Source organism: Elgaria multicarinata, chromosome 1 (genome assembly GCF_023053635.1).
Source record: "Elgaria multicarinata webbii isolate HBS135686 ecotype San Diego chromosome 1, rElgMul1.1.pri, whole genome shotgun sequence".
Classification (NCBI taxonomy): domain Eukaryota; kingdom Metazoa; phylum Chordata; class Lepidosauria; order Squamata; family Anguidae; genus Elgaria; species Elgaria multicarinata.
This window is the reverse complement of record NC_086171.1, coordinates 48,790,809-48,862,897: the sequence shown is the minus strand read 5'-3', so window position 1 is coordinate 48,862,897 and position 72,089 is coordinate 48,790,809. Positions and strand designations below refer to the sequence as shown.

Genomic DNA, 72,089 nt, shown 5'->3' with positions numbered 1-72,089 from the left:
GAGAAAGCAAGACTTTACTAGAAACACTGGTTAGTTTCACTCCACTCAGCAATTTAATCACTGTGCTGCAGAACAGTATCCTGAACTCAGTAGTTATGTAAAGAGCCGACGCAAGACCTTTTACACTGTAATAAAATGGAATTCTCCTTTGTAGATCTGCACACTTCCATTGGTTTTACTGGTAGATTAATCAAGTAATGTTGGTTGACTGATGAGTTAAGGGCATATTGTGATGTTTTGCTGTTTCATGCCCATTCTGTAATGTAAGTAGTTAGAATGACTTGAGAATGTTTACTGTTTTAAATAATGTATATGGTTTAAAAAATATACTTACTGGGTTTTTGCTGCAGGAACCAGAAGGGTAGGAGGTTAGTCCCAGAGGGAGGGGGAGGGAGTGACCAGGATGTGAGAGTGTGTGCTGATTGGCTGGCGGTTGGAATGGCTGGTTTTGTAGATAGCAGGGAATGGGAGGAATTAGCTGAGTGTGTGGGGATACTGAAGTGCAGTGAGAGAGAGAGAGAGAAAAAATTGGGTTTAAGTCTGTCAGGATTAGATTTGAGAGTAGGAACTACGTGTTTTATTATTTTGGAGGAGTAGCTTGAGGGAGGAGTGATAGAGAAGCCTAGAGGGTAGGGTAGGCAGAGTTGATTTTGAAATTGAAGTTGAATCTGAAGCAATATTTGAAACGTTTTAAAACATTGAACTGAAACCATTACACATCGTGCCTATTGTAACCATCATGCATTTACCTGAGGAAACCAATACACTCTACAACTGCAACGTACTTGTTAATAAACCCCACCACACTGGTGTGGTTTATGACGTACCGTGGTGGGGTACAGGTTCAATTGGTGGCAGTGAAAGTGGAGGTGGAAGTTTAGGGTTGCTGTGAGGCCTGAAGGGAGTGGCACGTCACAGAGACAGTGAGCAGCACCCCACATGCCCGTTCCAGAGCTGGGTCCTTTGATTCTAGTGCAAGAATAAAGGAACAGGAAAGGGTGGGCATCACACATAATGTCTTTATCTTTAGGTACCATATTGGTTCTGGTGTATGGCTGTAATAGGAAATTGGGAAAATATATGAACAATCAACCATTCATGAACAATGAATATTTTTGCTTTTAAATTATAACATCTGTTAACTTAAAAAAAAAACTTGAAAGGAAACCTATACTGAAGTGTCATTAATACGCAAATGTATTTAAATAGAATCAATGGTGGCCCTCTTATTTAGTAGTTTACTTAGTTATTCAGGTACCCCTATGGAAGCAAATAGTGTCTAAAGATTATTTTTGGTTAGAAAATGGAACAGAGAGGGAAGTGTTAACCGCCGCCACCACCCATCTGCACACGCCATGGTATCAGCTGAGGCAGGAGCCCCTGTGGCTGCTTCTTATGAAAGAAAATGGTCAGTTGTAAGCATGCACTTTAAAGCACATGTTCAACTTAACGTGTGTAGTTGGCCCTTAATCAATTTGGAAGAGGATAAAAGGGAAGGAAACAAGATTTTTGGCGTTGAGTAATGATGTCCTAAATGGTGGTGCTGGAGAAGCAAACATATTAGCATAATAAAAGCAGTATAATAAAAGCACTATGTTGGGGCGTTCACACAGATTGGTTGTCATCCATAGTTTACTTGCCCACGAACAGGACAGTTGATTTTAATGGAAGCATTCCAGAATGTTGCCCTTACTGTGTCAACAGTTCAATTGTATTTGTAGAGCTAAGGAGATGTGGAAGGGGAGTGAGAGGTGCTCATATTTTTCTCTTGTATAGTTAGTGAAAAACACCCCCGTGCAAGCTACGACTGAAGAATTTCAGCCTGCCCATGCAGGATTCAAGCTGTTTACAATGCAATTTTTCAAAGGCAGATATTTTTTTTAAAAAAAAAATACAGCTGAGGAGATGTGATGAGAACGACATCCTAGGCCTTTGCCACTTTTTAAGCAAACGCCAAATGGCTCGACAGCTATAGTTAGCTCAGAGGAGTTCAACTTTGTTATAAAGTACCTTGGTGGGCAATGTAATCTGAACCCTTGATTTGATTCGGCAAACAACATGCACAATATCATTTTATGACCTACAAAAAGCTGCCTTCCCAGTGAATCTGCCTTTTAAAAAACTGTGAGGTAATTGGAAGTGGGGACAGTTTGTTTTTATTACAGGTCACCAAGGCCTCCTGAGTACTGTTTAGCAGCCTAATTCACAAAATCGCTTTTTCTCTCCAGGAGTTTTTGGCCTAAGTCACTAGAAACCGTCCAGCTTATATGTTTATCCTCCACATTCCTCACGATTTCACAACTTTTCCAAAATCTACTCTGTACTGTGTTAAATCTATTCTCACGCACACATTGTTAACTTTGAAAATAGGTTTACCAAGAAATAAGTCACTGCATGTACAGGGGCGGGGGGAGTAAAGACAGGTTGCTTACCTGTAACTGTAGTTCTTCGAGTGGTCATCTGTGCAGTCACACATATGGGCTCTGCACCTACGCAGGGCCAGCTCCGGAAACTTCACTAGCTGAAAACATTTTTAGGCGGGAACCCCTCCCCATGCTCAGGGGTTCCTGCCCTATCTCCTCAGTTCCTGAAACTGCCTAAACCAGCGGTTCTCAACCTGTGGGTCGGGACCCCTTTGGGGGTTGAACGACCCTTTCACAGGGGTCGCCTAAGACCATTAGAAAACACATATTTCCGATGGTCTTAGGAAACTGTATTGACTGAACTATGTCATGTATTATCTTTTGTATTATTAAAGCTATTGTTATGTATTATTTTCATTAGCAAACCATCCCATGACAATGGATTGTGTAGAGAAGAACGAAAATAATTTTATGGTTGGGGGTCACCACAACATGAGGAACTGTATTAAAGGGTTGCAGCATTAGGAAGGTTGAGAACCACTGGCCTAAACAGTCTCACTGAGGTGAACCACCAGGTAATCAATAATGACACCATAGTGGGGACGGTGGGAGGGTTGTGTGACTGCACAGATGACCACTCGAAGAACTACAGTTACAGGTAAGCAACCTGTCTTTCTTCTTCGTGGTCTCTGTGCATCACACATATGGGCGAATAACAAGCTGACTTACCGGAGGTGGGTGGTGTCAGGTGGTAAAAGTAACTCAAAGTATTGCCGATAAGATGGCACGCCCAAAAGCACAGTCCCTACGTGCTCTGATGTCCAGGCGATAGTGACTGGCGAAAGTCAGAGGTGTTGACCAGGTAGCCGCTTTACAGAGGTCTGATAAAGCAATTCCTCTTTCAAATGCCGTAGAGGTGGCAACTCCTCTCGTGGAGTGAGAACGCACTCTACCCTCCAACGGGAGGCCAGCAAGCTCATAGGCTAATTTAATGGTCTGTACGACCCAAGCAGATATTCTCTTCGAAGATATTTGAAGTCCTTTCTGTTTGCCCCCATAACAAACGAAAAGTCTTTGAGATGTCCGGAAAATAGCAGTTCTGGACTGATAGAAAGCAAGGGCTCTTCTAACGTCCAATGTGTGAAGGGTTGACTCAAGTGGCAACGTTAGCGCAGGAAAAAAACTTGGCAGAATGATATCCTGACCAACATGAAACGATGACACAACCTTTGGGAGGAAGGCTGGGTCAGGTCTAAGGACCACCTTGTCAGCGTGGAAAACTGTATAAGGTGGGTCTATGCGGAGTGCTGCTAGCTCTGATGAACATCTAGCAGACGTAATGGCAACTAGAAAAACAACCTTGAAAGTTAGTAAACGAAGGTCCGTAGTTGCCAAAGGTTCAAAAGGCTTGCCAGACAATGCCTTGAGCACTATGGAAAGGCTCTATTGCGGAACAAAGGGGTGGAACTGTATCTTTCATCCCTTTCATAAAGCGCTTAACCAGTGGATGAGTGAAGACCGAACAGCCCTGAATCCATAAATGTGAGGCAGAAATCGCTGCCAGATAAAGTGAGGAAAACTTAAGGCCTCTTTTAAATAAGGAAAAAAGGAAAGTGAGGATGGTGGAAATAGGCACTGAAAGGAGGTTCTCATTCCTGCTTAGTGCAAAGGAGGAGAAAGCTTCCCATTTGGTAGCATATGACTTTCTAGTCGCTGGTTTCCTAGCTGCTAGGATTATGTCCCATATATCAGGGGGTAAGGATTGATGGTCTAACATTGTGGTTTCTACTATGAGGTCCAGAAAGCTCAATAAATTGAGGATTAGTCCCACTGCCTTCGATAGCATCCTCTTCTAAGATGCTACTAGAAGCCAGTTGTCTAAATATAGGTAAATATAGGCAGGCAAATGAACTGCCATATATTTTGCAAACATTTGGTGGGCTGTGCTTAGGTCCAATGGAAGCACCCAAACTGGAACATATCGGTACCTATGATAAACCCAGGGTACCTCTGTGAGTGTTCTGAATGGCTATATGGAAGTATGCATACTTTTAAGTGTGGGGGGGCAAAACATACTCCCTTCTGAGGAGCAGCATTAAGGACAGTGTGTCATCTGTAATTTGCTGGTTCTGATGCAGGAAATAAGATGAGCGATGGGATTGAACAACCCTTCACCATCGAATGGCAGGTCCTCAATCTAGCTAGTATGCATGAGAAACACCAGAGCACGCACCACTGCTCTCAACTCACAGTTGGTGAGGCAACAGGTCATGTTAAATTGCTGACGAGAGGAAAAGTTGTTATCTGGACATCATAACTAGATAGTGTATAACTCTGGGGCCGAAAGCAGATGAATATGTTCTGTGGCCTGGTAGGTCCAACCTATATGTTCTGAAAACTCCCCTTGGGAATAACTGAACTAATATAGAATTGGAATATGGGTGCGTAAAGAAAAAACCCCAGTGTCCATTACTGGACCTTATGTAAAGATTCTGCCCTTTCCAATGTCAGAGCCATCAAAGAAGGGGCCTTCCAGGAATTTTTAACTGTCAGAAGCGGTGTTGGAAGGAAAAATAACGACATTGGAGTTGGCCTCTCAGTACATACAGTGTGAGATTTATTTACAGAGTTATGTGTCTCAATTCTGAGTCATCCTCAATGATCGGGAAGTGGTATAAGTCCTCCGAAGGAGGTTCTGCCCTGTATAGGCACTACATCATGAAGTGATGCAGACAAGAGCAATGTTGAGACCGACTGATAGTCCTCAAAGGATTGAGGGGGATCAGGTCTATTCTTATGCTCCAACTCATCTTCCCCAAGTTGATCTCCTGATGCCCCACAGAATGGGGGTAGAATGGGGAAGAGCTAAGTAATTGTACTGACACATTGTGGCTGTAACAGCTGAGCCCTGTGTATACCAGTCACAATGTCAGTGATCTCGGTTGTACGTGTCCCCATCATGGTACTGATGCCAGTATCCATGCTTGTATGGTATTCTCAGGAGACGTGGCCCATTTGACATTGTGTCCCCTCCTCTCCCAAGGGAGGGGGGGCAAAAATGATGACATCAGACATCATGGTAATAAAACACTCTCCATTGAAAGCAAAGCATTCAGAGCGTAGAGACTCTGGAGGGAGACCTTGAAATTGGTGGTTAGCCTGCAAGGGATACACTGCCTGATGTGGTGGACAGATGTCCATTGGCTTTGGAGGGGAGAGAGATCACATCTCACCCTCTGACATTGAAGCTGCATGCGAGATGCCACTCTTGGTATCAAGAGTCTCAGCGTTTGTACCAAAGAAGCTATTAATGTTATTGCCAATCTCAGTATCAAGGGTTCCAGCCTTGGTACCGAAGAAACCAGTTATGTTATTGTCAGTCTCTGTACCAAAAATTCCAGTCTTGGTACCGAAGAAGCCAGTTATGTTGTTGTCAGTCTCAGTACCAAAAGTTCCAACCTTGGTACCAAAAAAGCCAGTTATGTTATTGCCAGTCTCAGCATTGAGAATTCCAGCGTCTGTACTGAAGATGCTAGTTATGTTATTGCCACTCTTGGTATCGAGGGTTCCAGTCTGTACCGAAGAAGCTAGTTATATTGTTGCCAGTCTCAGCATTGAGAGCAGTCCTGGTACCGAGAGGTTTCAGGCTCGGTACTAAAGAAGCTAGTTATATTGTTGCCAGTCTCGGTATTGAGAGCAGTCTCGGTACCGAGAGGTTTCAGGCTTGGTACTGAAGAAGCTAATGTTGTTGCCAGTCTCGGTATCGAGAGTTTCAGTGTACTGAAGAAACTAGTTATATTATTGCTACCGAGGAGGCCACCCATGGGGACTCTAACAGTAGTGGTTAGATCTGGCTTCCAAACTGCCTTGGAATGAGGCTTTTGTTGTTGTTGTTGTTGTATGTCCCAAAGGCTTAAGTGACCTGGCCTTCCTAGATATCTCTTTTGCTGCAGAAGCACCTAGAGCGCATCCAGATTTCTGGAAGATCGGAACGACATACGGATAGAGTCGGGGTCCAAGGACGCTGAGGGGACCTAAGGGGCCTCTGCCACAATTGGCTGCATAAAGCACTTTGGAGAATCCATGGCTTCTAGAGCTTTTCTCTGCAGAAAACGCCCCGAGCAATCAGTCCCAGAAGGCTTAAGTGATCCGGCCTTCGAGATATCTCATTTGCTGCAGATACAGCTAGAGAGCGTCCAGTATTTGAAGATCAGAATGACCCATGGTTAGAGTCAGGGTCCGAGGACGCTGAGGGGACATAGGCTGAGGATCCTCCGCCATGAGCGGTTGCATTGATTGCTTGAAGAATGCGTGGCTTCCAGAGCATTTCTCCTCAGAATCTCCCCAAGCAATCAGTCCCAGAAGGCTTAAGTGATCCGGCCTTCTTAGATATCGCTTTTGCTGCAGATACAGCTAGAGAGTGTCCAGTATTTGAAGATCGGAATGACCCATGGTTAGAGTCAAGGTCCGAGGACGCTGAGGGGACATAGGTTGAGGAGTCTCCGCAATGAGTGGCTGCATTGATTGCTTTGGAGAATCCGTGGCTTCTAGAGCATTTCCCCTCAGAATCGCCATCACGTGTTTAGCCCTCAGAAGGCTTAAGCAACAGGTCTCGATGATGCGAGCCTCTCCCAAACAAATCGAGAGAATATCTGTCTGTTGGGGAAGCTTGCTGACACATCTTCAGCAAAAAAGGCCTTAACAGCCATGCGAGCCCTCCCTGATGCGATCCCAGATCGCTGGAGGGTGAAATAGCAATAATAAATTAAGACTTTGGTGAGCGATACCGGGTATGTCGGTATGGAGACATCGATCGGTACCGATGTCTGTCGGTATCGACTGGCGGAGGCGGCTCCTCTCGGTATCGAGGGGAAGCAGGGCCCCGGTTCGCCATTGCATAGTCCAAAGAGGAGTCTCTTATTTCACCCTCTGAAACAGATGCCATTAAGGCGGGGTCCTCCACCGGTACTGTAACTATTTGGAAGGGTGACGGTACCAGGGAGTCCAGAGCTTCCTCAGCTTGCGGTGTTGGCAAGGTCAATACCGGCGGTGACAACGGTGTTGCCCGTCTCAGTAGCGAATAGGACTTCGGTAGCGAAAGCCTCAGTATCGGGCTCTTCGGTATCGGAGGGGACCTTTGTAGTGATGATCTCGGTATCGGGCTCCTCAGTACTGTAGTAGACTTCGGTAGCGAAGTTCTCGGTACCGGACTCTTCGGTATCGACGAAGCTGGATTGGCTAATTTTGTCTTTGCATATTTAGCCTTCAGCTTGCTCTTTTTCTTTTGGGGTTCTTCTGCCCCATTGTGCTCTCTCGCTCTCTTAGAGATTTTCTTCGCTCCTTTTTTAGAAGTGGAATGAGAGGAGGTAGGGGGAACCCATAGGGCTTCACTCCGAGTAGGAGGAGGTTGGGGTATTGACTCCATTTTGTTAGAAGTAGAAACCCGAGCCAGTCTCGGTTTATCTACTGCCACCAAGGCCCTTACCCAGAGAATCGCCCAAAGGCGGTCTGAGCGGTTTTTTCTCGCTTGCCTCGAGAATTTTAAGCAAAACACGCAGGATTCAATTACGTGTGCTTCCCCCAAGCACAATAAACAGAACGAATGTCCATCCGTCTGGGAAATCTTTTGTCCACAGGATGAACACTTTTTGAAGAGTCCTGTTTGTGCCATAGGCACCTAACTACTAATAAGAAAAATAAGGGATTTTTTTTAAAATTTTATTTTATTTTATATATAGAAAAGTTAGAAAAACTAGAGAAGAAGAAAAAGGAAGAAAAAATGACAGTTTTCAGCAAAAAGGTAAAAACTTTAACCTAGAAGTCTCCAAGAAAGCTGTTGACCCACAGGCGGTTGAAGAGAACTGAGGAGATAGGGCGGGAACCCCTGAGCATGCTCAGTGGACGGTGGGGGAGGGGTTCCCGCCTAAAAATGTTTTCAGCTAGTGAAGTTTCCGGAGCTGGCCCTGCACAGGTGCAGAGCCCATATGTGTGACTGCACAGAGACCACAAAGAAGAACAAAATTTGCCTCCACCATGGGAGAGCATTACACACAGGGGAATGGAATGTGCGTACCTAAGTCTTAAAAAACAAATGCTATCAGCCAACTTCTGCTTCATTGCATTTTTATTTATTTATTTATTTATTTATTACATTTATATCCCACCTTTTTTCCTCCAAGGAACCCAAGGCGGCGTACATAATCCTCCTCCTCTCCATTTTATCCTCACAACAACAACCCTGTGAGGTAGGTTGGGCTGAGAGTCTGTGACTGGCCCAAAGTCACCCAGTGGGTTTCCATGTCCGAGTGGGGACTAGAACCCAGATCTCCCGACTCCCGGTCCAACAGTCTAGCCACTACACCACACTGGCTTGTATCTCACACCAGGGCAGGTGGCAAGGGTAGGCATGATGAAGTCCCACACCCACTAACAAACTGCCTGGATTGCTCCTCTTCACCATTGCAACCTGCTTGTTTGCCTGCCGCTCACCCTGGCACCGACAACGGTGGTAGTAAGGAGGAGGTGCCCCTATCTACTTGCTCATTGGCTCTCCACCTGTCAAGCAAGCAAGCGGTAGCAAAGAGGGAAAAGATAGCTGGTGACAATGGTGGTGAGACAGTAGACTCACTGAGGGAGGAAGCCCATTGGGGGTGCCTTGCCCAAGGGCTGTCAAAGACCTGGTGCCGGCACTGCCCCACACAGCTATATTGTGTGGGTAGTCAACTAGGCAGACAACCTGGTTAGAATTAGTGTAGCAAGATGACTGGAATCCTAGAAAGGCCCTTCTGGTAATCTGTCAGTATCATGTGGCAAGCAAAGCTATATCACGGAAGAAAAAATGACTGAGGGAAAGGACCAAATACTGAGGAAAGTTGGGACGGAGAGGCTGAGATGCACAGACATTGAGCACAATAATTTGGGAAAAGTCTTCAGGAGCCTTCTTGCACACAATCAGCTGGTGCTCTTGTGGCAGGTTTTTGAAACGCATTGAGTTCAATAAACTTAATTCTGAACTTAAATGTCCTCCCTAAAGAGACCAGAGCCAGGCTCATCATTAGGCAGAGTGAGGCAGCCAGCTCTGGCAGCAGATGCTAAGAGATAGGGAACAGACAGAGTACCCTTAACTAATCTGCTGTTCTCAGGTGTGAAGAAGGATGCCATCCCATCATTAGTATTGAAATAGGATTCAACTACCAGACCAGTTGCCCTCCTGCCCTTTGCCTCAGGCAACAAAACTTCTTGGGCCACTTAGAAGGGACTCTTAGTCATTTTTTCAACCACGCTGGTGGTCTTAATTCCAATTATTGTGGCCTGATGTGGACAAGATACTTGCAACAATGTAACCAACGACTTGCCCTCTCAATCTGTCCCTCCTGATTTATAAAAGTGAGACGAGCGGGTGTAACTGAGTGGGTCCAGGGGGTGATAAATGCTTCCCTTCAGGACCTCAGCTATATGACAGTGGGATAGCTCCTCAGTAAATAAAAATCCATTTTTTCATTGATTCGAATGTAGGTAAAGAACGTCACACTGCAGCAGCAACAGCGATTTATTTCCTGATTTTTTTTATAGTGAGTTATTAATGCACATATGTGCATTATCGCATTATCCCATATATGATGATAAAGAGTAGAAGCCAATGAAGCTATACTGTAAATCTTATCTGCTGAGCTCCACAGACTAATATAACACACAAACCGAGCGGGAGCAGGGGGTGGGAACAAGGCTACAGAGGGAAAGTAAGGAGGCTGGCTGCCTGTTTCCCGCTTTGTTCCCATTGCTCCTCATAAGGAAATTCAAAGAAACAGCCTCCATGAACCAGGAGTGGTGGTGGGGGAACGAGGCTACAGAAGGAAAGGAAGGAGGCAGCAGAACACGTCTCCTTGTCTGGCTGCCCGTTTCCCTCTTTTATTTTGTGAACCACCCAGGGAGCTTCGCATATTGGGCAGTACAGAAATGATATAGAAGCTTTCTCTGCGGAGCTCCGCAGAGAGACTTCAAACTAAAATTGGCGTGAATGAAGGATGCAGCGGATTGGTGCAAAATCAGGAAATGGGCCAATCACGTTATCCTACCCTCAAAGCTTCACCCACATGTCAAAATCTGACATAACTCCCCCAAAGACACACAGCCATAACGCGGTGCAAACTTGGACCCGATCTAAAAGTCGTGGTAAACCGCGAATGCAAATTCTGTGGGATTACCATTCTTGCCTCCAAAGGAGACTTCTATACCACAGTAAACAAATGTTCACACCTTCTTCTCCTGTGTGCTTGTGGGACCACTCATATTCAATATTTCTAGCAGCACAACCATGATGGAATACAGTGGCACGTGGGTATTTCCTGTCACAGATGTCTGTCAGAATATGCTCTGCTCAATCCAGCTTTTCACCGTCCAACCAAATGCCCCAACAAGCAGGCCACAAAGCAAGAGCCTGCTCCAACTGATTGCTGTGTTTCTTGGGGACAGCTTGAGGTGCGAACTGTACTCTTTATCCTAGGCTTAGCCAATTTCAGGCATGTGGGATTCACTGTACTTATTTTAAGGAACCCTGCAGTCTACCATTGGAATTACATGCCCAATGGTAACTTGGGATGGTGGTGGAGCCAGATGGAATATGTTGTCTTAAGTGCAGGGATGGGGAAACTCTTTTAAGCTAGGGGCTGAATTCATTTTTTGAAAAGTTCTTGGGGGCCACATTCCAGTGGCAGGCAGGACTGAAGGACCAAATTCCAAAGCGATGGGGCCCAAAATACAAAATATACCAGCATATGTTAGCTTAAAGCTCTTCCTGCCAGTAACTGTGCCTTAAAAGAGACATTTCAACATTTGAGTATTGGGGGAAAACTGCACAAAAGCCAGCACACCAAATGATTGGTGGTTGGGAGGAAGGGATGGGCCAGGGTAAGGAGGTGGAGCCATCTTGGGAGATCCAGAGTACCAGATCAGATCCCCAGGAGGGCCAGATTTGGCCCCCAGGCTTGAGGTTCCCCACCCCTGGTTTAGTAGGCGGGACCAATCCCCTACTCCACCCCAGGAGCCAAACACTGAGATGGACCTGCACATAGAGGTACAAATCTACATCTGAGTTAGCACAGACCAGGGATTCTAACAACCTGATTTGAAAGGAGAAAAAAGCTACTTTATTGTTGCCAAGAAATCCTTGCTGAGGTACTGCAAATATTCAAGAGATCTACAGTAGATCCCGATCTACCTCCCCCCGCCCCTGCTTTAGCCAATATTGCAATGTCTCCCTTAACAGAGAAAACATACAGGCCATTCTTGGAGAGCTGCAAGGCACTAAGGCAGCGTGCAGACTAGCTGCCAAAGGCCCCAACAATGCCAGTTTTGGCTACAAGACAATGGACCATAGTCAACATTTTATGCATCTATTTGTTTGCTTGTTTGCATACTATGTAGTTAAATAAATTATCCCACACTTTCAGCATAAATTTATGTTCCTAAGCCTACTAACAATGTAGTATGAAACCATAAAAGTACAATTAAAATATATAAACTAAAGCATGCATACTAACACGAAAAACGTAAACATCTACAGTCTGTTCAAATAGTAAATTTGGAAGTGCTCTGTTAAAAAGGCTAACATTAGCTGTTCTTAAAAGCTGAGAAAACAGGAATGGTTTTGCTTGGTGCCTAAATGGTAGTAACAACAGTGCCAGGTGGATCTCCCTGGGGAAGGCAATCAAAGGCAAGGAGCTAACACTGAAAACTCTCCCCCTCTCTGGTCACCACCTACCACACTTCAGATGGCAGCAACACCCAGAGAAAGGCCTCAAATGACAATCTCAATGAATATGCATATTTATGCATTAGAAGATGGCCTAACCGGTATGTAGATCTTAAGTAGGGCTTTAAACTGACCCTATGTGTTCATTAACTGGTCCAGTGTTGGCCCAGTTTTGCCTTGTAAACGGTGCAACACAAATGAAAACAAACACACACACACACACACTCCGTTCTTCATTGTTGAAACTTCAAGAAGCATTGGACATTTTAAATATTTTGGATATAGCTCATGGGTCATCACACTACCACACACCATTTTATTTATTTATTTATTGCATTTATATCCCACCTTTTTTCCTCCAAGGAACCCAAGGCGACGTACACAATCCTCCTCCCCTCCATTTTATCCTCACAACAACAACCCTGTGAGGTAGGTTGGGCTGAGAGTCTGTGACTGGGCCAAAGTCACTCAGTGAGTTTCCATGGCCAAGTGGGGACTAGAACCCAGATCTCCTGACTCTCAGGCCAACATTCTAGCTGCTACACCACAATGGCTAATCCAAATACCCCTGTGTTGACGATGCTAGCAAGGGCACTTAGGTGAATAGGAACAGGATCTGGAGAGTGATGCATGACCATTCTGAGCTGCAGCAAATCCCTGGTATGTCATTCTTTGGCCCTTTGTACTGACCAAACTGGCTAAAGTCTAGGAAGTGTGGCAAATATGTCAAATCCAAACATGGCTGAGTAAGGCTAATACAAGGACACCCTTCACCAGCCAGCACAGAGAATCAGACTCATCCTCTTCTCCCAAAGATGTTTCCTGCTCCTTATGCACATCCTTTAATTTGATCTTTTGTTAAACATACACAAATACTACACTATGGTAATAGTCTAATTGGTATTCACACTAACCCAAATTATAGGGCTGACTGCAGCATGTGGCTTCTTTTTGCCAACACTGATATTATTTATGTATTGTCTAAAAGAAAAATAAGGATCTATTAATTTTTATACAATAGGGTGAACACTGGCAATGTCACTTGGATTCATGCTGGATTGTCTTGCTTTTTATATAAATTTGAACATGCTTTCAAAATGTGCAAGCCAACTAAAAACTGTACAGCTGCCACAAACAACTGACCCAATTAAAAATCTTTTTTTTAAAAAAAAAAAAATCCTCAGTAACTAAAAGCATTACTTTTTATATTGATAAAGGAATAACTGGGTGGAATTATTTTGCACAGTTCTAAAATAATCTAGTTCCTTGATGAGAATTTTAAGTTACTTGTGATCTAAATTCCTATCAGATATAATTTGTCCATGCTGTAATTAATTGATATCCTGAAATCAAACTGAACTTACTTGGAAACAGAAGTTCACTCATACCAACATTTCTTTGCTTGGTGGATACATGGAAAGGTGCACCCATCTGGACTCCCAGCTACCTCACCCTGTTGAAGACGGTACACTCATAGCAACACACAAGAGCTGGCTTTCATGTATCACAACTGCACATTTGCAGTGGCATGCAAAACGCCAAATTTGCATGTGGCAGCAAATGCAAGGAACCAATAAATGACTGTCAAACACAGACAAAGCTTTCTCCACCTCCATCTCGTATCTTGATAGTTGCATGAAAAGGCACGTAATGACATCCTATTGGTTTAATAACTGATGGGCTGTCATGCATGAGTGGGAGACAACAGGAGCACTGTCTGCCGTGTGCCTGCCTCTTCCGCTTTTACTCAGCAGCTCACAATCAGCTCCTTCAAATGTTGCTGAACATGACGTCTGAACCTGGACCGCTGGGTCATTTAGGGGCTAAGGATCCTGGCAGTTAACCCAACAACAAACCACTGAGTACTAGATAATTTATATGGAACTTTCTTCCAAGAAATAGTTCGAGAGGGCTAGTCTTTTGCAGCAAAAGCAAAAGTGTCCTGTAGCAGCTGATACCTTTATTATAGCATCAGCTTTTATGGACTAGAGTCCACTTTATCAGATATATGAAGGGTTATCTTCATTTGGCAGAGGAAAAGAAAAAAAATGTTGTAAGTGAGGTCTAATGTCAAAGGAATGCAAAAAGTACAGGCTGAGACTATATAACTGAAGCATGCAAAATAAATACCGTTTACATTGGTGAAATGCAGCCTAAATGTGCTTACGTCTCCATACTAACAACCATCCTACAGTGATTTAGAGGTGCAATGATGCTTTCCTTGGCCTTCATCAATTTAGCTATAGCAACATCTCCTGATTGGCAGATGAGATCTCTCCCCTTCTTTTGATGTCTGTTAGTTGCAAACTCATTATATACAGTTGGTTACTTCCATATGCTAGGCATGTGGGATTATGCTGATATAGGTGATCTGTGGTAATTTGCATGCATTTTGAATGTGTCAGGTAGTTTGCAATCCCACATCTCTTTGCCACTGAGTTCAGTATAAGAACTATTCCCGTTTGCGGTTATGAATCCTTTACTATTGGTGCTGCTCGTCTTTGTTTTATAATTGCTGTTTTTAAAGTTGTATTGTTTTTAAATGAAGTTGTTAGCCACATTGTAGAGTGGAAAGGCAGAACGGAAATACATGTACGGCCTCCAACTTTGATGTTTTTTCTTATTATTACCTACCACTTTCCCCCCAAAAGGTACCATATTTGTGCGATGGCTTACATTGATAGAATTCCTATAAATGAAAGACATCTGGCTGCATAATACCTTGTGTGTTACACACACACACACTGTGTGTGTGTGCATGTGTCCTTCATACATATACTTCTTTTCAAATATTGTTGAAAAGTAGTTTATAAAAAGTTCTAGATACAAAGCACATAAATGACACATCTTAATAAAATCTCACCGCAGCCTCACAGTGCTCTTTAGCGGTCACTGAAATTATTTCAGAGACATAGCTTTTTTTGGACTCTTGTAGGTAGGAAGGGCCCAGCCAAGACACACAACAGCTTATATTGTTTTTGGCCTGGGTCACTTCTTTGGCTCTTTCAATAGGAAGGCCAGCCTGATTCAGGCTCAAGAGGTGCGAGCACCCTGAGCTAGGTGAAGCACAGGGTTGCTGATGAGTGGTACTCGGTTGCTCAGCTTCTTTGAAGTGACTTGTCCAGAAACCCAAAGAACAAGATGAATTTGGAGCAGGGAGACCAAAGAAGCAACATATAGAAGGTTGGTAGGGGGAAATAGAACCCTAAATTGTTTCTGCAGTGAATGAGAGTTCCATCCTCCACCAGCCTTCCCAGATTTAATATGGGTTTAGTAGTGTTAGTACAGCAGCCTAAGCACATTTAGGGTGCATTCCACTTTAGCAAAGTTTTATAGGATGGAGTATCATTTTATAAAATGGGGTATAATTACTATAAGCCAACAGGATTGTGGAGAGGGAGCCAATTGATATCCCACTTCCTCCTGTCATAGGATATTTATAGGGTGAGGTCAGTGGCAAATACTATACAAAAGGCATTCTCAGTGGGCAGACCCACTTCTAGATGATTCCCTACCACTGGACATTCATTGAAACCATAGCATCTTTCAGAAGTAATACAAGAACTTGCTATATGAAAAGTATTTCATTGCTTAGGGATAAGTATGAGTTGACCCAGCTGGAGTAACCTACACTAGGCCTAGAAGACAGATGAGAATCCAAAGGTGTTTGGGATGTTAGTTCTGTCAAGTGATTTTTATGCTGTGCCTGACGGGGGTAACATTCTCCCTTCTAAATACCCTTTTAATATTTGTCTGTTATGGATGCTTAAAAGCAGATGTTGAGGCAGACACAAAAGAAAAACAATGCAAAACTTAATTAAAAAAGTCATAGATTATTTCTGTTCAACAATGGATGCAGACTTTTATTTTGTAGTACCCAGTGCTATCATGTTGGGTAATTAGGAGGCCGGCAGAGTGTGATTTTCCATTTTTAGTGCTCTCTCTCAATCAGGAGTTGTGGTAAACAGAGGTGTTGTCAAATTTTCAAGCAAGGTTCAATGTAGTCCGTATGTCCAGTTTTCCTTTAACTACTTACCAATCTTGGCAAATAGTTTGTTGCCCAAATAACACTTCTCCTGAAATCCAGTCCTAAAAGTTTCAGAAGCATGAAACTGTACCATCAAAAGCCTAGATGTTAAAAAGGTCAAACATCCATCAGTTTACCGGTCACATGTTCATTCTTCAAGATGCCAAGCAAAGAGTGTTGGGAGTGGAGGCGGTAACAGGGGGTCAATCAAGAAGTGGGGATGCAAAGGGAGTAGTTGTTTGCTCATCTGGAGGCAGTTCCTACTTGGACCGGGCAAGCTACAAATGACATCTCTCTGCAAGCCCTGGTGAAATGAATGGAGGTTGTAGAGCTCCAGAGCTTAGCGGATGGTGCTGCAAGCCTCTCACATAGTAATATTCTTATCTGCTGGAACAGCTCCTTTATTCTAAGCACCTGATTGGACAAAATGCTCCAAAGACCACAGGCTGATCCAGAATAAGTGCTGACTCCTCTGTTCTCAGGGTTTTGAGAATGTCTGAGAAATGCAGACCTCTTAACATAGGTGCATGACAGTCCTTGGTCTTAGCATGAGCTTCCAGAAAACCAACTGTGGATCAAAGGTGGTAAGAGTATGTCTTTCTGTTGTCATAACTGATTGGTAACAGAACAGAAGGTTAAATATATCCCAGACTAGAATTTCTCAAACTATATTTGCTCGCCACACAAAAACACAGATAGGAAAAAGATTTTTTTTTTCTATCCCAAAAGCTGAAAAGTTTATAGAACAGGCTGATAATTTTCTACCCTTTCCAGAAGGGCTTCAGAATATCCAGGAGAATAATATCTGGGGGGGAAACAGAAGTGCTTTGATTAAAAAACTCATCGTGCTAAAGACCAAAGCCACAATTTCGCAAGGAATTAGGCACACTTAAACCTGTTGAAAGAAATCAGTGTGATTAAATGCACTTCACTCTGTGCTGAACTATGCCCAAAAGCTATGTGCAATACATAACAGCCTATTTATGAAGAAATCAAAGAGCTGAATTCTATTTTTTCCTAAGGTAATTATGGTAATTTTTACCATATTATGAGAGAGATACTCTTCTGTGTGGGACAGAAGGGACAAGATGCCTGTTCCTCCTAAACTTCTTGGAGGAATGGTGGGATAATAACGTAATAAGTAAATTAAAGTAGTCTTTGTTCCTTTAGAATGATTGATTTTCTTATAAGTAAACTAAGGGAGCAATCCTATGGTCCCTGATAGCATCTGGAGGCCACAGGATTTTTCAGATCCCAGGATCAGAGGTCGGAGACAGTGCTCTGACCTCAGAGCCAGGAATCTGCTCTCCTAGCCCCCTCCCCCTTGTAGCTGGCATGGAGAGAACTACGTTGGCTGCCTATCCGAGATCACAAAGGCAACATCAGAGAGGAGGTAGAAAGGCCGTGCTGGTGGGTGGGGAGAGGAGGGGACTGGGGAAGCCAGGATATAACATATCCCAAGGCTTTTCCAGTCTCCTTCTCTCCTGCTTCTATGCACCCCAGCTAGACGGAAGAAAAAACTTATCAGTCTTTTTTTCTAAACTAAACCCACTCCCCAATTGTTGCAACTTTTCCTCAAATGGTTGTTGTTCTGGCCCTCCTGATCACTTTGGTTCTAGTAATTACTCACCTACTTTGGCTTTCCAGCTGCCTCATGCCTTTATTATTTGCAACCTTACACCAGAACAAAATAGAGATTTAGGACCAGGGTTCTCAAAGATGGAGGTGGGCCAATGAAAGGACTTTCTGGGCCCAAGTTTTATGTATATCTTAATTAATCCCCATCTCTGATCGGTGCCTTTCAGTTTGAAGTGACTGAGAATGTTGAAGCTAATGGAGCACCACCTTCATATTTTTTAATGATTCACTGGAATTGCTTTCTCAGTCAACTGAAACATACCACAGGTATATATATATAGGCCAACTCCTTCATTTACCTTAGGGTGCAAAAGTAATTTAGTGCCAAGCTTATTCCTGGTGCATTTTGAACATACAAGTTCTTCCTTAGGAGAAATTTACAAAATGAAACCTAGCATGAGTTATTTTCTTCTAGGTTACTCGAGATGAAAATTGCATCCTGCTCAGTTTCGCTATTCAGAGAGCACCTGCTACCTCTAAGCTGGACTTGGAGAACAATGATTAGACTAAAACATTGGTTTCATAGTGCTGATTTTCCCTGACGAAAAGACTTGCATGTTCAAGATGTATCACGAACTGGACTGAATTAGATGTAAATCGGATTTTATTATTATTTTCATTGTCTACATCTGGTGCGCGGTGTGACCCTAGGCATTCCAATTTGATGTTAGTGTCTAGAAAAATGGAACCATTTGTTTGGGTCTATACAAGGCTGATATTTTAAGCTGGCTTCTCTGTATCTGAATTCCTTCCACCCCAACTCTGCTTGTTTCAATTACAATTTGTCAGAAGAAGAAGGAGGAGGAGGAGGAGGAGGAGGAGGAGGAGGAGGAGTTGCATGTTCTCCTTTATAGGTTACCACTGAGGGGGGCAGATATGATTACTCCTCAGGAGGGCCTGTATTCCAGATTATTATGAGGTATACATAACAATTACAACAAATGCCTTTTTTTAATGTGAACTGCTTTGTTTGTCATTTAATCTTGAATATATGTCTAAGAAAGGCCTTTGCCCCTTTGCTGTGAATCGTGCTCTCCTCTGTTCTCGCTGAAACCTGAAATTGCACCTCTACTTCCTTACTGCTTTGCTCAGAAATGACAAAGAAAAACACAAGTGTTCAAAGACTTCTCCCTAGAGAATGTTGCTTAATGTTGCTCGGATCCCTTAACGATTTTACTTGGAGGAATTTACTGCTGTCTAACTATTCCCTCTTGGGCAGGCAATCAAAGTATAAAAATGTGTCCTAACTTCCTTCAGTTCCAAGTACAAAGGTCAGATTTAAAAGCAGCGTGTGGCATTTAAAACAAAACAAACAAAAAAATTCAACAGACAGTGAATAACTGTACATGAAGAACTGAGGGAACAACTGTTTTCTTAATGTTTTACACCACACTACTGTTGTCTTTTCTAGATAAACAAGGATGCATTTGTGAATGCAAAGATGAATAATAGGTTTAAGTTCTAGGTAAAACTGCAAGCAATTAGAAATATAAAACAAACAAGATGATATTTCATCAGACCGACATCTGTTGATGTGGGAGTATGCAAACTTTAGAGTAACAGAGAATGCTATTAACTACATTAACATTGTCTGAGTGCTATGTAAATAGAGTGCTTGCATAATTTTGTCCATTCTACTGGCAATATGATAGTCTGTGTTTCCTCACTAAAGCTACAATCCCATGCACATTTTCTTGGAAATACATTCCACTGAAGTTAACAGGATTACTTCAGACTAAAGATAGACAGGATTAGACTGTATGGTTTAAAAACTCAACAACCCAGTTTATATTTTGTAGCTCAAAACAGCATGAATCAGACAAAATGGGCTGGCATCTGCCTAACGGGCTAGCATAACAAAATCTCTGTGACATCAACTCAATAGTGTGTTCAGTATTGGAGGTTGCAGTTCAAGACATACGTTGAGGGAAATTTTCGGATCATTTTATGCCATTTACTTTACAGGTGAAACGGTTTCCTCTCCAGCAGGACCAAGCTACATAGCATGCTAATGACTTCTATGGAAAATGCAGATGACCAGCAGAGGGAGTGCAATTGCATGGCATCTTAGCATTCTGGATGGAGCAGTGCCTTGGTAGAGGGGAAGCAAGCTTCTTAACTCAACTTTCACACAAGCCACTTTGAAGCTAATTCATTTATGAACCCATGGACGGAGAACTGTGGTAGCAATATGGAAATTTTGGGTCAAAAACAATTTAGCTTAGGACTTAAGCAGGTAAAAGCTAACATGACAGTTTGGGGATGAGTCTCCAAAGCTGAGAAACTAAGGAGGAGAAGGCAGAACAGGGTGGTGGTGGGAGAACTTGTGGTCTTGCAGATATTCTTGGACTGCAACTCCCATCATCCCTTCTCAACTGACTATGCATCCTGGGCTGATGGGAGCTACAGGCCAACAATAGCTAGAGGACCATCCCTGAGCTAGAGTTATATCTCCTATGTTTCCACCCCTCCTAATGGGATCCTGTGGGCTATGTAAAATCATCTCTATAGCCAGATGCTAAGTGTGTGCAGGGCCGGCCCTACCATGAGGCAGAATGAGGCAGTCACTTCAGGCAGCAAATCTTGGGTGACATAAAAGGGCAGCAAATTGTTAGTTTTCTACCTTGTTGTTATTGTATTTCTACTTCCATAAAGGGGAGAGGCGCTGATGGCATTTTCTGTCACATTTACCAAAATAATTCTGTTAACTTTGGGTACTACGGCACCTTGACTTGGATGATGGAGGGGCACTATTTGCTGCTCTGCCTCAGGCAGCAACAAAATGTCTTGGGCTGGCCCTGTATGCTGGCCACTAGTTGGCCATCCATAACCTAGCACATCTAGGACCCTGAAGGACAATTCCTTCTGTTCTATTTGGGTTCACAACTGGAGATATATGGTGCCCAATCAATTGGACCAAATCCTACTCCCTGCACTGTTATTGGCTTCCTGACTCTTTATACTGTACTGACCAATTTAAAAAAATAGCATTTCTGCCTTCTTCATGTACACTCATCCTGAATACTATGCCTAAGGACCATTTAACCTTACAGAATTAGCATGTAGGCCACATGTGCCTGTCGAAGTACAGCATGAAGTGCATATAGGCATGTAACTGGTTCTGGACTGGAACGAGTCTGATAATAATTCTATGGAAAAATCTGTTTTGGTTTCTTGAAAGCTCTTATAGCTTCATCCTAAGATCTGGTGTATCATCAGATAAACAAGTGCCATGACCCTAACTTCACCATATAGACTAATGCCAATCTTCAAGCTGTGAGTCATACTAATGTAGCCCAAATGGCACCACCCATATACAAGAGGGAGTTATCAGCAGATTTGGAAGAACCATGAGGTTTGAAGAAGTACAAAACATGTTTAGAACAACCCTCCTAAAGTGCGGGCAGCCCTCCCACTAAACTGCATAATGAGATTGAGCATCTCCAAGGACCTCCAGAACTCTAACTGACTGTTGGGAGGAGACAAAACAGAGAATTGGAGCGGGAGGGCAACTAGAATGGAGTACTCTGAAAAAGGAGACCAGAAGAAGAGTCACAAAGATATAGAAAAGTTAGTGAGAACCATCTTATTGTCTGGATAGGTCATTTATGGGTTCACACTGAGAAACTACTTTTAAAGTGAACCGCCCAGAGAGCTTCAGCTATGGGGTGGTATACAAATGCTTCTTCTTCTTCTTCTTCTTCTTCTTCTTCTTCTTCTTCTTCTTCTTCTTCTTCTTCTTCTTCTTCTTCTTCTTCTTCTTCTTCTTCTTCTTATTATTATTATTATTATTATTATTATTATTATTATTATTATTATTATTATTATTCTCCCAAGAGATGGAAGTAAGAGCTGCCCCAAGAAACCAATGGTGAAATCCCTTTTATCATATAGCTGGGATAAGGTGCCAATGTGTTGACTTTATCCCACCCTATCTCACGCAAAAAAAAGCAAAAACACATAGGTAAAAGCAAAGAGAAGAGTTCTTGCTCTTTGTATCTCAGTCCTTAGTTAATGTGAAACATTTAAAATGTAACCCTGCTAATGCAAATTCCAGTGCAAATACAGTTCATGCTCCCAAGAACAGTAAGTTTCTTGTGCAACATTAGCAGTCCATTTGCTGTTGTGTGGTCCTAAAGAAATGCCATTGTTGTTAAGACCATCTTGTTAAGACCAAACGGGAAGCCACATAAGGAAATTAAATTATACTATAAATCTCCCATGCCTTGCTTTGAAGAGAGCATAAATAAATCTCTAGCATCATTTTCCACCCTCACCTGACTATTTCTTCCGGATAACAATTGTTAATAGTGTTGATGTACTCTTGAAGAAGCGACCCCGACTCCGTGTTTATCTCCTGAACCTTTTTAAGGCCACCACTTGTTACAAAAAGGCGCCGGGCCTTGGAATCATGGGGCAGAACCTATTAAAAATAAAGCATATAAAAAGAAAGTCAATCTTCTTTTTCAAAGGTTCTTCTCTCTTGCAAAGGTTTATTATTAAAATCAAGTTGAAAGGAAAAAAGGGCACGATCCAGCAGGATGTTCTCTTGTGCAAGACTCGCTGAGATGAAATGAAGAGGGGGATCTGGGTTCTAGCCCCATTCAGCCGTGGAAGGTCACTGGGTGACTTTGGGCCAGTCACAGACTCTCAGCCCAGTTGTTGTGAGGATAAAATGGAGAGGAGGAGGTTTATGTACGCTGCCTTGGGTTCCTTGGAGGAAAAAAGGTGAGATATAAATGTAATAAATAAGTAATATCAAAAGAGCTTGTGCAGGAGAACTTCACTCTGGATTATGCCCAGAGAGTGTGATAAAAAGGAGGGAGGGGGGAGAATTGCAGGCACTACTCAAGGTGTTTTCATACAGGGGATTAAAACAGTTTTTGCTCAAGTCACTTTGCAATGTGAATGTAAAACCTACAGTGGCCAGCCTGCATATCTGATTTACCTATGCTTCTCTTTGCTTTCGGGTTCGCCTTGGAAATGAGGATCCCACGTTCCCATTAACAGCACTAAAGAAGCTCAAATGCAATTTCAGCCTTACATATGAAAATGCTCTCAGATGGGTACAACACATTTTACTTTTAAGCTTAGCATAGACAGAACCCCTGAATCAGCATCAAACAGTCTCAGCAGCACAATCCATCATTTGGGCAGAGTCTCCTCTAATCTGAACGGTTTTGGTCTCCTTAGCATGCATTGCATAGTAGCTTTTCCACTTGATCCGATTCATGCCATAACTCTCCTAATAAAATCTTAAAAGCCCAAAGGTTATCCTTCATTTCCCCTTGCCCTTTGAGATTATTTCTTATCGTTTAAGGTCCACTGAGCGTTGACACCAACCTGTACCAGTTAGTGGAGAGACAGATTCAGCCAAGGCTACTGAGGGTAAGTTGTAGCCTGGAGTAGAGGGGAGAAGGTATGTACATCAAAGTTCTTTCATCCCCCCCCCTCCAAAACGCAGCTATACCAAACAACAAACAAGAAGGGTCTGGTGGTGGGTGGGAAGAATTCCTTTCAAAATCAAGGGCAACTCTTAAAAACAAGAGACATGGGGCTACGCTTATTCCAGATAAAGACATAAAAACAGAGCTTCCGCAGACCCTAGTAAGCATATTGGGGGCGGCACAGGCTCTTGGCTGAGCAAGAAATCTCCCTCATTAGAAAATCAGGCTTGCCTACCTCAAGAGAGCATGCCAGAATCAACCACAGCTGCTGGGGGCAAAGGGATTGCCTCTAAGTACAAGTAAAAACAAAAACAAGAACACAGAGCTGCATTTCACAGACATCTACGTTCAAGTTGCATGTCTCAAGTGGAAACCTGCCCTCTTTTAACAACAACAACAACAACGGCAACCACTTATGTTCAAAATAGGAAAAGAAAAGTAGCTTGATTTTGTGTTTCTCTGTATTTCTTGACTCTAGAATCAGCCTACCTGGCTGATTATGTTTTAGATTATTGCTCCCATCATGCTGGCTGGAGATAATGGGCATTCCAGTCCAACAAATAAGGAACCTAACAGCCAACCAAGGGACCTAACAGCCGGAAGCCAGAATCTTGATGAACTATGTGCTTGACTTAAGCCCAAGAGTCCTCTTCAGGCACAGAACGGAACAAGGATGTGCAACATTGGGCCTTGCAACTGGCAGGTAGTAAAACGCCTTTGGATTGGCCAGGCCAGTAGAAAGCGTAAGGACACGACCTTCTTCCCTTCCCTTCCCTTCCCTGGTCCTTTGCAGGACTCTTTCCCTGCTCATTGTTCCCAGCAATTGATCTCAAGGGCCCTGAATTGGAGAACCAAAAACACCCCAGGGCCAGATCCAGATCCAGATCCAGCTGCCCAAAGACATGCAGAAGTACAAGGGGCCAAAAGCGGCTGTCAAAAGAATCCTGACACAGAAAGAAAACAGCGCCATAGATTGGCCTTTATTCCTAAAGTGTTCTGATAAATAAAGACCAACCTATGCAGCTGCTTTCTCTCTGTGCATGACAGCTGCCCTCAGTCCTGGCAGTAGCAATCGTGCTCGGCAAGCCACCCGGATTGGTTTCAGAAACACTGGCCAAGCAGGGAGCCCTTAAGGAATGGAAAGCAAATGCCCATTTACCTTACTAAACTGGCCGACTACATGCTTCAGGATGTTGGGAGGAGCGTCATGTAGCAAGGGCTCAAGGGCTGGCAGGTGAGTGCACTTCTGTAAGATGTTCTTTAAAGCCTTCTTAGTCTATCAAAATACAAAACATGTTCAACACAGCATCACCTGATCATCTTCATCAAGCCCAGTTGTAAAACCCAGGGCTGGTTTATTTCAACAATGAAGAACAAACAAACAAACAGGGCCAGATCTACCCCAAGAGGATATAACCCTTTTAAAACATTTTGAAAACTGTATATGGAGTGTGTCCTGGGCCCCAACAGTTGTCACTACTGTTATAAACCGTTTTAAAGCAGTAGTGTAGATCCTGTCCAGGTAACCTTTCCAGTCCATCAATGAAGATCAACACTCTTGAAATTGCTTCTTTTAAATCAACGTATGTCTTATGGAAGGCAACAACCTTGTGAATAAGTAGAAGTGCATATAATCAGATTATTTATTTAAAAAAAGAATTATCCACAACCAGGCAAAATTCCTGCACTGGATTTTGGCTATTAAGTTGTGTAGCCTCAGTGAACCTAGAGGAGGAAGTCAAGGGAGGCACCAGGTGAAATGAAAGGCTGTGTATGTAAAGCCAGTAACAGCTTTACATCAGTTCCTTTCAGAATAATGAATGGGTGAAATGTTTGTTCAAATAATACTTTAATCTTGACCGGGCATAGGATGAGGGAGGGAGTACACAACCTACTCACAGTATTTGAGAGTGTCAATACCATGAAAATTAGCGGATGCAGATATTACCTTCTATATTAGCTTTTCCCAATCTGGTGCCCTCCCAATATGAGAGACTGCAACTCCCATAATTTCTAGCCAGTATGGTTATGTCAGCTGGGAATTATGGGAATTGTAGTCCAACACATCTGGAGGGTGCTGGGTTGGGGAAAGCCATAGTCCATGCTTTGAATTCTGCAGTTTGCCACACGGAATCAATGGCTACTAGTCCTGATGGCTATGTGCTACCTCCAATATCAGAGGCAGTAAGCCTATGTACACCAGTTGCTGGGGAACATGGGTGGGAGGCTGCTGTTGCACCCAGGTCCTGCTTGTGGGTTGCTGGTTGACAGCTGGTTGCCCACTGTGAGAACAAAGTGCTGGACTAGATGGACCTTTGGTCTGATCCAGCAGGGCTCTTCTTATACTCTTAATCAGGTACCTCACATAGAAATTTGGATTCTCGTAGATATCAAATCTCCCCCCCTCCCCGGATTTTTCAGTTTCTACCCTTCATTGCAGGCAATTCTAAAAATATACAGGAAGTTCCTGCAATGCATTTCATTCACCCCAAATGGAGCTTCTATGCCCTGTAGGAATACCTGCCCCTCCCTTGTGACCACCTGAGCACTACGAACTCCACATGTAATTAGATAATGACATGATATTCTATCCCTTCTGCACTAATGTTGCAAGCAGATTAAAAAGTTACAGCCACTAACAGCTTGTATGCAGGTTCTCATTCAGGGAGATTAAAAGGCAGACATAACTTAGCTACCCACAGCTGGGCATTTTAAGCCCTTTGTGTGGTTAACTATCATGCACCACTCAATTAAACTGCAGAACACTGTATTTGGACTGAGAGATTGGGTCCCACTGGTACCGAGGTGTCGGGCAGCCAATCCTATTCATAGTTTTGGCTGCTAGGAGAGGTACTATAGCTCAGTGGCTTCTACGGAGAAGGTCCCAAGTTAAATCCCCAGGGAGCCACTGCCAGAGTAGTGGTGCACAGACAAACCTGCAGCACACGGACTAATGCTCTGGGATTCAGTGTAAGGTGGTTTTCATATGTTCATACAGTATATGCTTCGGTGCAAGGTTGCTTTTGCACCATCACCGTTCAAGCAGCTGCCCATGATGTATTAACTAAGAGGGGCAGAATGATATCACTCTGCCCTATAAGCCTTTTAAAAGACACACACACACTACGCTCACCAGCCTTGCTACACTAATTTGTTAGCACAGGCTTGCACCAATGCTATTTGGATAGCGCGCACACACACACACACACCCTTTTGCAACAGGCCTTTCAATATGGTCCTACTCTCTTGACTCACAAGGGGAGAGTTCTTATTTGCCAATTTATTTATTTATTTATTGCATTCCTTGATAAGTTATCCATGGAAGTAGCTGGAGTTGTCATTCTAGACCAGAGCTAAGCAACCTTTTGGGGTCCATGGACACATCTGGAAATTTGAGAACTGGCTGCTATGAGGGGCGTGTGGTTAGTCCCAAAGGACAAGCAACCTGCCTAAAAGACAAAGCAGAGGTGGTGCCTGAGCCCCAAAGTATCTTTGGCTTTCCCCTGCTTCTTTTCCTTGGTGGCTGGCCATGCTGCAGAGGAAAGCATTGGCCTGCAGCTGCCAGACATCTTCATTTCCTAAGAATGCCTCTGAACCCCACCTGTGACCCAGAGGCATTCAAAAGAAATTTGGATGGCAGCAGCTGCAGGCCCTCACTTTGCTCTGAAGCAAACCCAGTTGCCAGTAAGAACAACAGACGTTCATTTAAAAAAGTGGGAGGGGCAGGGCCCTTCGGTGGAGGCCAAGAAAGGCGCTTGAGGGTGGCCTGGAACCTACAGCCATCATATTACCTGTCCCGATACGAGAGGGCTTAGCTTCCACCTCCTCCTCCTCATCACATCCAGTCTCTAGAACATAAATTTCTGAGGGATGGATGGAAACATCTCATCTACTAATCTCCACCTATACACACACACGTACACACACACAGTTCTGCCCTGGCTCCAAGCCTTACTTGCCAGATTTCCCTCTGGATCCATCTCCCCAGATGACCAATATATCTGGAATCAAAAGTTGTCAAGCACAACCAGCAATGACCATTAAACTAAGCATATGCATGGACCCTAAATGGGCCAGACCAGGTGATACACGAAACAGCTAAATCATTTAAGCTGCTATTCACCCAACAAGGGTGGAGACAATTCTCCAGGGCTGAGCACATGATGCTTCACATGCACAAGATCCCAGGATCAATTACTGGTCTCTCCAGTTAAAAGGATCAGGTTGCCAGTGATGGAAGAAACATTCTCTTCCGCCTGAGTCCCTGGAGAGCAGCTTCCAGTTGGAACAGATAATAATGGGCTAAACGGACAAATCATTTTACCTGGAATAAGGCTGCCGCTTCTCCATTTGCCTTTGGCACTAATGACAACTTCCCTCCCAGGGTGAACAGGAGCTTCCAGGTGGGAATTTCGTCAGAATTGCAGTACAAGGATTAAGCCCCGGTCGTCTTCCCATCTGCCATGGCCCCAATACCAGTTAGCTTCCCCACATACATGAAATGCATACACACATTTCATGTATTACCTACTTTGGCCCCAAGACATCATACAGTGCACGGCCCACCATTTCCCATGCTGCAACTACTCCTGCCATATTCTCAGCCAATGTTTCAACCTATTTTTCCTCAATCCTGGTCTCATTTATAACATTTTAGGCTACGACAAAGTGGTAGATGAACAGAGTATGCAATAGGCAGAGTAGAGCCTTTGCAGTGATGATAATGCTGGGCAGGACTTAGTGTGTTGGTATGGGAATTAGTCTTGCAAACACGTTTTGGTTTCCGGCTGCGAAATATTGGCAAGTAAGCATTTCCCCAGTGCTGATGCAGCAGTGCCAGCGCCTGACACCAAAGTACCACAAGCAGCCTTGCAAGGCCACATGATTTCCCTTGCTACAGCAGGCGAGCATCCAGTCCTATGCGCTCCTGTGCAGTGGAGCATCGCATCAGCCTGCAGATCTGCTTACATCAAAATATTTCAGCAGCACAAGGTCAGGGATTAGGGGTGGGGTGGGGGAAATGTCAAATTATTTCTGACTCCCACATGGATCAGTAAGGCAAAAATGTATTTCTGAATGGTTTCCACAAGCATGTATTCCAGTCCAGCCCTCTCTGCCCTGTATTGTGGAAGCTGGGATATGAGGTCACCGCAAGAAGGCGCCTGAGAAAGTGGAAGGGCCTGATCTGTACAAACTGTAGCATTCTGTATAGGTTGGTGGCATTACCACACCTGCACCAGGGGAACTGGGCCCTCTCCCTCCATTGCCTCCTACAGCAGCCCAGGCTACAATAGGCAGCAGCCCCTACTGAGAAGTATGCAATGAGGTATGCCATTGTGTAGTCAATTATTTATTTCCTATAATTGCTATACTGCCCAAGAGCTCTCTGGACAGTTCACAATTCCTACACACACACACTACAAAAATTTCAACATTATAAACATTTTAATATAACATTATAACTAGATGCCCTCCTCAGCACAGGGACATCCCATGGCATAACTCTAGCTGTGTAACAGGACAAGGCCATTCTGGCAGCCCTGCTTGCAATAAGAGCACAATGTAGCTCTCTTCTGACTTCAATTATGACTCTTGGTTTCAAGAGAGATATGATATGGAGCTCCTTTGATGAATGATAATCTGGAAATGCATGTGTGCTCAAGTCTACAGAAGCAAACAGGGTTTAAGAAATGCATGGCCAGGAAAGAGAAACAGACAAAGAGAAGGAGAGGAAGAACAGACTTATGGACTCTTTTGCTAGTGTGGCTTTGATTGTCTCACATGTGGGGAGCCCAATTTGTGCTCTTTGTTACTTGCCTTGTGTTGCTCCCCATCCGGAATACTTCTAAATAAGTTGATTTGCACATTACACTTCAGCTGCTATCCTCAAAAGGAAGTAAAAATCGAAAGAGGCCCCCCAAACTTTCCATGACTCAGACAATATTGTGTCATATCCTGTGCAGCAGAAATGGTAAATATGAACACCGTGACCTTAGCTATATTTTTCTTGGAAGTGAGGCCCAATTGATATGTTACTGCAACACTGGAGGGAGCCACTTTCATATAGCTTCTTCCCATGCTGATCTGGCAATGGCCTGGTCTACACATGAAGTAGAATGAGGTGGAAGAATCTTGGTGTAGCGGAATGGATTGTACCATTGCACCGTGAAGGTGGGGAATTGTATATTTTTTAATGTTCGCTTACATTTAAAACAGAAACCTACCTGCAAGCAGAAAACTAGCACAGATGAACCTTCCCACCCCCTGCTACACTAGTTCTCCATCTGTAGGGAGTTTGTTTGCACATTTGGTTTGAAAGGGTAGTCTGCTCTACCAACTCATGCTGAGGCCAGTGTTGCCCATGCCAAAGACTACAAGGAGGAACCACGTAGATGGGCCAATGTGGCTCACGGGGGAAGCAGCTCTCACAGTGCTACAGTAATGCGTAAATTGGCCCAGTGGTTTTTAATGTGAGAGACCATAGTTCAGTGGCGAATCTCCTACTTTGCGTCCAGAAAATGTCAAGTCTGAACCCCGGCATTCCCAGTGAACCCTGGCATCCCCAGTAGCCAAGGAAATACCTTGACCTAAGACTCTGAAGAGAAACTTCCCATCAGAGAAGACCCCAATCTGGGCCTTCCAGATGTGTTGGACTGCTGCCTAGGAATGATGGTATTTTCAGTCCAACACATCTGGAGGGTGCCAGGCTGGGGAAGACGGCTATTCCGGTTTAAATGTACAAATAGTCTGTCCTGGGATACGGCACCTTCCTATGTTCCAGTGGGACTTGCTTCCACATAATGTTGGCTTGAATCATAGCCAATTGGATGGGTTTAGTGAGACCAGACAGACTCAGAATGGGAAAACTATAAATCTAAGCAGTGCAATGCACCCACCAACTCTAGTTGGGTATCTGTTATATTTGTGGAAATGATATGCAGATTGTATTCATTGCATGCAGCTAATCTATGCAATCAAGCAGCAGCACTCACTATGTATCTCCAGTTCTGCTGAGCAAGTTGCTTATCCCTCCCCCACAATCTAGTACAAATTACCTTAAGCCCAGCGTTAAACTGGTTGCTGATCCCTAACCTTAATGTATTTTGTTTAGATTATTATTTTTAGCCCAACCTGTCTCAAAGACTAGGGATGGGAAACAGCATTTCAACGTCACAAAAATGCATCTATTTTTAAAGTTTACAATTTCTAGCCCACTTTTTAATAAACCATTAAAAAAATTTAAAACAGGTGAAAAAACACAGAGAAAACTAATATTTAAATGCAGCACAGAGACGAGGAAGGAATCTAAGGGTATAATTCTATGCCTGTTTAGACAGGGAAAAAATGTCTTCCAGTGAGTTTTTTTCTCTCTAAACAGACATAGGATTCTGCCCTCAATAAATTTTAAAGCACAGTTAAATACACAGGCTGTAGTTCTTCTCATGCGCAGCATACACAGAAGGGCCCCCATAAGTGTCAGAGTTAAGAGAGCCACTTACAAATCGCCCAAAAAGACGATAACAGAAAATACACATTTGTATGAAATGTGCATATGCTAATTTATAAGTACAGATGCAAAGTTAGAAATAATTATTGTAACTTAATAACTTAACTTAAATAAAAAATACAGTACATCTCACCATGGTGTGGAAGACTGTGAGCAGGTGACCTGTGTGCCTACCTGTTCACTCTGCTGCCCAGGTGCATACTAGTGGTAAGCAACAGTTCTTATGGTTCTTTATCTATAAACTAAATTGGACTGGTCAGCCCTTCCAATGAAAGACAGTTCTCTGGCAGCCCTTCAAATAGAAGACCGTCCTTTGTGACACTTGGACACTCAAGTCCGGTCTCACTCCTCTAACACCCATGATTTGCATATTGTGACCAAGAGTTGGGGAGAAGCATGCAAACCTCTCTCATTTCCTGGAACAGCCCACTGTTCTGAAGGAGGGTGTCAGGGGAGAAACAGGGATCTACTAAGCCTACGGGGATTTCTCTGCATGCAGGCACTACGTTCCTGTGTAGAAGCTTTGAACTCTAACTCTCTCTATGTACATAGTTAAAATAATTTACTATTGTTAAGCCTACGGCCATGACTACCTCAGTCCCAGCTAGGAGACATACATACAGATCCCTATGCCTAGCTAGATGAAGAATTGTACACACAAACATTTTCTGCACACAACTCTCCCCGCACCCCCAGTTCACCAGCTAGGCTTTCATATGCGTTGGAGATTCCAAATACCACCAAGCAGCTGTTCACGCCAGATGTAGTGGTAACGCTAGATTCAGTCCCCTCCAGCTCTCCTCTCACCGCCAAACAAAAAGCATAATTCCCTAAATAGCATTCTGGTTTGGCACTAGGATCTCTCTCAGGGACAGCTTGCTCCCTATGAAATTCCCCCAAACACTTCATTCTTCCATAGAGACTTTGCTCCAGATTTCAAACCCCAGCAGAGGTACGGAGAATGAGTACATTGGCGACAGCATTCTCTGTGGCTGTGCCTTGGGAAGTTTGGTTAGCATCCTCCCTTCTAGACTTCCATCATCATAAAAATGTCTCAACAAATGGTTGCGTAGCACAGGCGGATTATGACCTCCTCCAGGTTTCTTTTCCATCCAGCTGCTATCTTGTTGGGGGTTTTTTAAATCAAATTTAATCTTTTAAAAATTTAGTCCTTTTATCCAATTGTTAGCTGCCTGGCTAACTTTGGGACTGAAAGACAGGTTATAAAGTTTTGAAATCAAACCATCTCTAAATTACTATGTGTCTCTAACTGAGGCAATAGGCACATAAGCCTTGGTTGCTGCACGTGCATTGGCATGGAACTTGATCAAGTTTCAGCAGCAGCAGCAGCAGCAGCAAATCGACTCACTTTGACTTGAAGATCTTCTGAACTTTCAGTTGCCATATACAGCGAAAGCAACACGGGTAACACGTTTGCTACCGCAACGGCACGAGCATGTTCCGGAGTGTGTCTCCCAATCTGCCCCAAAGACCAAGCAGCTGCTGCTTTAATATGATCTTTTGGTTCTTCTGACAAGCACACCGCCAGCTGTGGAACCCCCTGTGGTATTAATCAAAAGCACAAAACACAATGAATTCAGGCCAGGTTTGGAAAACCTTGTAGAGATTGCTGGGGGCAGGAGGGGTTATAAAATGCTTCTTTTCCTCTCTCTCTCTCTCTCTCTCTGTTTGTGTGTGTGTGTGTGTGTGTATATATTCTTAACTTAAAGCACATATGAGACCTCTATCATTTGTATGGGTGTAAGGATATTCTTGAACGCTATGAATTTAAGCATCAAAAGGATATAAAATCTGCCAATTTCTCTGAGATAAAGGCAGTTAGAGCTGACACGTTTATTGCTTTCAAAAGGATTCAGAGAGCAGGTGCCACAATTCAGGCCGCAAACAGAAAGCAAAGCTGGCGCTTTTATCAGGCACTGAAATTCCAGGGTTTCAAGTTTCCTTCTCAGGTTTTCTGGAAAGCAACCAAGCAGTGCCTCTGTGCCCCTTCCATTCATTTCAATAAGATTTACATGGGGCTACCGGGCAAGCCCCACTGAAATGAATGGATGGGGTGCAGCCATAATGCTTGTGGGAGATGCTTCTTTCCCCCAACTCTTTCCCCCTCCAGCAGGAATCTTTTATATATTAAGGTTCTTCTTGTTTTCCCTTCGTTCACTGCACACAATAAATTTAAACACAACTAACAAGTTATTATTCATGTGGGCACTGACCCTTACGGATGTAGATTGGAACTTTCATCAGTCAGTTTGTCTTTTAGTCCTGACGATTTTATAATGAGAACACTTTGCACACACACACACTCTCTCTCACACACACACACAAATCAATAAATTCTACTATCCATCAGGAACCATTTGATACATTTAAAAAAAGAGAGGGAGCAAAATACCATCAATACCTGTATTGCACACAAGGCATTGAATTATTAGGTTTCCCTCCTTGCTGTCAGGTTAGTCAGCAGAACCGGTTACAGGCTGAGAAAACTCAGACACAAAAGCTTGCTAAACAACCTACCCATTACAAATAAAATCATGCAGGAAAATCAATCTCATTTTTGAGTTTTGAGAGATTATCCAGTTCCTAGGCCTATACACGCCAGAATGGACTGGAGTGTAAATGTTCTGTTTTGTTTTCTACCGCATATATTCTTTTTGCCTTAAATATACCACAGCAGGAGCAAAGCAAGGCACCCTGATGTAACAAAAGACGACCTATTTTATAAATTCTAATTTTAAAGACAATTAAAGCTTAGACATCAAATATTTATTCTAAGAAGCCATTTGCCAGTTTCCTTTCTGCTATTTGGAAAAACACAACTCAATTAGCATCTCATGAAAATGCAAAACTGCGCCAGAAAACTAATCCATAACCTTTAAAAAAGGGGAAACAACCCCAAGCCTCTGCTATTCCACTGCATTCCCTGCACAATGAGTAGGAATGTAACTCAGGTTGTAGAGTACAATTTAATGCTTAATTTGTGGCATGAAAACACAAAAATTCTACACTAAATATCTTTGTCCCCAAAACAACCCTGGGCAATAGATCACTATTATCTTTGTGATTTTTTTAAAAAACAGGATTGAAATAACAGACTACAATAAACAAAAGGTACAATCCAGCCATACGTAAGGACTTTTTTATCCCACTGATTTCAGGGAGTGAAAGAATTAAACATGTGCTTAAGATACATTTAGATACATTTCACTCTGGCTGGATTGTGTTTAAAGTATTTCCGCCACACACAAACACACCCCAAAACCATGAATATAAACATTATGGGATCAGATATGGCACATTGTTCCACAAATAACATCTTATACATAGAGAATCTTTTAAGAAGAATTAGGGCGTGATCCTATGCATGTTTAGGAAGAAAAGAACCCTACAACTCTCAGCATTCCCCAGCCAGCAAAAAGTAGGACTTTTTTTCTGTCTAAACATATATAGGATTGGACTCTTATGCAAGTTTATGAGTGTGATCCAAAGCTCAGTCCTTGGAAGCAAGAACTACTTAATTTTTCTGAACCACCCAGAGAGCTTCAGCTATTGGGTGGCATAGAAATGTAATAAACAAAAACAAAAACAAAAAAAGAACCACTAAAATCAACAAAACTGATACCTAATTGTGTTCAGATATCCCAATGAAGGAAGAATCCTCCTAGAAGTATGAAATGTTCTTTTTTTCCCCTTTCAAGGCAGTTATTTTCACCATTGTTCTACTGATCTTAATGAACATCCAGTATGGTGGCATGCAATATCATACTTTTTATTTATTTCATTATATTTAAATCCTGCTTTTCCTACAAGGAATTCAAGGCAGCAACATTGTGGTAGCCTAAGCAACCTCTAGTGCAACACTAGTAGTGTTTGCTGGTGCTGCAGGTTGCCTGGAAAAGTCACCCTGCCAGCAAATGTATTGTCATTGTGCTAGAAATAGCTTACACCAGCACAATGTAATTTGTGTTAGCGATACTGTTGCAGTGGATACTGCCCATGGTTTTATTTATTTATTTATTCATTCATTTACTTTCTATAGCACCTGAAGCTCTCTTGGCGGTTCATAAAAATTAAAACCATAGAGTACAGCTTGAAGTATAAAATATGGAAAGTTACATCACAATATAAAACCACAATAGGAAAGTACAACCAGAATAAAACCAAGCAGCAATGCAGAGATTTTACAGATTTAAAATACACTCTTAAAAGCGCAGAATTAAAAGACTAAGATAATAAAATGCTAAAATATTGAGAAAATAAAAAGGTCTGCACCTGGCGCTGGAAAGAGTACAATATAGGTGCGAGGCAAACCTTTCTAGGGAGCTCGTTCCACAGTCTGGGTGCCATAGCAGAAAAGACCCCCCTCCTGGAAGCTACTCACCTCACTTCTTTGAGCAGAGGCTGAAGGAGAAGGAACCCCCCCCCCCATTTTTCTCCCCTCCCAGCATTTTATCCTCGCAATTCTGCGAGGAAGGTTATACTGAGAGGTAGTGACTTGGGTCATATAACACGCTAACCCATAATGGTTTATTTTCTGGAACAAGCCATGATGGGATGTTATTGGGCGTTATTTCCCTTCAATATGCATCCCACTCTGAGAACCCACAGTCTGCAATAAAGGTTATTTTACCGATGGTGCGTTAGCATGTTGACTGTTGTGCTAGGATGGGTTACGGAGATCCTCTACAGAGCTCTCGGCAAGAGCTGTCAAGAACACTGGTGCTGCTCTGCTCCTCTCAAACAATCACTATTCTCACCCCAGAGGAAGCTGGGATACCTGCCCAGCTGGGCAGGAGGACTAAGGAGGAGGGGGCAACAGTGTGTGTGGGAGAAACTAACTATTCTGTGTAGCTTGTCTTCCTGGTCACAGTAGGGAGCACAGTAGGTTGTTTGCATAGTCACCTACCCAGCTTTGCTTGCCACTCAGTGGCCCCATTCAGAAGACACCTTAAACTATGGCTTTAACCATGGTGCTTAAGCCAGAAAGCTGGGCCATATTCAGAAGACACCTTAAACCACAGTTTTAATTATGCTGAGTAAAGCAAAAAGCCTTATTCACCATAGTTCAAGCTGTGGTTTAAGGTGTCTTCTGAAAACGGCCTGGCTTTCTGGCTTAGCCACCATGGTTAAAGCCATGGTTTAAAGTGTCTTCTGAATGGACCCTGTATAGGTTAGCATAATGTTTGAACCCAGACAGCGACTGGCCCAAGGACACCAAAGTCCTTCATGGCAGAGAGGGCATTTGAAGCTGGGTCTCCTCAGTCCTAGTCAGGTCACACCAAACACTGCTTAGCAACAGTTTTGCATTCTCAGTCCTTGGCCTATCTCGCCAGGCTCATGAACACACTGTTCCAACACCTGCCTTGCCCAGCAACCAGGAACACTTGCATTGTCTCCTCAGACTCCCCATATGAGTACAACAATTGGGAACAAGGAACTAACCTTGGAAATTATCACCGCCATGGCCAGGTTCTCTGAATGAGCTGCCACATAGCCCAGCATCATGATACCTGGGAGCCGAACATTTCCTTTGCAGCTGCCAACACAGTCAATGACAGCGGCAACTCCCCCTGCATTCACGATAAGTTGTGAAAGCTGAAAGCAGATAGACCAGAAAGGTTGTTAGAGATGCTGCAGTTTTTCAAGCAGTTGTTGAACTATAGTCAAGCAGGCCTTTGCCAAATCTACTGATGATACATGTTAAAAAGGAGGTAATCCATTTATATAGATATAATTGAACTGAAGATACTCCTAATGACTAATCAGCCCCATTAGATGCTGAATAAATGTTTACAGGTGCATACAACTTAGCAAAGCATGATATAATGCGATCGTCTACTGGACATGCTGATGAGAACCCATTTAACCTCCATGGACAGCTCAGAGCGTTAAGCATTATTATTTTTTATATGAACAGCTGGATCCAGTGGCTCTTGTAGGTGCAGAGTTTGAAGTCCACAAGGACCTCTACATTTGCTTCAACAGCGCTGCACACATAAAAGGGATGTATATGTAGATTGCTGCCTTCCCTACATATACAACACACAGGAAGCTGTGGAGTGAGGTGTAAATCACTCACGCCCATAGGCAGATAGTTGTCCCTACTGTTCAAGATATCCACCTGCCCATATTATGCAAAGAGGAACAAAAGGAAGCTGCCTTATACTGTGCTCATACCATTGGTCCATCTAGCTCAGTATCGTTTACACTGGCTGGCAGTGTCTCTCCAGGATTTCAGAGAGGAATCTTTCCCAGTTCTACTGGGAGATCAAAAACGGGGCCTTTGGCATGCAAAGCATGTGCCCTATTCACTGAGCTCACAGAGGCAATTGCCATGTACATCCCAATAAAGAGTTAGGATTCCCAAATTGATTTCAGTGGGATTAAGCACAGATAACCATACAGGATTGTGCCCATAGGATATAAGTAGGTCTACCCACATTCCCAGATGTCTACACAGGCACTGAACCATGTGGGAAGTAACCTCTTTGTCACAGAAAATGGCTTCTGTACAACTTCGGCCTTGTTATTTTTAAATCAAGTTTCTAGCTCTCATCAAGAAAAGTTCAACAATTATATAGTCAATGCCAACCTTTCCCAACCTGGTGCCCTCCATCTGTGTTGAACTATTTATTAATTAATTTATTAATTGATTACGTCTTTATACTGCCCAATAGCCGAAGCTCTCTGGGCAGTTCACAAAAAATTAAAACCACAATAAAACAACCAACAGGTTAAAAGCACAATTACAAAATACAGTACAAAAACTACAACTCCCATCATTCCCAGCATGGTCTATGCCCACACTGGAATTAAAATGGAACTTTGTGAAGGGATTGTGGTCAGAGAGTAACCTTTCTGTTATTATCAGAGCCTGCTGACCCCCCACCCCATCTTATGGATCCTATTCCCTTCCCCAACAGCCCAACTTAGTCTGTACTTCCACCTCCTATTTATTGCATAAACTCTTCCAAATGATTCTAGGTTTAGCAAAAAGCCAAGCACTCCTATCACAGAAAAGCATTAAACCAAATGTACCAAATACATGGGAAATTGCACATCCTGAGTGCAGAATAAATGCTCCTGGTTTGAGATTCAGATGTTTGTTTGTTTTTAAGAGCGCACATTGCTAACAGCCCTGGTAAAGGAAGATGTGCCGAGTCACCACTGCAGCTACAAGAAAGCTGGATGAGAATTCTAATCCAGAAGCCAGCTAGCATTTAATTTAATTTTTTCCAACCTGCCCCCATCTGAAAGGCTGAGGGTAGCTCCAAGACAGAACCAGCAAAAAACTCAGCCAATAGCAATCTTGGCCAAAATAGGCTCTGGCATGTATCCAAGTGGAGGAAATTGGAGACAAAATTGCACAGTTTTAATTTATCATATTCATATCCCACCCTTCCTCCAAGGAGCTCAATATGTTTCATGGTCAACTGGGGACTTGAACCCAGATCTAACTTACACAATAATGAGATCAGGAGTGCAAACATCTTAGAGGTATTTGGAAATGTTTAGGCCAGGACACAGTAGGTCAGAATTATCTTGAAGTTTCCTTGGAAGGCAATTGGAAGCCATCAGAGGTTTTGGATGAATAGTACAATGTGCTCCCAGCAATTGTGCTCTGCAAAAGCAGCACACAGTAGGTTTTGTGAACATGTCTCACCATCAAGATAAATGATACTAATGAAGGCTTAGCCTTCATGCTGCAATCTTGCACAAATTTACTTAATATACAAAGTTCGCTTGAAATCAGTGAGACTTATGCAAACATTATTGTGTGAAGAATTGAATCCTGGTTGTACTTTGAAAATATCCACTTATACTAGTGCTCCTCAATACCATACCCTAACAATGTGAGGAAACCTTCGAACAGGCATAAAGAATTGCCATGTCTCCACATACACCTGTCCGTACACCAAGTTCCTTATCAAAGGCCTTTCTCTGGGTTACCTCACCCTCCAAGATTCATTGGGGGGGGGGCTACCGGGGGGGGGGGGGCGTTATTCTCATTGCTGTTGCCCTGACTTTGGAATGCTTTCTCCAGGCAGGCTCACCCACAGAAATGGCACAAGTTCTGAGGGGACTCTGGGCATCACTCCAGGGGAGATCTTACCAGAGAGCAATGGAGGAGCAATGGCCCAGCAAACAGCAGGGGACTGGTAGCAATGCAAAAGTCAGCACTCTCACATGCTAGAATCCACAGACATTCTGGGGACGGGGTGAGGGGGGAAATGGTGGCTAAAACCACTTTGGCAAGCTCTTTTCTTCAAAAAACAGTCAGCACTGGTGGGACCTGACACTGCTGAGGCTGGGCCTGCTTGGCTGGCGCCTACTCTAATGTCATCTATGCACCAGGTGAAGATTTTTCTTTCCTCAGGACCTTTAATTCAATTTGTTCTGTTTTATCTTGGCTGGGTTTGCTGGTCTTATGCTACTCCCAGTTACTGTACTATTTCTAGTATAGTCTTTATATATCTTTAATTAGAATGTTTCAAATTGATTGCATTGTTGCTGTTTTTAAAGTTGCAAGCCACCTTGGAATCTTATTGAAGGGCAGGGTAAAAATCCCTCAAATAAAGGAGTAAAGCAAATGTCTTATTTTGAGGGCTCTTCCTACTTAAGTGAAGAAATACAACCACTGAAGATTATCAAACCGGCTTGGAATATTTCACAGCCCAGCTAAGCAGGTTGGTGGTTAAAGCCTCTCCACCTCTAACAACAACATTTGGGGTCAGGCAGGCTGTGCGCCAATTTAATTTTTAACAAGACCAACTAGCCTGATAAATGAACGCAAAACAAGAAAACCAATAATGTGCATTGCTTCAATTTAGCGTCATTATTTGAAGCCAATTGAGTTTGCTAAATCACCCTGGAAAATCAACTGCATATATTTGCAATCCTTCAAAGAGCAAATATCAACAGGATTCCCTCAAGATCAAATCCTACATCCAAGCAGAGGCCTGGCGAGAGAGAAATCCTCGTGCAAGAGCGCAATACCAGATTCATCTACAGAGAGAGCTGCAGCCTGCAATTCAACCAGCCCCTCCCCCCTCCGCTTCTGCTTCAAATGCAAGAGCTTTTAGACGCAGAGCGAGGACTCCTGTGGAGATTGTGCTCAGTGGCACAAAGGAAGTTTTGACTACAGGAGGATTCCCCAAATCCTTCTTCCTCCCCTCCACACCCACACCCGCACACAGCAGCATCAGAACTGCTAAAACAGCACCTCTCGTATTATCCTTGTGACATCTGGGGTTTTTTCCCTAAAGCCCCAGAGCACCTGAAATAATGAGAATATCGGATTTCAGTGTGGGGTTCTGTGGCTTAAATTAATATAAAGCTCTCAATAATGAGACCCTAGTGTGCTCTAAATGTTCACAAACCACAAAGGGGGTTGGGTGGAGAGAAGAAGCATTCCCTCCCCGCAACCCCTTCATACTTTTAGCACATTATAATATTTTCGGCCTAATTAGATTATTTTTGAGTCTAATTTTGGAGCACTTGGAGGTGTTGTGCGTAAGGTATTGAGGTTCCACAACATTTTCAAATGGAGGCTAAGGGATCATGTCCCAAATCTCCTTGTATCTGACAGGCAGAGCCTGGTGGAAGGCAATTATGTGCTGTGTAATTCACTTTATTTAGTTCAGTGGAGGTGGATGAATCTCACTAAGTTATCAGTTTCATTTTACTTTACCAACCTCCGTAAGTCCATGTATTGAGCTTCACTCGGATCTGCTCAACACTGTGGTTTAGAATTCAGAGAAGTTCACATCAGTTCACAATAAACATTTTATGGGCAACCAAATTAACATCATATAAGAGCAGCCAGTACATGTTTTAAAATGGCATACTTTCTTGACGTTCCGAAGAGCTCATGCAGCAAAAATTGGGGGGAAGCCCCCCCACACACACACACACTCCAACACAAAATGAAACATGCCTAAACCCACTAACTTAAGACTGAAGAGGGTTTCACTATGCATTGAATTGTGGCCTAAGATTTTTTGCACTTCATTACTGCCTTCCATATACTATCCCATGTGTCCTAGCTGTTAAGCACACTCTCCATATTGACACCCACCAACAAGGGAAGCTGATTTTGCCCATTTCTCTATTCCTTATTTGTATTCCAAGCACATCCAATAAGAGCAACAAACATTTCCTTTTTTCTTCATTGCACCAATGGAAATTCCACAGAGCTTTTCACTTTGCCTAATGACAGAATAATGCTGGGGATTTAGAAAAATATTTAAAGTATAAACACTAATAACATGACCTTGTATTTGCATTCTCAAGGTTTTACCTCAGGCGTATGCCTTGCTATCTCTCTAATTAGAGTTGCAGCATTTTTCTTGACATATTCATCGGAGTCCTTCAGGCAAGTGAGTACAACGGGGAAAATTTCTGCTTCAACCACCATTTCTGCCAGGTCCACAGAATGCTTTGCTATCTGGCTGAGAGCTGATAGCACCTGACGCTGGTAAATAGGAACGATTGTTTTATAAATGGTTTATTGGGCAAAGACTTTATAGAGAGACATTCAGAGAGAGCAATTAAAAACAACCCTTCCCCTCAGACTGGGAAGGTACCAAGCCATCCACAACTCTTACAACATTCACAGTCCTAATTTAATAACAAAAAAAAACCACTTCTCAATAAAGAAAAGCACATTTATTTGGAAGAAGGTCTTGTTAAATTCAGCAGAGCTGCTTCTGAGTAAAAGCAATATGGAATCAGGAAATGCACTTATTCTACAAGCAATTCAAACCAGAAGGCAAGGCATATAATTTATTTCTCTCTTTTAAAAGCATTACCCATGAAATAATGGCTTTGGTCTTTTTAGTTCCAAAGCACAGACCCCACAAAATCCTCATCAGCTGTTGTCATTTAAATGTTAATATTTGAAATAGACTATTTTTGAAATGTTGCTATTTTAATGAAACATGCATGTGGAAGACGCCATTTGCTGTTAATTGTCACAAAAATGCCATATTATTAAAAAGACAAAGGGGGTTCTGGCACTTTAGGTACAATTCATTGTATTGTGTCATGACTTTCTGTAAGCAAAAGCAATGAAATTAAAAAGTAGGAAGAAAACATATATAACACATTATTAAAAAACTTACAAACTTGTACCCAGAGCCACTTACTAGAAAGTAAGTACCACTTCCAAATAAATGTGTTTAAGAAAACAGAATTACCATTTTAAGAACACCCAAAAATGCAATTATAACATTTCAACACTGTATAATGTATACATGTTGGACCCCATTAAAACGTTAAGGTTTCAAATATAAATAAAAAAATACCATGACATGTCAGACAAGCTCTCGAGATAATTATTACAGAAATCTGCCCATGCACCACTGGCGAGAAACCAAATAATCTCAACCGTTAAAGATGACTTGACTCATTCCTTTCCCGCCAGTTATATTCAGTAGCCACATTAAAAAAAAAGAAGAAAAATACCCAGATCTTCCCTTTGTCACCAACAGTCACGTTAGTAATGTATATCTGGGAATAAAAGCTCTTTTAGATCAATATGCTTTTCCCAATATTCAATCACAACTGAACCCTGGTTCCATTTCAGGGTGGAGTGGGGTGGAGAGAAAAGGAGAGAAAAATAGTTTGAAAAGTACCTTCAGTTTGGCATCAGGGTTGAGGATCATCTGAGCCAAGTGAGCAATTGCCCCCGCGTCCACGACCGTCTGCGCTAACTCTGGAGAATGCTTTGAAACATCACTGAGCGCTGAAGCCGCAATCCTTCTCAAAGCAATCTCTGGCTCCTGGATACAGAGTACTAAGAGAGGAATTGCTCCGGCATCCACCACAGCCTGTGACAGTTCTGTTGGTCCAATGAAAGTAATTAAGCGAGCATGGGTGACTGACCCTTGTGCAAGCCATTTTTCACCCTGACAGATACAGCAGGAGGGGGTGAGGGGAGGGTGGACTTCAGTGCCTTGACATCTGCATTTCAAATCAGCCCTCCTGGTTTCATAAACCATGTGGACCAATCCTCAGCTGAAAAGAATACAGGTCAATAGATGGACCTCCATTTACATGTACACATTCGAGGTAGATTAGGCTGAAATGGTTTGTTACTGTGTGTGTGTGTGTGTGTGTGTGCGCGCGCGCGTTTAAAAGGGGTAAGCAGATGTCAGCTGTTTAAGCCCTGACTGTTGTGCACTGATCAATAGGCAAGCGTTTTTTGCACAGCTAACAATAAAGAAAAGCCAAAATGCCAAAACGTGTCCCCTTCTCCCACAGAGCTAATTTAGACAGCACTTTATGCAGTCCGTAAGAGAAGCAGAAAATAACATGCCCAATACACATTAATGCTTAATTTTATGAAAAGCTACATAGAGTATACTCCACTGAAAACAATCTGGCTTGCTCAAAATACATTACTACCAGTAACAGTCTTTCCCTACATTAAATCACTGCAACGGACAGTTGTGTTAAGTTGCCATGGCCAGTTGCTTGCATCTTAACCCAAGAACCCAGAATTAACTGATATAGCCAGTGTACTGTTAGAGCAGAAATTCATTGCCCTCCCTCCACATATTTGTCATTAGCGTCAGAACTGAAGTAGAAAATTAGGAGACAGCAAATGCAAGGATTAAAATAAGGGCTATTTTTGGATATGATGAAAAATGAACATAAAACCCATTAATTTCAAATGGCCTATTATGGTTCTTAAATAAGGTTTTGTTAGGACTTCTCCTTGTTATGCACATATGCTATCTATAACATTTAACCTGCCTTACACTGCCATGGCAACAAATAGCTGTTGTAACTCAAAGGCCCAACTTTGATTTTGCATTGACAGTCCATCAATCAAACCCTTCTGTAGAACAAGGTGTTATACTTACAAACTTCAGTTTCCCAGTGATGTGTTTGCTCATATCATAACTTATATACTGTAATGTTATTTAATTTTAAGGGATAGCACCTAAAAGCACTTTGCACCCATGTTGGAGCGGGGGGGGGGGGGGACGTGACATTTTTAATTTGCTCTTAAATTTAGTGGACCATAGATGTTGTTCTGATGGGCTGAAGCACCAATGTTTGCTGTGCTATATTTAGGAAATCCATAGTCATGTTTTAATGTGATTCTCTTGACAAGCTTGTATTTTATTCACAACACACTAGGCTATAATTGTAACAAAGACATGTGCTATGTTAACTGTGCATTTGTCATAAAAACTGAATATAAATACTGGGAAAGCATTTTTTCCTGCCCCAACAATGCCTTATATTGTAACATGATTTATTTACAGTGTAAGCTTCATGAAAAGGAGCACATTCTGAAGAGCCTATCATAGCCTAGAGTCCTGTGATTTAATACTGAAACACCATCCCAATAGACTAAAGGCTACTTAAGGAAATTGCATCAAAATAGTAACACATTCTACTGAAAGATTGAAGCCTAACTTTACATTTTACATAGAAAAAGGAGAAAATAGAGTTGGTACTACAAAATGATAGTTGTACCCCAACCCCTACCACCAAAAGCTGAACAATCCAAACAAATATCTAAAAAGGATCATAAGCTAACAGGCTAGAGAATTTGCATTAAGAGCTTCAGGATGATTTATAGCTCTTCCCATTTTTGCATTGGGTTTAAATTTGAAGTTTACATTTAAACTTCATTGGGTTTAACTTGCATTGGGTTTAAATTTAAAGAGATGTTTCAGTTCCCCCTGTTTCCCCATATCCAGCTGGCTTGTGGATAAAAGTAAGACTAACATGATCCCTAGCCATAATACAGCATTAACCCTTTAAAAAGTAGAATTTAATTTTAAAACACCCAGTCATTCTATTTTCTCAAATTTGAAGAGCATGGTCATTAATTTTCTAAAATGTACATAGCATATATATGTGTATGCATGTATGTGTGTGTGTGTGTGTGTGCGTGTGTGTTTTCCCTTCCTCAAAAAAGGAATCCTGCAGCTTATTTTTACATTGTTTATCACACTCCAGAAACAGCCCTTCTGATTCTCCCCCACACCCCTCAGCATCTACAACATGGATGAAGAACAGGAGAGATAACGATGGCAAAAAAAACCTTTTTAAATAACAGAATCAGGCTATGGGAATGAATTCTCGATGAGAGGAAAGGCATTAAAGGGAAGAATGACAAGCATAAATAAAGGGAGCAGATGGAAGACCTGTGTGAGGTGATGCAATAGAAATATATATTATAAATCAGCTTGCAACATTTCCTCTAATAGCAAACTTGGGTGGTCAAGTGCCTATCAGTCTGGAAAAGAAACGGGAACACCCAAAAGTAAGTCATACTTCAGGAACTCACTAAGTATAAAGAAATACATACATCTGTAAAATAAGTGGGGGGGGTAAAAAGGGGGCCCCTGATAAGGATTTGTGAACTTCCAGGATGTGCAGAATATTGAGGTGTCAGCTGAGCAAGAACTATCCCCTATCTGCAGTATACAGGGATGTTTCAGGAGGAAAGAAAGGGAAGAGAAACCTTTTCCCTTTCTCACTTTCCAGTATTCCACCCTCTGCTATACAATGCACAGGTCCAGGGCTGGCACTTAGTCCCAAACCCGAACCTTCTAGTGCTGTATAGTACAAGAGGGAAGGCCTTAGGGTGGTGGAAAAAAATGTCTACTTTCCCCCTTCCTGTCCCCTGAAACTTCTGCAGCTATGCAAGGCTCCTTTTCCAGAACAGCTGGAGCCCTGAACAGCAGCATTCCTTAAGGGGTGGGGATGCAGTGCAACATCTTGTTTCAGGTGCCATTTGCTTGACTGTACCAACAAAACTGTGGCCGCCTTAAACTGAGTTTCCATCTTGCCTGCTAAATCAACATTCAAGCAGGAAGTTAGGAATTACAGACTAAGCTGGTCTAGATGCATAGGGAAACCACCTAAAGCCCATTGTGAAAGGTCTTCCTTTGAACTCCAAGGTGCTCTTTACTGTCCACTAGGATTCCAACTCCACCAATTGGGCTGATCAGATTTCAGTTAGCCTTCCTGATTTGTTACCTGTGTCCATTTGCATACCAATTGTTAATTGGGGCACTTCAAACAAGTGTTTTGTGATTGGCTATGTCTCCACTAAGTTTGATGTCATTCAGAATCAAATTGACCACACAGCCAATCAGGGGAATCTTCCTGATTGGCTGTGTGGTCAATTTTGTGTGCTGTGTATTACTGTTTCCATGGACACAAGTTCCCTGCGTGTCTGAATCTACAATTGCTTCATGAAAGGAGAAGAAACATTGCTCTCTAGAATCATGTTCCTGTAATTTACAAACTCTTCGTAACAAGTATTTTGCCCTGTCTTCTGGTCTTCACCATCTAAACTATGGTGGTGTACAAGTAGAAATTTATTCACTCACACTTTTTTTTTTTTTTAAATTCATTGTTTGGTCTCTAGTTTATTCAGAAGCATCGACAAACACAAATGTTTCCTGTCATTTGGGATACAGATTACTTCGGATAATACAGAGGAGGATTTGAAAGGGATGGCTGGGGATATATTTATTCTAAACAAAAACAAGCACCTTTTTGTGTACTAAATGCACTTAAAAGGAAATGGGCAGATAGCAAACAGACTAATCCAAGTCTGATGTAGAATAGACCCCCAAATGCTAACATTTATGAATGCTTGGCAGCTGTTAGCATAGTGTGCTATGGTATCTATGGCCTGGGTTGCACAATCACGGATGGGGAAATAAGCCATGGCAGCTTATTTCCCCTGCCATGCATGCTGATCACGTTCCACAAGGATTAACATAATTACCCCTGGCAGCACGGCTTATCATTTCATGTGAACTCAGTGACGGTGGCTTGTTGCTGTGGTTAACAAGCCACCCCATAACCCTACAACAGCCCATCGGTTCTGGGTGGCTTGATAACCATGGCAACAAGCCACCCTCATCGGATTTGCACAACACAACAAGCTGCATTGCCAAAGGTAATTATGCTAATCTCCCCAGCCCACGATCAGCACATGCAGAGTAGTTACAAGCCACCGTCCTGTGATTGTGCAAACCAGTTCTGTGTGTCTGAAATGATAGAGAAAGAAGAACAGACATGTGAACCAGAGAGCAAGCATGAAGATAAGACCATAAGAAGTGCCATGCTAGATCAGCGCGCTTTGTGGGCCGGTTTCCCTGCTGTGTGTCCAGATGACGCACAGGGGAATCCGGCGCCAGGCCGCACTGAGGCCTCCTCTAACGCGCCATAAGCGAAGTCGCTTATGGTGCGCCTTTTTCACAGCCCCGGCCTCAGGCCGGGGCTGAGAAACGTCTAGGAAGGTCCGTGGCTTTTTGCGGCTACTCGCTTACTCGCAAGTAGCTGCGAAAAGCCATGGACCTGGCACAGCGCTCATACGAGCGCTGTGCCCATCGTGCCTGGGGGGGTGATCTGGGGGGGGGGAGATGGGGGAGGGAAGGCCGGACCGGCAGGAGAGGGGATGGCGGAGGGCGACGAACAGGAGATGGCGAGGGAGGGTGGGGGGCGACGAACAGGAGATGGCGAAGGGGGACGGAGGGCGACAAACAGGAGATGGCGAGGGAGGGCGGGGGGCGACAAACAGGAGATGGCGAGGGAGGGCGGGGGGCGACAAACAGGAGATGGCGAAGGGGGACGGAGGGCGACAAACAGGAGATGGCGAGGGAGGGCGGGGGGCGACGAACAGGAGATGGCGAAGGGGGACGGAGGGCGACGAACAGGAGATGGCGAGGGAGGGCGGGGGGCGACGAACAGGAGATGGCGGGGGAGGGCGGGGGGCGACGAACAGGAGATGGCGAGGGAGGGCGGGGGGGGCGACGAACAGGAGATGGCGAGGGAGGGCGGGGGGGCGACGAACAGGAGATGGCGAAGGGGGACGGAGGGCGACGAACAGGAGATGGCGAGGGAGGACGGATGGGGGGGTTAACTAAAAAAAACCCTTACCTTCTCCGGAGTCTTCAGGCCGCACGTGGCCCCTTTAAACTAAAAAAAAAAAATGGTGGACGCTGCAGGGCTTGCGTCGTCCCTGTGCATCCGGCGTCTGGAAGGTGAGGCGGCGCGCGCTAACGTTAGCGCGCCTTGGCCCCGCCTCCCTGCCGGCTTATCCCGGCAGGTCTAGCAAAGCCCTAAGAGTCCATCTAGCCACTTAACTCTCTTCAAAGTCAACCAGTTGTGGACATCTTAATTATTTAAAGTATCTGTACCAACCTTCCCCAACCTGGTGCCTTCCAGATGTATCGGACTACAACTCCCATAATCACCCAGCCATTATACCTGCAAACCAGGGGGGTTATGGTAATGCAACACATCTAGAACATATCTGGCAGTAGTAGTGGCCAAGATATTATAACAACAACTAGCATTTACATCAGTGCTTGAGTTACAGAGGGGATGGTGGGCATCCCTATACTTTTTGTGAAAGCCCCTTAGCTACTGTTTATAAAAAAAAAAAAAAAACTACAGGGGAAGATTATATTTTGGCTACAAGTGGGAGAGTCAGGGAGTGGTGCCTCTGGATTTCATTGAGGCCACCACTTATATTTCCCCCATGATCCAAGGATTAATCGATGCAGCCCACTTCCAGTATTCCAAAAACTTCACATACTTTACCTCAGTAATCCTTAGAACAATCCTATAAGTGTTATTATCTCCACGTCCATAGGAGAGGCAAAGTTTGAGGTAGAGGCTACCTGGTTTACAGCTATTATGCTACTCTATCTCTTCTCTGCTACTGACCCATGAAGTTACCTGTTTATTTGCTGGTACGGGAGCAGGAACCACATTGCTTTTGTGTTTTCTGTAGGAGGTTATCACAATGTTGGCACTAAACACATTCTAAAATATTAGGAAAACTATTACCTGCATTGTGTCTCGCTATATAGCCAAGGGCCCAGGAGGCAGCTTCTTTTACTCCAGGGTCAAAATCTTCTAAGCAGATCACCAGTGTATCTAGCGCTCCACAGTCAACTATCGCCTGGGCTAGCTGAGGAGAATGTTTCCCAACTGCTCGTAATACAAATGCAGCTGCTTTCTTGTAGAAACGCTACAGAAATATTGCAGGGGGGAGTAGATTACATTGCAATTATTTGAGGAAGGGTGTTACAAGTCAGAAAATAAATTAATACATTAAATGATGTTATACAAGTTAAGCAATTCATTTCTGTTATACTAGGGAGGCATTATATAATTTTCACTGTGAAAAGATATATAGAAAATTTTACATCATGTTCTTGGATAGCCTCAGGATAAGCATTCAATATTCAGCAGATTACTAAACAGTTATTTCAACTTCCTAGCAGACTAGAAAAAAGTGCTTAAGACTAAGGCATTCACACATAATGCTAAACCATGGTTTATGTTAACTATGGTTTGTTGCTTTAGCCATGAATTGTCTTGCAGACAAGCAAACAAACCATGGATTGTTTTCCTTCTTTCTGGGTTGTTTCTCTCCCACTCATTTTGCACCCTTCAGAGCAGTTTGATTTTCAAGCTGCTCTTGCTGGACTCCTCTATTTCAGCATAGCACAAGCAAGCCAAGGGTAAGCCACAGTTCTGGGTTAAGGCATCACGACAAGCCATGGATTAAACAAGCAAGACTTTAAAGTAATGAAAGATACCCCAAGAATGATCAGTGTGAATAGGCCTTGGTCTTAAAATAGAAAAATCTTAACCGTTGTTATTTGCCAAATATCAAACTATATAAAAAAATTATAAATGTTGATCCCTACCCAAATAAAAGCAACTGAAGAACGCTACAACTATTATTAGCAAGTACTTTTATGTGCATATTATTACTTTCAAAAATTATTGAAAGTAATTTCTAATGGTGTTTTTTTTTAGTATCAATGGGTAAGCATATTTCTAATGGTGGAGGTTTTTTTAGTATCAATGGGTAAAATCTACTGTGAAGTTCCCCTGTACAATTCCCATTCATTTCACTGGTGCCTGAACAGCTAAAGTCCCAATAGATTCCATCCCTTATTATTACTGAAAATGAACTACTTCTGAAATGATACATATAACAAATAGTCACAGACCCAGAGGCTGATGTGGTTGAGCAACCATGTTTCACACACTCAGCCTGCTCTGGAGTGACTGTCAACAATTGAAAGAATAATCTAAACAAGTTTCACACCAGTGCTAGGTGTTTTAGCTGCCATTCTTCTGCCACATTTTATGTCCAAACATGTAAAAATGCCCAGTTTACACCAGAATTGGAGTAGCTGGAGCTGATTTAGGGGGTGATGTGAAGTTTGTGCACCTTTAAAAAAAATGAGCATAGAGTTATTTGCAATCTCACTGGCTACAGGAACCCTGCCCTCTTTTGTATCTGGTTACTAGAGTGACCAGATACAAAAGAGGGCAGGACTCCTGCAGCATACAAATGACACCTGCTGAAATTCCCTTTTCTATACAAGTTAAAGATACATGAGCCCTGTCCTCCTTTCCATATGGTCACCCTACCTTAAGGAACCCAAGGTGGTGTACATAACCTTCCTCTCCATTTTAGCCTCACAAAAAGGTCAGTTGGGCTCACAGTCTGTGACTGGCCCAAAGTCACCACTGAGCTTCCATGGCCGAGTGGGGACTAAAATCTGGATCTCCCAACATCCAGTCCATCACTCTAACCACTACACCACACTGACTCTCTATAATTCAGCACACATAAGGAAATAAACACAAAAGCAACACTCTTATGTAGCAGAAACACAGCTAGGGATGGGAAATGCAGTGTTCAAAACCTTCATTCTAAATTATTCTTGGTTCCCAAAGAATTTATTACTCCATTGACAGGAAAATATAGTCAAAATACAAAGCAAGCCTCTTTCTCCCAACATCTGGCAAGATGTATTCCAAAGAGGTATCCTTCCTGACCAATAAGGAGGCAAGGGGGGGAGTTAATCATTTAAAGGAGAAGAGAGCTGTAAAGAGCAGGATTCCACCTCTGTTGCACTATAAGCAAGAGAACAAGGCAGGTGAAAGGACCAAGTTCTGTAAAAGTGCTGCCTCATTGAATGCTTTGCTGTTAATTTTAAAGATCTAGCATGAATCAATGGATTACAACCTGGCAAGACTGTAATAGGAATACTAAGCCCTACAACAGCAATAGATTGTAAAAGGTCCTTAATTTCTCTTTTCTGCTAATGTCCTTGTTGATCTTTTACCAAGAAATAGCCAAAGGATTCCCTTACCCTGGCAATCCGGAGCAAGACTAGAACTAGCCAGCTCAACAATATGTTATATATGCTAGGATATTTCTTGTTATAGAGCAAATGAGCAGATCAAGTTCATAGAGAGGTCTTACTTTATCGTTAATCTGTTTGACGATATAAGACCTATCTATAAGCAAATATATGTTTTTGCTATCCAAGCACCAATAGATTTGATATTACAGTGCCATCTTTTTTTAGACTTTTGTGCCTTGTGGAATGATCTATGCTTCAAAAGAAGTTTAGTTTATGTGCGTTTTACAGACAGATGTTAACGACTGCTTCTAGCTAATTAGTGGCGGAGCATTTCTGATTATTTCATTTATAAAGCAGCCTTCTCCATACCATCATTTCATTAAACAGTTCAGGAAATAAAATTACCAGTAATATACTTCAGCTAATTAAGTAAGAATAAAATCCTTTTTTTTTAAAGGAGAGTCATTAAATCACAATTATGGATACCTTCTATCAAGTGAGACCTTCTATCAAGAGAGATCAATGCACTTACAATGTGTGGTGCAGCAATGGCAACGCATGAATCTAAAGACACTTATTAAATATCTAATTAAGACAGAAGATTTTAACCCTGTTTGGCAACGAGAAAAGGGTTAAGAAAATAAAAGTCCCTTACATTCTGTTCAGCCAATGAGTACACGAGTTGCGGAAGAATATCTCCCTTAACTACAGCTTCTGCCAGGTCATCGTTATAATTGGCAAGTCTCCCAAGGGCCAAGGCAGCGGTCTGTTGAATATTTGGAACCACATCCAATAGGAGCGGCCTCAGCAGAGCCATTACACCTGAGTTATGAGAAAGGAGAAGGGAAAACCCCACACAGTAATTAGAGAAACAACTCAAATGCTACTTTTAAAAGAGGAAAACAAACCACGTTAAATGCAAACGTTAAGAAAATCTGCAAGTAAACGTAAGTGGTGTGTGCATGTTCCACGAGAGCCATTTCTGGCTGTTGGAGGAACATACATTTTACCAAGCCAATAAACACAACAGTTTTATCATCGCAAATATAAATATGAAAACGGCTAAGCAACCAAATTATAATCAATAAAACAAGTGGCTGGGGAGTGGGGGGAGGTCAGGGTGTGCTTGAAGCAAACACCTTTCTGGAAAGAAAAGTCTCCACATGGTTTCTTAAGCTTCCTAATGTCAAGCTCAGCCAGGCTGCTGCCCCACTAAGGCTGCCCTGCTCCGAACCCCAATAGATGATACTTGCCTTGAAGGAGCCTTGAGTGTGGCTTCTCAGGCATGCAGATGCATGGGTTTCTAGCGCTCATGGTTGTGAAAAAGCTTGTGGGGAGTGGTGGCATCTCTCAGAAGCCAGAAACTCCTAGAGCCTGGAGAAATCTCTTTGGAGGAAGAGGCTTGAAACTCCATGGAGAACCCTCTCTAACTGAAGATCAGTAGGAACCAGCACTAGCCTAAAGGCAGCCTGAACAGTCACATATCAGAGAGCCTTACCTGGTCCTCCCAACAACCCGTCTGAACCCATCCCGAGCCCTGCCTTGATACCCAGTTCTTCCCCTCTGCCTCCTAGCCCTCAATAGTGAAGGTGGTGGTGGACCTAGTGGGAAACACAGAGTTGCCAGGAGAGCACCCATTTGGCTGCCAGGAGTCTATCATCTGCAGTCTACTTGGATGGAGAGAGAAATTGCAAGCAATGACCCAACAGAGGACCAGGAAGAAGAGCCACTGGTTCTGTGAATATAAGGCTCTCAGTCTCCTCTGGATGTTTGTTGGGTTAACAGCTCCCTTTCAAGCTCCTTAATGCTCAACCTCCGAAACTCCCTGGCTCAGCTCCTGCTACAGTTTCCCTCTCCCAGTGTGGCTTATGCACAGGGGGTGGGAGGAATCTCTACCCCTATAGGCTGTTTTCCTGTCCCAGCAAGAATTAACCAATCCTACTCATAAGAAAGTTTTCTTAACAAGTTTTTAGTTTAGGTAAATTTGCCATTACTAAGTTACAGGTATTAAGGGAAGGAGCTGTCTCCTTTATCTCACAATTTTTTTCATAAAATGGCTCCTTCCATAAAATGGCTGAAGACTCCTACAAGAAGTCTAACACCATAACTAACAGAATGGGGGTGGGGGGCTTTAGGATATACAAAATAAGAAAACATATGCAAATATACTTAATTTGCATATTTTAAATAGGTCACAGGATTCTGTTTTTCTTGGGACAAATATGGAGCACCTTGGCATGTATTTTTTCCTTCTTCTTTTTTTAAAAAAGTACAGAATACACATAGCTCTGAACAAACCATTAAAAATAAACACAACTTATACCAAGTTCTTCGAAGCCGGCAAAGATTCCAGCTCCATGTTAGCCAATAAAAACACTTTTTCAACACAAACACACATGTTATTCTGCTTTCAGTTCAATGGCCAGTGATTCATTTCTAGAAAGATGTGACAGATCTAATCTCTTCCTGTAAGCTGCATCTGGAACAGAAGAAAGCTGTCATCCCATAATGTGGTTTTCATGGTGAGAGGAAGGTATACAAGTCTGAATCCTACATGCAACCTGCCATGTGTTCTTTTTCTTTCACTTTTAATTCCTATTTCAAATAATAAATAAATAAAATAATAGAGAAATGATAGCATATTAATTATTATTATTTATTAAATTTATATGCCGCCCCATAGCCGAAGCTCTCTGGGCGTTTGCTAACCATATGCCACAAGTAACAAAGGGACCATGGGGACCATGGCATAGGGCAGCCTTCCCCAACCTGTTTCCCCCCAGATGTGCTGAACTACAATTGCCATCATCCCCAACCAGCATGGGCCATGCCAGAGGAGATGGTTAGAGGTAAACTGCAACACATCTGAAGGCTGGCGTAGAGTCAGGCTGGCAATCTGGTGCTGTGTTCGTGCCAACACTCTTCATTCATCCTTGGTAACAATGGGGAGGGGCCAGGAATGCAGCAGACTAGAGGCAAAACCACACCAGCATACTATAGAAAGTAGACCTGCAGATATCGTGGACTTCCAACTCCCAGCATTCCTGACCATTGGCCATGCTAGCAGGGGTTTGGGAAGATAAGATCTAAAACCTCTGGAGACCTGCCTTCTGGACACCATCGCAGTAGGGCCAACAAAGGACCTTAGGGCCAATAATTGTACTATCTTGGCACCAAGCCAGATACATACCATAGTTAATTGTGTCTTTGCATTTCATGTGCAAGTTTGGAGGGAGAATTGATAGCGATTAGGATTGCAGCGGGCTTGGAAGGAGAATTTACCCTTTTTCTTCCCTGCTGTGGTCCTGAGGAAAATCCCTCCTCTGAAACTGGAATTTGCATTGAAGAGAAATTCTTCATTTTTTCCACCTGGGGATTTCCCTCCAAAGCAACTATCAGCCACCGAGGAATATGTCAGGGATGTGCAAGCATTTTGTTTCTGTTTGAAAATAATCAGAACTTGTTCCATTCGCAATCCTGAAAGCAAATGTGAACAGGAAAGCGCATTCTTTGGGGAAATGTCGCACATTTCCAAACTTGCAATTGTGTTCAACACATGTTAATTTCTTTTTAATGTGCACAGTTTGAAATGTGCAATTTCCAAAAATTATGCATTATCAGACTTCAGTCAATGGGGGGAAAGGACATGCTTTTGAAATACGTGCACTTTCCCCATTCGAAATATGCACTTTTCCCATTGAAACAAGAAGAAAGATTCCAAACGAAAACAGGAGCAAAGCAAAGTGAGCTTCAAAGTGTTCAAAGTGGAGACTGGAGAATCTCTGCTAGCTCAAGCATCTCTGGTTGTTCCACTCCTAAACATGAGTTTTTAATTGTTTTTACTGCCCGAACTGCTACAAACGTTTATTAGCATTAGTCCTTTGAACTAAGTAGTGATCTGCTGCTGTTGTCTTTATTATTACTTTCCTTTGAGTTACTATTATTTTTATTATTAATATTGCTATTGTTTGTTTTGGTTTGTTTGGGGTGTGTTCCCCCACTTTCTACACCCACATAACAGGGCCCCACCTGATCACTGATTCCCTGTAGTTGAACAAAGGAATTTTGACGAATCTTCATCAACATACTGTTATTGGGCTTGGATAATATTACTGTTCTCTCCCCAACAAGCAAATTGGTCTCAAGCTTTTTCCAGCTGCATAAAGGAAACTTAAACAGAGTAAATAGCCATAGCCAGATCCTTGAAGATGTCACAACCTACAGTATATCAAAGCTCAAAATCAATCTAAGATTACTGATTTCTTCTCTGCCATGAGCAGGAGGATGCTATTGCACTCAGGTCCTGCTTGCGCGCTTCCCATCTGCATCTGGTTGGCCACTGTGGGGGGGAAACTGTGGACTAGATAGGCCTTTAGTCTGATTCAGCAGAGCTCTTCTTATGCTCTTATGTTGGTTCCATGTGCACTGATGTTCATTGCCTTCACATACATATGGTATTTCAAGTGCATGAGATCTGCACATGGAAGCCAAATTGTTTTTTGGTGTTTAGTACAACTGCATGCTATATTGATAATTGCATCTCTCACACAATTCTAAGCTTTAAGAACACTTGCTTATTTTTATTTATTTATTAAATTTATATACCGCCCCATAGCCAAAGCTCTCTGGGCGGTTTACAAAAGTTAAAAACAGTGGACATTAAAAAAATAAGTATACAAAATTGAAATAATGACACACACACAAACAACTAAGGAAAATGTGCAAAATGGATTTCTATACTCCTTGGACAGATTTTTCCTTGCTCAAGATTCTCCCTAATAGGCATGAGATTAATAAATTGATCAACCTTTTAAAAATAATACTGTAATACATCTCTATCTTTTAGTGCAACTTAACACAGAAAAATTTAGCACGTAAGTCTTTTCTTGGCATAGAGGCTGGAAAATCCTATTTCATTTCTGAGTATCAGAGCTCCTTAACAGAGTTGCCCATTTGTTTTATTTGCTTTTTATTACCCCAGTTCTATTCTAGGAAAAGCTTCAGCTGCTAAATTTGCATGTATGAGGCTACTTTGAAAGCAGAGGAACTCTTTCAAAAAAACAAATGAAAAGTTGGCAAACTTAATTCATAACCAGAAGAGAATTATGAATGGAAAGATGAGCCTTTGTCCACTTATTTCAAAATGCTCATTTGAAGACAGCAAGAGAGTCATCAAGGATAACAGCAATTCTCAGCACGATGTATATACCTGGCTTCTCCAACCTAGCGCTTTCCAGATGTGTCTGACTGCAACTCTGCAGTGCACCAGGTTGGAGAAGCCTGATGCACATCTCCCACAAGAGGATGAATGAATCTTCCTTCATTTGACTGTGCAGATAGAAGTGGGCATGGCACTCATTGGTTCCCATTGAATTCTATGGAACAAAGTAATTGGGCTGCAATTCAGGGGCACAGTTGAGACGGATCAAAAACTGCTCCCTTACGATACTGGACTTAGCCCCCACCCCAAAGATGTGCTTGAGTGTACGTCATTCCTTTCTTCCACATAAGCAAACATCTGCCATCTACACCTATGGAAGAAAAGTTAAACAAATAAAAATAAAAATGCTGCATTTGGGCACCAAACCCGCAGGGCCCCCAAAATGAGGAACTTGGTTTGGGGTGTTTAGGAGCAAAAGTGTCCTCTTTCTTCATCCCAACCCACAAATGCAGGTTCTGGGTTTCAGGGAGGATTCCTTACCACGTCTTCGGGGACTGCAGACAATATTTGGTTTGTGGGGAAATGGGATAGGAGAGGGGTACAGATTTCGAAAAGCACTCTTGGGCCTGCCCATGCAATGTCTTAGATAAGGTCCATAGCTGATGGATGGAAGGGAAGAGAAAAGTAGAAGGGTGGGATAGGGATGAAACTCTTCCATTCCCTTGTTCAATCAAATTTGAAGGGCCCTTATATAATCTTATGTTCTCAGGAGTATAAAATCCCAGTTGCATTTGTGGAATCTAGAAGCAAAGGGCTCAGAAATCCCCATAGAACTGAATGAGGGGCAGAGTGGGGAAAGTTAGTTTTGAGAGACATGAAATGCAAGCCAGGGTGCTCTACCTGAAATGTGCCAGCAATTGGTGCTGACTGGCTCACAAGAGATACTTAAAGCAGTATTATTCACGAGGCCTGGCCACCAGCTGCCTATAATAATGCATATTGAGGCCAAACCTCCAGAGCTGAAACTGCCAAAAGAATATAGACACTCTTAAAAGGCAATGCCTAAAATATTAAACACAAGAACAGACTCGGCATATAAATCACAGTCGGGCAGAAATAAAAATTTGATGGGCAAATTACTTGCCAATATCCTAGCAATATTTTCATCTGCAGAAGTGCTTTTCCTTCTCTTCCCACCCCACAACACTGTGTGTCTAGACATTAGTATGAATTCAGGGCCCAGCATCTGCAATCTTTTGTCAGACAGGGGGGTATCACTTGCAAGAGCCTAAAAAAAGAGACTACCTGGGAAGACATCATGGTAAAGGTGATCCTAAACTGAAGTTACCACACTGCCCCATTATATAATGCCTTCCCACAGTAGGAGCTGCTGCTTTGAAGGATGCATGTATTTCCTTTACCTGTTGTAGGACACTGAGGTTAGGGCCGGCTTCAAGGGTAGGCATAGTTGGGCCCCTGTCAAGGGCCCACAGCCCAGCCGAGGCCTACTATCAAGAGCCCCCTGGACTTGCTCCTCCTCTTCAGTATTGCAACCTGTTTCTTCACCTGCCTCTTGCTCGGCTCTGGCCCAGACCATAGTGGTGGTGTGAAGGAGGAACAGTAGATGCCACTACCGACTTGCTCAGCTGGCTCTCTGTCAAGCAAGGAAGCTTGACAGAGAGCCAGAGGAAGAGGATGAAGGGCAATAGCAGCTGATGACAGTGGCAATGAGAAGGTGGACCAGAGGTTGTAAAAATATGACAGAAGTACTGGATTCGGCCTGAGATGGTTGTAGTTTCTGGGAGGAACCAGGAAGAGGTTGAGGGCAACATCCGCCATTTCTGGCCTGAGGAGAGAGAGGCCACTGCCTGAGAGAGCTCGTTGGAAAGGCTTTGTTTAAATAAAACTTAGGCTTGTTTGCAAGGCAGAGTCTGTGAGTGTCATAACATGGGGGGAAATCGCATTTCCTGTCACTTCTTTGCCTGCGCATTTGTCCCTCATTACTTCCTCATTCTCAAGAGGAGAAGAAAGAGGAAGTAAACAACGTGCATGTGGCCCATTCAGTGGGCTATTTTGATTACGCTGCTTTTCCTGAACAGAGCAGGAGATAGCAGCAAGTTCCATCTCAAAAAATAAGTCAGACTTTCTGGGGTGCTTTTTGTTGCGTAAAGACTAGAAGGGGCAGGAGGTGTGCAGGACGCACACAATGTCATGAGAGGGACCTGCGAAAATCTGTGAGTGCCCAGCAACGAGCGTGCAATAAAACACTCATCTGATGACACCCTGTGTGAATCTGTCAGGTGCAGTATACCAACTTTGAAACAGAGTTGTTGAATCTCTTTCAGTCCAAGGACCAAATTCGATTTTGGAAATGTTGTCAGGGGTCATTCCAGCGGTGCACAGGACCAAAGAGAAAAAAGGGCTAGGCCAAAAATACCAGCATGTTTTAGCTTAAAGTTTTTATTGCCAATAACTAGGCCTTAGGAGAGGCATTTCAACCTTTTAGAATGAGGGGAAATATACAAAAGCCAGGTAAACACCAAATATTCAGCAGTAAGGGAAAGGGGATAGAGCCTTCTGGAAGCCCTGAGGTTCTGCACCCTGAGGTAGATCCACTAAGAGAGGGCACCATTTTGAGTGTCTTGCCCAAGAGGCATCAAAACCTGGAGCTGGCACTGATGAAGGTGTTTGGTAAATGTGGCTTATTTTACTGCAGCTTGGGATGGGAGAAACCATCTCTAATGTATTTTTTTACTGTCGCAAAATAAAAAAATTGAGTACTCTTTCCTTCATTTGTTGGCAATCTTAGGCAAACCGAATGACCAGAAGTGATCCCAAATTTTATCAGGGTTCAGATTATGGGAGGGGGTCCAGACTCTTTTGTGATGCCCCCCTTAAGCTACTGGTTTTTAGAAGGCTGGGGGCTGGTTGGCATGATTTGCCAAAAACTGGGGGAGCCAGGGAGTGGAACCAAAACCAACTAAGAGTCTTGTAGCACCTTAAAGATGAATAAATTTATTCTGGTATAAACTTACGTGGACACTTTCCACATAATCAGATGCATGAAGTGTTAACCTCAAATTGACAGATTTATATTCAGATGCTTGGGCAGGATAGGGGGAGATATAAACTGTGTTGTCAGAAGGAATTGAAATGCAGAAAGTACAGACAGCAAGCGGAATGTGGATTTCATTAAGGGTCCCCTCCTCTTTCTCCTATAACTCAAGCACTGGCTTTTATCCATGGTGGTTCTGCCACAGATGACAGCTGCCCCTCTGGAGACTTACCAAAGCCCAAGACTGAACACTGGGGGGAGGGTGGCTCTTATTTATTTATTTATTTGTTCCATTTATATCCCATCTTTCCTCCAACGAGCCCAAGGCAACGTACATGATCTTCCTCCTCTCCGTTTTATCCTCACAACAACCCTGTGAGGTAGGTTAGGTTGAGAGTCGGTGGCTGGCCCAAAGTCACCGAGTGAGCTTCATGGCCAAGTGGGGAATAGAATCCAGATCTCCCAAGTCCCAGTCCAACACTCTAACCACTACACCACACTGGCGCTCTTCATTGCTATGATAAAAGCAGCACAGGGGTTATTTTAATTTCCATATTGTATCTCACCATGTTAACTGGTATTTTATTTAGAGAGCCAAATTTTGCTTTTAATGTTGTTATCTATCCAAACTTCCCATCCAGAAAGATAGACTGAAAGACAAAGATAATACTACCATACTTCACTCTTCTCCTTCCTTCAATAACATGGGATCCAAAAGCCCATAGAAGCCTCTGTAGGAGTTCCCATTTACTGCAAAAGTACAGAGATCTGTCTGTGCACAGCAACAGGAGGCAACTTGGGCCGTTTCTATTTTTAAACTATGCTTTTAGTACCATATATCTGTTATCGCAACTGCCAACTGTTACTGAAGAGGGAGAGAGAATCCACAGCAGGATCCAAGATTAGCATCCCAAGAAAAGTAGCGGAGAAGGCAATTACATATGCAGTGCAATTTTGAAAATAATAGAATTGCTCTGAATACTATAAATATGCTGATATTTCCCCCCACAATATCACCATCAATGCTGGGGATGGAGTCATGTCCTCCTAGTTGCAACACACAAAAATTAGCTGTATTCTTGTGCTGGGATCCCCGTATCTGATCACCATCACATCATTCCCATAATTTTAAAAATCCAGAGGGGAGCCTGGATTCTTATAGAGCCAAAATCATGGTGGCATAGGTAGGCTTGGGAGAAGTCCAATGTTGCACTTGTACAAAAAATTATTTAGGGGAGGAAAACCCTAAAGGAGTGAAGAAGAAAAAACACAGCTCAATGAGGACTGAGCATGCTCAGTAGCCGGTGGAATGCTGACTGACTATTGGGGGAAAGTACTGGAAAACCAAATGGAAGGAGGAACAGAATGGAGTATCGTAAAGAAAGGTACTGCTGGCTGGCTGGCTGGCTGGGACATGGAACAAAAGCAACCTATGCAGCATTTTGTTGCAGGTCCCACTTATTAATGCTAAAGCAAGTAAATAAATAGTTTATATTAGAATTGGGTTTTATGCCACAATACAAAGCAGTTAGGCTGCATGCAGATATAGCTATCTAAAGGAGCCTTTTTCTACTCTGGGACTAGCTCTGCTTTCCCTTCCCTTTGTTCCTACAATGACACACATGCCTGGATCCATATCCAGCATTGATTTCTGCCATGCTTTTGCCAGTCTTTCACCTGCTCTCTCCCCGGCCTGCTTTTCTGACTGAATTTTTATTCAGCCCCTCTTCTTAAAGCCAATCTGGGGCAGATTTTCAAACCTTGAAATACTGCTCCAGGAGGGGGAAAGAGGAAATAGATTCATGACTGTCAGAAGGGCCATCCAATCAGAACTCTACACAATCAGCTTCTACTGGATGAATCAGTTGCTCCTGAGCTCAGTTCTCTTGGGATGATGGTAAGTCTCTCCAAAACAGGGTGACTGCCAGGAGCTCACCTCTCCCATATATGGATTTACTCGGAAGCGCATTCAACTCAACTTATTCCCATATAAGTGGGTTCTGAATGTGAAATAGGAAAGAGGCTTTCAGCCGGCTGTATAAACCAGATGTGGGGAACCGGGAGCAGCTTGTCCAAAGGACCTCTCTGTCCAGAAGACCACCCACCCACCCTCCCAACAGTAAGGCTTGAAAAAACCTTCCCATCGTAGCCAAAGGAAGATTTATATTTAATTTTATTGCAGTTTGGGGGAGCAATTGGGGGGGAAGGGTCGCAACTGGAGACAGTTGGTCCCAATGAGAACCTTCGTTTGAGCCCAGCTGCTCCTTTGTCTGTCTGTGCATATGTGTGTATGAGAGGGGGGGAGAAAGAGAGGGAGAGAAAAAGAGAAAGCGGGAGGGAGAACATGCACGAATAGCATTTATATGTGGCTTTGAACGCATCTATGGTTGGCTTTGGCCTCACACCACCACTGGTATGTTGTCTCTTGGATGTTATCCAGGATCTCTTCTCAAGAGATCAGAGAGCAGGACACGGAATAATGGGCTCAAGTTACAGGAATCCAGAATCCAGCTTGGACATCAGGAATAACTTCCAGACTGTAAGAGCAGTACGACAAAGGAACCAATGACCTAGGGAGGTCGTGGGTTCTCCCACACTAGAGGCATTCAAGAGGCAGCTGGACAGCCATCTATCAGGGATGCTTTAAGGTGGATTCCTGCATTGAGCAGGGGGTTGGACTCGATGGCCTTATAGGCTCCTTCCAATTCTATGATCCTATGATTTTAAGACTACACTGGATTTAAGCCAGTTTTGTCTCATACACTCAATACACACGTTTCTTTATTACATTTATATCCCGCTGCTCCTTCCTTCAAGGAGCTCCAGGCAACATACATAGTTCTCTCCATTCATTTTATCTTCCATGGCCCAATGTCTCCCAGTATATATTCAGAAGCAAGTTCCACTGAGTTCAACAAAGCTTACTCTCAAGTTTGTGTACACAGGACTGAAGCCTAACATCTGCATAAATCCAAGCCCAAGAGTCACTTCCAACTGGTGTATAGATAAAGCTCTTAAAACAATATTTATGTGTTTGAAAATTTCTCTGGCTATTTTGAATGTAATGCTCTATTAAACTATGTTCATATAAAGAGAAAGTCTTGGAGCCACGGATGTTTGTGTGTCACTCAAACCCCCAGGGAGCCCCGGCTTCACAGGAGGAGTAAGCAATATGACTTAAGGACTACTGGCATTAAGCTTACCTTCCTGTGGCCGAGCTGTTGAGGGTGTTGTGCTAGGCTCTTACCGGTTCCTGTGCCAGGCATGTCCAACACTTATCTAGCTCCCCTCCCTCATCTCCGCCTCCCAGTTTCCTTGCTTCACTCTGTGTTTGCTCTACTCCCCTTATCATACTCCTTAGCATACTAAGATCATACTCCCTTTATACAAATCTATGGTGAGACCACACTTAGAATATTGTGTATAGTTCTGGTCACTGCACCTAAAAGAATATTGTAGAGTTGAGAAGAAATGCAGAAAAGGGAAACTGACATGTTCAAGGACTGGAACAACTTCTCATTGAGAAAAGGTTAAAACATCTGGGATTGTTTAGCTTAGAAAACAAGTGAGCAAGGGGAGAATGATAGAGGTGTACAAAATTACACAGGCTGTAGAGAAAGTGGATAGGGAGACATTTTCCTCCTCTCTCATAATACTAGAACCTGGGGTCATCCCATGAAGCTGATTGGTGGGATATTCAAGATGAATGGAAGTATTTATTCACACAGCGCATAGTTAAACTATGGAATCAGTTCCACAAGATGTAATTATGGCCAGCAATTTGGAAGACTTTTTAACAGGGATTGGGCAAATTCCTGGAGAAAACGATCAATGGCTACTAGTCCTGATGACTATATGCAACCTCTAGTATCAGAGGTAATACACCTGTGTACACCAGTTGTTGGGGAACATGGGTATTAAGGTGCTGTTGCACTCATGTCCTGCTTGTGGTTTTCCCATGGGCAACTGGTTGGCCACTGTGTGAAGAGAATGCTGGACTCTTGATCTGATCCAGCATGGCTCTTCTTACTTTCTTTTAGTTAGTCAGGATCTAAGGAGAGGCACCTGCTTCACTGACCTCCACTCAAAATTTTGATTTTGCAATGGCATTCTGCACCATGAGGCCTCAGGGATTCCTAGATGTGGCTCAGTCTGTCATAGGTCAATAATAATAATAATAATAATAATAATAATATGTTACCTGCCTCTCCCTCTGGATCGAGGTGGGGTACAACACATGCAAATGCCATAAAATACATATAATTTTAAAATAGCTCGTGCAAAATGCAGCAGCCAGACTGATTTCGGGAACCAGAAGGTTTGACTATATAACACCTGTTCTGGTCCGCTTGCACTGGCTGCCTGTATGTTTCCGAGCCCAATTCAAGGTGCTGGTTTTGACCTATAAAGCCTTACACGGCTTGGGACCACAATACCTGACGGAACGCCTCTCCCGACGTGAATATACCCGGTCACTACGTTCAACATCTAAGGTCCTCCTCCGGGTGCCTACTCCGAGAGAGGCTCGGAGTGTGGCAACGAGGGATAGGGCCTTTTCGGTGGTGGCCCCCAGACTGTGGAATGATCTCCCTGATGAGGCTCGCCTGGCACCAACACTACTATCTTTCCGGCGCCAGATTAAGACTTTCCGCATATGGCGGCACATCCTAATTACCCACATGTTTAGTTTTTAATTGGTTTTTAATGCTCTATGTGTGTATGTACTGTGTTTTAGAGTTTTAAATTTTGTATTCTTGTTTTTATCTCAATTTTAGAATTTCTGTAAACGGCCCAGAGAGCCCTGGCTATGGGAGTGGTATATAAGTATAATAAATAAATAAATAAAATAAATAAATAATTAAAACATTTAAAACTAATACACTGCCTATATCAGCCTTGGTCCGCATGGAATTGAAAGTTGCTGTACACATGGTGGTTTTCTACTCTGTGCAGACTGGCATGGCTTTATCCCATTGTGAATTTGGGATGAGAGACCCTGAGACTCAATGTAGACACTGGCGCCCCTGAAAATTCCCAAGTGAAATATGGCCAACCAAGAAATGAAACCATTTGCTTTCCCCTACCTCTGAAACATGTTAATATATCTACTCTGACTTTATTTCTCTTTGTCTTATTAACACTTTCTTATTCACTCAAAGGGATATATCCAATGTTAGTCTAATTTAAGCCTCATTCATTTCAATGGCCTGGTTCACACGATCATCACCAAGCTTGTTTTAATTGGTTTTACTGTTTTTTAATTCTATACGGGTTTTAGCTTATTAATGGTTTGATTTGGTTTTAGCTGTGTATATTTATTGTTCTACATTGTTTATATGATTTTATCTGTACACCACCCTGAGATCCTTGTGATATAGGACGGGATACGAATGTTTTAATTAATAAACAAACAAACAAGCCACGGTGTTTGCCAGGCTCTATTTGCCTAATTAGTCTCCAGGGTGTGGCTTGTCATGTCATCTAAATCCAGGCAGCTTGGCTTAGCTAAGGGGGAACAACTCTCAAATCATCCCATGGCCTATTGTCTTATTTTGGGGTTATTTACCCTTCCAACAAGCCATGCCGCCTGGGATTGGATGGCACAACAAGCTGCAGCAGGGCAAATGATTATGCAAATCATGCCTAGCACACACCAAGGCTTAAACAAGCCACCATAGCTTGTTTAGCTTATAATTATGTGAATTGGGTCAGTAGACTAACATCCTACTTACAACTCAAAATCTATCTACTCTGCCTTTTGCATGGTCCACTCCATGCCATTGAAAAATGTCTTATCCCTGCTGCGTTTCAGCCTCCAAGAAACACCTCACCTTTCCCTACTGTCCTCCCTACATCTTACTTAGCAAACCCTATGTCACTGCCTCAGACTTCTTTCTCTATCATAACCATTAGGAATTGTCTGAGGATACTAGAGTTGGTGTGCCGATCAGCGATCCCTTTGTGTAAAGCATTTGTGGAAAAATAAATCCTGTATGTTTCAAGCTTAATGTTTTAGTGTTCTTGAGCTAATAATCTGATGAGTGACCGAGATCCTGGGATTTCCACATCCACTGACAGAACATGTATGGATGCACATCTACATGCAAGGCAAGCGGTAACAACTTAAATGAATACTGTGTATACAAATTTTTGTGAAAATTTGTTTATGTTCATCACTATAGATTTATATTATTTTAAATATAAATACTGCTACACATGCACACACACACTTTAAGAACTTCTTCTCAGAATGCAATCGTACTAAGCAACTTTGATGCAAATGTGTTTGTATTAGGAAGTGAGGACTATAAAACACTTCCTTAAAATATCCTATTGTGATGTAAGTAAACAGTCAACTGGATAATGGCTTATATTCTTTTCTTTTTAAAAAACCAGACATAAATGCTTTAAACCAGACATAAATGCTTTAAAAATAATACATTTTCTTAGTAGAAGAGCCAATTCAGGCTTGGGATATTTTTCTTTAGTGCTATATAGTTTCATTCCAACCTTGGTTTTCATTTAGAGGCAGCATAACAGATTAGTCTGTGTAGTTGGCTACACAACTGTGAATCAGTTTGCATGTAAGCAGTCCATGAGTTGTGTGGGCCACACGGGAGTGAGTGTACTGCATCACGATTGCTTGCCACTTCCACTTTGTTTTCTGATTACAAAACAACACCCTTTTCTGGGTTGTTTGGTGTGGTTGTTTGCATCTAGACAGTACTGTGGTTTGTTGAGGGGCAAACGACCCACTGTTTTAACCCCTGGTTTGTTCTTAGATTAAAATTCTGAGATATTTGTCCCTCAACCATCCAGAGTGTTGGGTTCAGACATTGTAGCAAACATCCTAGGTATAGGGGTTTGTTTTGTAATCAGGAAACAAAGCAAAAGATGCAAGTGGTTGAGATTAATTAATTCATGAATAGTTGTTACATGCAAAATGGCTCTGCATCTCAAACTGAATTTCATACAAATAAGCAAATCATTTTTTTAAACAACAGCATATAATTTATAGTGCAATCCTATGCATATCTACTCAAAAGTAAGTCTCACTGAGTTCAATTACATTTACTCCCTACATATATAGGATTGTCACTTTAGTGGTTCAAAGATGAATAGCCTTGAACAAGCCATGTGTTGATAGAGTGAATGTGAAGAAGCTAACACTACACTACAAACCTGGAGGACGAGTCTGCATTCCCTGAGCAAACTGTTCCATACATGGGCTTATTGTGAGAAAGATTGCAGAAGGAGATACTGAAATGTACCATCTTGCTTGCTTGGTCTATTTTGCAAATAAAATTATCATATTCATGACCAAATTTGCTGCAGTTGCTAACACTGTAGGATTTTCTACTACTCCTAAAGTAAGTTTAGCATGTGCAAATTATGGCCTTCCTGCCCAAACCTACTATCTGAGATCAAGCTGCCTTTTGGAGTATATGAAACTTATTTTCTATTTTGGTTAATTAGTTTGTCATATGTTCTTTTTTAAGGGATTGTCCTTGCCTTAAAACAGGGATAGGCAAGCTGGTGCTCTACGGGTTTTTTTATACTACAATTCACATCAGCCCCAGCCAGCATGGCCAGGAATTATGGGAGTCATAGCCCAAAATACCTGGAGGGCATCAGGTTGCCAACCCCTGCCTTAATGTGATATCACTGCTTTCACAGTACATGCCTGCATTTCTATAATTTTTAATAACCAAGTATTGGACTGTAATTGTGTGCTATAAATATATATTAAAGAAAAACCCTAATAATGTCATTTGGTCATCAATGTTTTCTTCTCCAGATATAACATTTCCTTGGCTGGGGGAAAAAATCATATTTTAAAAAATTACATTGTGTGTGTGGAAGTTTAATATTGAAATTTGAAATTTAATATTGGCAGAGAAATAAATATTATTACTTTGCTGTTTTAAGTAGGGGCTCCCAAAAGTTGATGTGTTACTTCTCGGACTATCAGCTTAAATATCTAAACAGCCCAAATTAAACCTTATCAGGTGTATGTTTACATTTAATATCTACATTATATTCCCCCACTCCCCTTTCCAGTGTCTAGAAGCAGAAAGACTTATCATTGAGTAGTGAATTGCATCCCCTCACCTCCTGTTTTTTCATTACTTGAAAATAGCCTGCAAACAACCAGTATGACAAATGAAAGTTTACAGTTTACTTGTTTGCATTTTTACCTGCATTCTGGAGAGTCTCAATATTTTGCGGCCTAGTAGCCAATTCAGCCACAGTCTGGACAAACTGCGTTCGGGCTCTTTGATACTGCTCAAACACTGCAAGTAAGAAAGAAGACAGAATGAGTGGATTTCAGTGAGGCTTTCATGTCAAAAACTTTAGAATGGTGCCCAGAGAAGAGCATGTATGAGAAATTGTGACAAGTACCAAAGTAAAGGCAGCTGTGCTGCCCATAAGTAAAATTCCAAAATCCATATTACTGTAATACCTTTACTAGACCAACCAAAAGATCACAGAAAATGTGCAGGCTTTCGAGATCTCCAGATCTCCTCAGCAGGCCAAATGTTATTTAAAAGTGTGTGGGGGGGAGGGGAATAGAAAAGAAAGAAACTCTGACTTGATAATGCAGACAACCTTACTAACTTTAGTCCCATTGATTTCAATGGGTCTACTCTAAATATGACTAAGTCTGGATCCACCCACTGTCTTTATAGCACCACAAGGCTCTTTGGCTACAATCCTTTACAGACTTGCCTGGGAATAAGTACCATTAAACTCAATGGGGCTTACTCCTGAGGAGACATGCATAGAGTTGCAGCGGCTACTAATTTTATTTTTTTATAAGAAACCAAGTAGTTCAGGAACTCCAACATACAAAACCCAGTCTTAAAATTACCTTGCAGGACCTGCCTCTGGCTCATGGTTCTTGTTGATCACAGCCTTCGGAGGGCCGCGGGGACGACACTGATGGGGTGTCTCGGCTGGGGCTGCACCCTGACCTCCCTGCACTTTTGAGGGTGCCGGCTTCCCTTGCCCCGGCGTCCCTTCACTCAAGAGATCCGGCCGGCGCCGCCAAGTCAAAACTAGTACTCGGGATCTGCAGCCGGGGCCCTTCTCCTTTTCCCCGGGGCCTTTTCAGTTTGGGCTGCGGTGTGTATCCTTCTCCTAGGTAACCAAACGGAAGCAGGCGCCATAAAGGGGCGGGAGAGAGGCCGCAGCCTGCGCCTCATTGTGACATCAGACGGGCATGTACCAGTGCTGCCAGCCGGCTGCGCCTAGAGGGAGGCCGCTGCGGGCCTAGAAGGACGAGTCCACGCGGACCTTGCGAGCCGGTTCCCGCTGCCGTGTCTTGATCGGATCGCCGTTTCTTCTACGCGCCGAGCCTTGAACTTCCTGAAGCGCCTACCCCAGCTAGCTGAAGACGATGCGGGCGCTGTGCTTATGACTTGAGTCTATTATTTATATTTTAAAGCTTCTCAGCGTTGATCAAAAGCAGCACTTGGCTTTGAGGCGGGAGGTGTGGCTGCTGCAGTGCTACTTAGCCGGAAGAAGAAAGAATCGACCCACTGAATCAATCGAACTCCCTTCAGAGTAAGCAGGTTTAGGATCGGGAAGGGATCTGAGTCCTACCTGAAGCCAAGGGAACAAAGAGCGCCTCAACGCTCCGTTTAGTGTGTGTCGGTGCAGCGAGATCCTAAGGTCGCCATCCTAGGCATGTTTAAACAGAAATAAGTGGCTGGCTGAGGTATGTTGGAAGTTGTAGGACTTACTTCTGCCGAATGCCTAAGACTGCGCCCTAAGCCTGCTTATTCAGACCTCCCACTGAGTTCGAGAAGACCTTACTCCCCAGTAAGTGCGTTTAGAATCGCAGCCTTCCGTTACAAAGGACGCAGTGCATTAAGTGTTTGACCTCAAAACAATCCTGGAAAGTAGTGTAATATAGCAATTTACACAGTTTTAATCACTGCTGGGCTGTACTGTTGAAACGGAAGCAAGTTCACTAAGCTGAAGTTCTGTACAGACGCAAAGGGTCAGTACCTGGGAGAAAGTCCAATTGAGCTCAAGAGAGTTAGACGCGTATATGATTACCCCGCATCCCCATTTTTAATCCCGTGGAAGTTCAACTAGCCTCACTTTCTAGTACTCCTGTTTAATAGGGCTGTGTGTGTTTGGGCACGATCCACAAAGCGGTTAAACCGAAGCATTTCGGCCCTACGTGGTCAAAGGATTTGATGGACAATTTCCTCTAGCAAAGTTTCAAGAAAAATAAATAATAAACACCGATTTTTTTTTACACTGTTCTGTTATTTCTTCACACACACAAAGAAACTCCTGATATTCAGCAGCCACTTCTATCTGCACGGGTGTATCCAGTGAATAAAATTCATGTGTTCATTCTTTAGTTCTTTGTACTCCATGGAGACAGTTTAATGCACGTTCTACAGCAGATGTACACAACTATGTGGGGCTGGAACTATTAGGTGGGGTATCAAGCAAATCGTCTTGCAGCCGGTTTAGCCTCTTCCAATGTCAGGGTGTCGAAAGAAAGGTTCCTCACAACCCAGAGGACAGCCCCCGCCCCGCGAAACTTTTTTTTTGGGGGGGGAACTGTCTTTCAAATTTCCCCCTCATCTCCGCAGCTAACAATTCTATATATTTTTAAAAACTAAATGAACGACTTTTCATTCCTTTCAAGAGCTCAACCTCGCAGCTCAGCTGTTCGGCTGAATTTACTTTTGACTTTTCTCCCTTTCCCCTTCCCCTTCCCTAAAACATTCCATGTATGTTGCGGATAAACAAAAGCACTAACGTAGCATCTGCAACACAAGCCATGCAAACTCGTGCCACTGCCACACACATCAAGAGCTGGTTCACACGTGACAACTTTCCTCGCGTTGGAGGAAAGCGTGTACACATTGTCACGACAGACCAATCCTGGTACATACTATTTCCTGCACTTAGAACGTGGCTTGGCAAAAAAAAAATCTCGCGTGGGAGACCGGCGTTCTTTTTTTCCTGCATAGTTGGTGTGTCTGGTCCTGCAAGAATTTAAAAGCTGGGCTCAGCAGCACTAGCGTTTGCAGTTTGCTAGACTTTTCCAGGCAAAAAGTGGAAGCGGGTCCATCGGCTCTTATGTCCGTCTCGAATCTGGATCCTCAAATGCACAGGTTCTCGTGAGGGTAGCTGATTCTATTCAGGCACAGGCACTGGGGACTGAATGCCTTTTGGGTTCACACGCACCTCACTCTCTGGATTAACCTATGACTACATCTGAACCCTCAATAGGGTAGTATCCAATGTTAGTCCTACTTAGAGTAGACCTATCAAATTGACTAACTTAAGTCCCATTCATTTCAATAGGACTACTCTAAGCAGGACTAACATTGGATACTACCCAATATTTCTAGCAGCTGTTCTATGAGACGGGTGAACATAGCTTCTCTTCTCCCGCCTGAAATCTGTATTTCATCTTTCAGAAGTCTATTACTTAAATAACGGGTCCATCTAGCCCAGTATTGTCTACACTGACTAGCAGCAGCTCGCCAAAGTTTTAGATGGGTCTTTTACAACCCTACCTGGGCAAGCCAACTTGGGTCTATTTTATAAAGGGAAACTGAAGCCGAGAGAATATTAAATAATATGATGCACATAGGCCACAGCTAGACCTAAGGTTTATCCAAGGATCATCCAGGGTTCGCCCCTGCCTGAGCACTGGATCCCCTGTGTGTCACCTAGATGAACAGGTTTGACCCCTGGACAATCCAGGGATAAACCTTAGGACTAGCTATGGCCACAGTCCCTCAGTTGAGGAGGATTTCTTTTAACCCTTGATCTTCTAGGGGTGCAATACTATGCATGTTTAGACAGAAAAAGTCCTACAACTCAGTTGTAGGATTTCCCTCCCTGTCTAAACATGTATAGGATTGCGCCTAAGCCAAAGTCTGACACTGGTCGACAGCGCTCGTTGGCTCGCTCGTTCTATCTGAGACGGGGTTTCAGTAGGTCGATTCGAATTTCACAGGTTACAACCCGAGTCTCAGATTTAACCGAAGTCACTCCGTGGCGTCCCCCATGACAAAGAACCTAAAAAGAAGACAAGAGCCGCTCCCCTCCTCCTACCTGGGATTCAAGTATCCCCGCGGAGCGCCGCTGCGGTGCCTTTTGTTCCGAGCGTCACGTGGCAGGTAGCAGAACTTTCCAAAAGTTTCTTTTGCTCATTCAAAAGAAGAAAGGCTGCGTTTATTCTTTGTTACCGGACACCTGCACTGTGCCAAGAAAAGCCACCTTTATAGGGCTGGGATGTGTTACATAGGAGGAACAGGTACACGGAGAAGGAGACTGCTTCATAGCATTCAGGATGTCGGCTGGCTGCAATCCTATGCACGCTTAGATGGGAGCGAGCCCCATGGAACACAGCGGGGCTTACTTCTGAGTAAGCATATATAGGCTTTCGCAACCAGCGCGCCGCAACCGGTTCCACAGCAGACATAGCCGCAATCTGCACCCCTGTAAGGCTTTCCCCGCTTTTAACGCGGAGGCGGGAGCGAATCTCCTTCACTCGTTTCCAGACAAGCGTTTGAACTGACGCGCCACAGGTTCGAAGCAAATTTATAGAGCCGCTTCCGTCACTCAAGAGCCACCTTCAGTCCGGGGAAAGGGCAAAACGGATTACCGCCCACGCACCGTTTCAAAGAGAGATCCTCGGCCTCTGTCAGATTTTGCCAAGGAATTTCCCGGCCGGCCGGGGCTTTTGCTGCAGGGAAAAGCCCGGCGTTTCTGTGTAAGCGGCGGCGGCCATGGAGCTCCGCCAAGCCCTGAGGGGGCGGCGCGGTCAGATCTGCGGCTAGTGGCGGCGATCGGCTTCTTGCAAAAGACTTGCCAGGCCGGCGAGGCTCAGCACCCGACTCAGCCAGCCAGCCAGCCGGGCAGGCCCCTGGCGGCGGGAGGGAAGAGGGGAGAGGCAGAATCGGCCGCCCC

General features: G+C 43.1%; 1 protein-coding gene across 2 annotated transcripts; it reads right to left on the bottom strand.

The window, feature by feature from the left end:
• Positions 1-15,996: 15,996 nt before the first annotated feature.
• SPAG6 (sperm associated antigen 6) lies at positions 15,997-68,111 on the bottom strand. Of its 2 annotated transcripts, XM_063127735.1 has the most exons (12): positions 68,008-68,111; positions 67,334-67,429; positions 51,575-51,741; positions 48,593-48,776; positions 42,391-42,596; positions 41,055-41,228; positions 36,197-36,349; positions 32,103-32,294; positions 24,386-24,502; positions 23,462-23,515; positions 22,057-22,202; positions 15,997-16,946 (listed from the first exon to the last, which is right to left on the bottom strand). In XM_063127735.1, exons 1-12 carry the CDS (start codon positions 68,030-68,032, stop codon positions 16,880-16,882), a joined length of 1,581 nt encoding a protein of 526 aa, XP_062983805.1. In that variant the 5' UTR covers positions 68,033-68,111; the 3' UTR covers positions 15,997-16,879. The 2 variants fall into 2 exon arrangements, with proteins under 2 accessions (XP_062983805.1, XP_062983812.1); XM_063127742.1 differs by lacking the exon at positions 23,462-23,515.
• Between the last annotated feature and the right edge of the window lie 3,978 nt (positions 68,112-72,089).

Coding starts and splice junctions, on each gene's coding strand:
- SPAG6 (XM_063127735.1), bottom strand. CDS start 68,032: ATGAGCCAGAGGCAGGTCCTGCAAG. Junction 36,350..41,054: donor TAGCAAGGCATACGCCTGAG/GTAAAACCTTGA, acceptor ATCTGCTTTCAG/CTTTCACAACTTATCGTGAA. Junction 16,947..22,056: donor TATCCGGAAGAAATAGTCAG/GTGAGGGTGGAA, acceptor TTTCCCCCCCAG/ATATTATTCTCCTGGATATT.